This window comes from Thunnus albacares, chromosome 19 (genome assembly GCF_914725855.1).
Source record: "Thunnus albacares chromosome 19, fThuAlb1.1, whole genome shotgun sequence".
In the NCBI taxonomy this organism is placed as follows: domain Eukaryota; kingdom Metazoa; phylum Chordata; class Actinopteri; order Scombriformes; family Scombridae; genus Thunnus; species Thunnus albacares.
This window is the reverse complement of record NC_058124.1, coordinates 19,238,232-19,307,974: the sequence shown is the minus strand read 5'-3', so window position 1 is coordinate 19,307,974 and position 69,743 is coordinate 19,238,232. Positions and strand designations below refer to the sequence as shown.

Here is a 69,743-nt window from a genome sequence, read left to right as displayed (position 1 = left end):
TTAGCACATTGGCAACATTAAGAAATTAAGGTTTTGACATTCCACAGTTACTTTTCAGGCTCTCAGTTTATTTAAATTGGATTGCTTTTAGTTAAACAAATTTTTAAAAATAGTTTCAGCATCACCAGAGTTTTATTCTTGGTATCATGGAGGAGGCTTTGGAACAGTTTTTATATCTTCGTGTTAGCAAATAAAACATTTACAGGTCCCTAATGTCCTAATAATTCCCTATAGGACATTTTAAAGTAAGAACATTGTATTATGATAGAGTTTAGTTAATTGTTCAGGGTTTATAAGCACCTGTTGATATCCAGAGGAAACTTGCAAAAAAAGGTATAATGAATAGAGTTCACTGACTATGTGAAAAGACATTAAGTGTTATTTCTAAAAACTTCTTTAGCCTGAATCAGTAAAGGCAGTGTTTATGTTTAAGTGAAAGATCAGAGTACTTTTTCCACCACTGCACATGGGGCCACAGACAGACACAGACTGAAAAGTATAAGTAATTTTTAAATGTTCTATGTAAAAACATTTAACAAAAGACTGCTGATCTTCTTGCCCTCCTTCAGCCTTCAAGGTCAGCAGTTTGATGAGACTGGAGACTCGAGGCTGCATGGCCACGGCTCTCTGCAACCGAACAGAAACAGGAACCCTCCTGACTGCTGGATACACCATCACCAGTAAATGCTGCAGCACTGACCACTGCAAAGGCACCATACCTCTCCAACTCCCCGTAATTGGTGATCTGGGCATCACTTTAATGTCTGTTTGGAGGACCTGGGGCCATTAAAACAAACAAATAAAACAAACAAAGGATCCCATTCATCACTGGGTGTTGTCTTTGTCTGCAAGCACTAAATAATCACAAACAGGTTTTTTCGCTATAAATGCCAAACTTAAAGGATGGGTTCACCATTTTTCAAGTCTGTCTTAACACAACAGTCAGGTGCCCAGATGAACACTAAAATAGGTTTTTCTCGCCATAATTTTTGAGTTTTAAGTTTCAATACAGACTTGAAAAATTGTGAACCTATCCTTTAATGAAAATTATATACTCATCTATATACAGTACCATTCAAAAGTTTGGACACACATTCCCATTTCACTTAAAGGGGACTTATTATGCTCATTTCCAGCTCTATACTTTTATTCTGGGACTTCATTTGAGTAGCTTTGCATGATTCACAGTTCAAGAAACTCCTTATTTATCTTATGCTGGCCCTTTATGCAGCGCCTTAGTTAAGCCTCTGTCTCTTAACAGGCAGTCTTGGCCCCTGTCTCTTTAAGGACCTTCTCCCAGTGAGCCTGCTCTGCTATCTGGAAATCTGCAGAGGGAGAAAGGTCTATCTGCAGTCTTGCAGACCTACATGACACACCCACAATACTGCGTGACACATCCGCTTTACTACATGACCCCCCCCCCCCCCCGACACCTAACCCTGACCCTGACCCTAACCCTGACCCTAACCCCTAACACTAAACCTAACCATCTCACTGCTCATGCCTAAACCTAATCAAGTGGGTGTTTCATGTAGATACTGTGAGTCTGCAGATAGACCTACTTGTGCCGAGGGACAAAACTATCAGAATTGTGTTAAGTTACCACTGATGCAAACCCAACATTTCCTGCTTTACTGCTTCAAATCTAAATGGGAGACTTTTACTGTGAAGAATTTACAGGAAATGAAACGTATTCCTCACCAAATTAGCAGGGCTTGGTTATCAGTGCTAAAAAAAATGGGTGACACAACAACATATTGAAGTATTTGGAGCTATTTGTTCAATGGATCAGTTAGCAATACTGCAGGGAGGAATAGTACAAGCAGAAACAGCCACAGTGATGATGATGTTTGATGAAGAGCTGCAGATGACCAGCACACCTCCAACATGTAATCTACTTATTTTACTTTGCCGTGCTGTGTGTGGTTAGACTACCCCCAAAACAATGAAAAAATGCCATTATGTTAGCAGAGCGGAGCAGTGAACTTGCGCACTTGCGAAATCTGTCACAGGCCGACGTTAGCTTGGACTGAAAGTAGCAAAAACTGTTGGAAAGCGAGCGTTCAGAGCAGTCTGAAGCCGGTGATTTTGCTCACAGGGATTGCTTAGATTACTACATTATTTGACACTTTGACCATGTTTAACATGAACATCCGATATTGTAACATTATGACTGAAAATAAGGAAAAGCATAATTGGTCCCCTTTAAATGAGAAAGTATGTCCATACTTTTGACTGATATATACACTGTGATAGTCCTAATGTTATTGTCTGCTATATTTTGAAATTTGGGGTTTTAAGAGAATATAAACACTGCCTGAAAGCTTAACATAATAAAATATTTTGAAGTCTCATGAACTTTGAAAAACTATCTTTTGCCACCACAAAGGAAACTTTTTACTGCATGAAACCTTTGACTCTATATGTATATACAGTATAATCTCAGCCAATAAAAAAAAACTATTGAAAATGCTTAAACATAATTTGCGTTTTACTTTCCTGTAGGCTGTGAATGGTTGAATTGTTTAAAAATGTCTAAATTAATAATTGTCTAAAAATGCAAAACCTGATGAACGTCATCCTTGCACATCGCTTTATCCATTCAGTCCTACCAGACATCAAGTCATTGCTCTCTCAGAAGCTTGCTTGTCTGACACAGGTATTTAGACCTTTAAGTTCTTTTTTGAATAGAAAGGAATCCGTTGACCTTGTTACCCCGAGAAGGATGAATAACTTTTGGAAAGCAGCGATTCTCCTGGGTGCCTTCATCGCAGCAGGTAAGTTGAGCACAACTAGAATAAGTAGAGAAAACTGAACCTTTAAATATTATTGCACTTATTGTTGTGGAACAAAATGTCTTTAATTAAAAATCTTAAAGATTATGGTCTGTTAACCTTAGCTCAAAACCAATTAAGTACATGTGTGTTAAATACCAACACTATAATTGGTGGACAAATGTTAAATAAAATGGTACATACTTTGATTGCACTTAATAATAATAATAATAATAATAATAATCATCATCATCATCATCATTATCATAATAACAACAACAATGTAACCAAGAGTCCTGGGTTCAAATAATTGTGTAAACTTAATAAGACAACAATAAACAGGACGATAGATGTTATAGCAGGTCAAGCAGCAACCACTTCCTTTTTATTTGCATTCAACAACACATGTTCAAAAGCAGAAGTCTGCCAACCATTTCATGCTCTACAGCAACTCAGAATGACACATTACCATTATGGAAGCACATAGTAAAATATTAAACAGTCTGTTACAATATTATTAATAATAATAATAATAACAATTTGTATCGCACTTTTCTCACAAAGTGTTCCTAGCTTGAGTTTAAGGGTAAAGGGCTAATAATAAAAATGGGTAAAGGGTTAATAGTAAAAATGATCACAGGTTGAAGAAATATTTGTCATTGTAAGCATTATTATGATTATTATCAAACTAGTAAAACTATAATAAAAAAAAAACCTCACATCATTCAGTGGATGACACAGTAGCATGACAAGATATAAGCTTTGAACTTAATAACCTCACAAAGGACTTAATTGTCATCTATTAATATGCAAGATATTTTGGATGCCAGTGGCTTTACATAGCTTTACATAGATTTACATAGCTTTACATAGGAAACCTCAAAACAATTTTGTTACTGTAAACCTGAGTATCACATTTATCTTCCTTCTTTTTCAGCACAGTGCCTGACCTGTCGTCAGTGCCCAGTTGGCATACATGGGACGTGCCTGTTTGGATCAGATGTCACATGTAACAATGCAACTGAGAGGTGCTACACTGGAGAAGCACGTAAGGAAACCTCTACAACAGATTCATCGTAACTACGCTGGTTAGGTTGAAATGTACCTATATATAGAAAAATATAGTAAAACTAAACATCATGAAATTTAGTTTAGGGTATGATTTCTGCAAATGAAAACACGATAAAAAATCTAAATAAATCATCATCAAAATCATGTCTGGCACAACTACAACTTTACATCTTAATTAAAACCTACTAACAACAAGCATTACTTGAGATTTGGAGTTCACTCTTGACCTTGTAAACAACAGCTGACAAACAATTTCACCTCAAAGTCCACTTAATAGCTGTTCCGAAGCTTTCGACTCTATTGGAAAGTCCTCATTTGCCGAATCGTCATTGAATTATAGTGTAATGCTCAAACTATCCTTGAAGTTTTGATGAAAACAATATAAAGTTTGAACATCCACAGTCGAAAACTCGAGAACAGCTGCTAAATAGACTTTATGGTGAGACTGTAAAACTGACATATGACTTCATCAGAGAAAACCAGCAAACCTGAAATGTTTTTTTTAAAAGCTTGACATTAACGTGGACAGCAATATCTTCCACTGATATAGCTCTCATTGAGATTAAGATCTCTTTTTCAAGAGAGACCTGAAAACAAACATTCATAAGACAAGAACACAATCAGCAGACAGAGACAACATAACTACACAATAAACAAAGAATTAATAAAAACAGCTGCAAGAATCATAAAAACATCAGATAATAAAGCAACATGAGCACATGTAGAACTGTGGAAACAAGTTTTTCTTTTTATGACCAACTTTTTTTATTGCTTTTTCCCATATAATTTGCTAAGTGTACAGGGCACATAACACAAAAGGAATCAAAAACTCAGACAAGATGTGTCAACATCTCTGTCCAGGATTTTTACATTACCAAAATAACACAACAAACAAAAACAGCCTGTACCCACCTACCTGTTATACCCTATACCCCTTGGCTGATATCTCTCTTTTTCATGGTTTTATCTTTACTATTTTTATCTTTTATGTTTTATTCTTTAATCTTATCAGTTATAAGCTAACCAAGGAGGGCCTAGAGTGCATTTCACTGCACATTGTGTTGGATGCTTTGTGTACATGACCAATAAAGAACTTTGACTTGACATCGTCTCAATAATTAGGCTACTACAGCCGCTAAATGGCACCTGTCACTCGGATTTGTCATTCACTGACATCTTTTTCTGTTACCTGTTTTCCCAGAGTTCAATACTACAGAGAAGGTCTCCCTACATATCCGCGGCTGCCTGGACTCAGACCTGTGTGGTGTGACGCTAACTGGTACCCTCCTGAGCGTTGGTTGGACCAGCAGTTTCCAGTGTTGCAACACAACCCTGTGCAACGGAGCCACCTCTGTCCAGCTCTCCCTGACTGTGGCCGTCTGCGCTGCAGTACTGTCCTCTCTGTGGGGCCTGTAGGAGTAATTTTACATGATGTCTCTGTTTCCATAACTCCCCAAGTGGGTTTTTACTGTTTGCACTTATACTATCAATCAATGTACTCTTAACTCAGTGTGTCTTATTCACCTTGTAATAAAGAGATTCAATAAAATTCATGAGATAAAATAAAAGGCATCACAACAACCTATTGTTCACCTTGTGTCATCATCATAAATTTTAGCACATTGGCAACATTAAGAAATTAAGGTTTTGACATTCCACAGTTACTTTTCAGGCTCTCAGTTTATTTAAATCAGATTGCTTTTAGTTAAACAAATTTTTAAAAATAGTTTCAGCATCACCAGAGTTTTATTCTTGGTATCATGGAGGAGGCTTTGGAACAGTATTTATATCTTCGTGTTAGCAAATAAAACATTTACAGGTCCCTAATGTCCTAATAATTCCCTATAGGACATTTTACAGTAAGAACATTGTATTATGATAGAGTTTAGTTAATTGTTTAGGGTTTATAAGCACCTGTTGATATCCAGAGGAAACTTGCAAAAAAAAAGGTATAATGAATAGAGTTCACTGACTATGTGAAAAGACATTAAGTGTTATTTCTAAAAACTTCTTTAGCCTGACTCAGTAAAGGCAGTGTTTATGTTTAAGTGAAAGATCAGAGTACTTTTTCCACCACTGCACATGGGGCCACAGACAGACACAGACTGAAAAGTATAAGTAATTTTTTTTAGTTTTGTTTAGTTAGTTGTTCAGGGTTTATAAGCACCTGTTAATATCCAGAGGAAACTTGCAAAAAAAAGTATACTGGATAAATAAAATATGACAAAATTAAAATAATTAAAATATTTTAGAGAATTTCTCAGGGATGACATGAAGTCTTTTCTGTGCTTTTGGTAGCCTATTAAATGCTTTCATTCTTTTTTGGATAATAACACCTTATAGTGACGTTGCCATAAAGTGTAAACAAGTCATAAAATCTTCCACAAAACAAAAAATGCATGACGTCACTTGGTGGCAGACTGTCTGGTATTAAACTGAAAGCCTTTGTACGTCAACAAACATGCGCCCTGATGATGTGTGCTTGAGGAAAACACTGAATCACTGCATAAAATCAGCATCCTGACTAGTAAGAAACATATTTCTGAGTATATTAACTAAATTGTTGACTCCAATATCAAAAATGTAGCCCTTAAGAGTTACATTACAACTCAAGTTTCTCACAGATTGAGATTAATGGAGTATCCTTCTGCTCCAAAAAAGCATAAAATGTTCATGAAACGTCTCTATTATGGCAGATACAAAGTATAAAGGAGCTTTAGGATTCAATCATTTAACTATTATTTCATGTTTGGGTGAATTATTTCCTAGACTACAAACAAACAGTCAAAAAGAAAACAAGCTTGATCGCAGAGACACAAAACGGATTAGACAGACATCATGCAGAGGAAAAGAACACACAATCTAAAAGTTAGTAGTAAAATAAATACAGACTAAAGTAAAATAAGATAAAAGTTAAATAAGAATAGCATAAAAGCATCTCCTTAAGAACTGTCTAAATATGCATGACTTGTTCTGACACGAGGATCTGTTATGTGACATATTTTGTTGTCAACACTTGCCATTTACAGTCAACAATGCTGTATTGTTTGCTCCGCAGACAACCTGATGATCTCATTAACCCTGTTTCACCACCTTACCTGCCAAAAACCCGAAAACCAAAGATGCCCTCTGGTGCATCACATGACAGCCACAGGCTGAACATACCTCCCTACCACAACCTGACAGTATACGTCTGCTGCAAAGCGATAACTGTGGGATTGACCTCTGATTTATTAGCAGCTAGTAGGTGTTTTTAGAAGGAAAGAAAAGTCAAACCCTAACATATCTACATTATACAAATTAATATTTTTCCTGTATTTGACTGAGTGGTCAAACTCGCCTGTAACAGTTAACTACTCCCCAAAGGCTGTTCAATATTTATTTGTTTAAGTTTCCAAACTTCAATCTCAACGTCTTCAGTCAGCTTGAAAAAGAAGGCAAGATGCATTATTTAATTATTCTGAATCCTCCAGTATTATTAGCTACATGTTTTATTAGTGATTTATGAATTTGTAGACATGTGGGGCTGAAAATTTTACTGAGAACTTGACTTTTTCAAAATGTATACACATGCAGCATCAATTCATTCCCGGTATGAAACACAAACCCCTAAATGGGATGTTTTGTTATTTAGTTGTCTCTATTAAGTGATGGCAGGCGATGATAACAGTGGAAAATAAATCCTCCCATTAGAAAACGTAGTCTTACACTGTCTCTGAGTTAAATAGATTAAAACACCCTCAAACTGTCCCCTGGAAGGTGCTCAAGGACGCCCGGAGGTCCCTGGATCATAGTTTGGTGCTACATGACACAGCGTCTAAAAATAAAAACAGTGTTACGTGTTCACTGGACTGACGACTCAACGGGACTTTCTTCTTAACACTTAATTGATTTTCCAGACTTTTGGACAAGACTAAGTACAGATTTTCATGTCTTGAGAGCAACAAGCCAAGTAAAGCTCAACATCGCCCTCAGCTGGACTTTCAGTATACAACGAATACTGTGCAGAACTGCATTGAAATTTTACAAATCCTGCATAATGGTTGTTTTCTATTCCCAAGTGTATCCATGATGAATGCCTAAGAAAGAGTGAAGCACACATAAAGAAACTGTTAAGGCAGAAAGACCTAATACAGAGAGTTATCATTTTATGATAAAACCAGTGAGGTGTGAGTTTTATATCCAGTCATTTCCCCCTAAACGTGCATTTGTGACAATACCTCATTCTTTTTTTGAACAATTATATTGGATCGCTGCCACATACACACATATTCAACGCTAACAGGAAGCGTCCAGATATTAACTTCCAGCCATGTTTCCACTTTCAGTTGTTTCAATATTGTAAAATACCTCTGTGTAACTAGCCTGCTTTGTTACATTTTACATGAGGAAAATCAGTTATGTTCACTGTCAAAAATCAACATTCACTGCAGTGAAATACATATTTTGTAGCTTTATGTTCAACTACATGAACAATCCCACTGCTGACTGTTGGCATGAAGCACATTTTATACGTTATTGTTGAAGATATGGGAGCCATCTTAAGACATTTATGGTATCATTTTCTCACAAGGCACCCTATAAGCATTAATTAATGGCTCAATTAATTGTTAATAAATAATTTACTAATTCTTTATGAAGAATTTATAAGCCATTAATAAGCATATTTTTTGAAAGTGTGAAACATTTAACACCAGCTGTCTTCCTAAACAATTGGATAAAGCAAATGTTATGGTGGTATAGAAAGGAGGGATTTTTCACAACCTGGCAACTCAAAAATTATGCTTATTAATGGCTTATAATTGATTTATAAAGCATTAATTGAGCCATTAATTAACTATTATAAACTCTTTAAAGAAAGTTTTACCAAATTTCCTTATAAAATGATTTTTTCTGTCATTTAATTAACATTTTTATAACTTCAAGTTCCACATGTAGGTATGAAACATTTCAAATATCAACATTTAGGCTAATTTTCAAATCTCTAAACATATTCTGACATATATATTTAACATTGGAGACAGGCAGCACCTGAGGATGAGTCTTTGCACAAGGGGTGGACACAAAAACAAGAACACCTGTACAATATAATACAATGCAACAACAAGAGAGTAGCGCAGAACAATTGCAGAACAATCAAAATCGCAATATGTCCAATATCCAAATCGCAGGAGCTGCAATTTTTTGATAAAGGTAAAATCTATTGGTGACTATTGGTGCTTTCACAAAATATTTACACAATGAGATTTCTGATAAATAATCATCAGTAATATTGATATAATGACTAAGTGTGTAAAGGCAAATAAAAGAACAGCTATAACAGTCTGGTAAGTTCAGAAAATGACATCATTTTACAGCAATGCAGCCTTTAAAACCAGGAAAAGACAACACTTATGCCATATCACGATATTATGATATCTCATATCACGATATCAATATAATATCGATATATTGCCCAGCTCTAATTATAATGTTGTTACTACTATAGATGTTCCTTTAATTGTGTCCTTGTAGCTTACATATTACGCCTTTAATGCTTATGACAGTATCAGTAGTATAATAGTATTTCCTTAATAATATTCATTCCTTTCTATCCTGCAGATTTCTGGACCACATTCTCACATTACTCTTTTTTTTCTCTCTCTTTTTTTTTTTTTACTCCTGTCAGGACATTATATCAAGTGTCTCTTTTGAAAACGACTCTTTCAAACTGTCTCTAATCGGTGTCCCTCCTCACTCAACAAACAAGTTTTGCATCTTACTTATTTCTTCTTCCTCCTCTTTGATTTCAAAACCAGTCCGCGCTTTTTTTTTCTCTCCCCCCCTCTCACTGTATTTGCTGAGAGCTGAACCCGTCACGCACCTCCAGGAAATGGAGGAGCTGTGATGATGAGTGTGTCGCTGCAGACAGCAGCAGGACTGGGAGGGGTAACGAGTGGCGAGCAGCAGCAGCAGCAACAGCTACAGGCGTCAGCGGCAACTTTCAGCACTTGAAGGTAGCTCTGCAGTCTTTATATCAGCTACAATTTAACATTTGGAGCTTTTAGAAAGCCGAGGTGTTGCCTTATCTAGCGTTTGTGGCGCCTGTGTGGTTGTTACAATGTTTAATTTGTCACTTTTCTCCCCGGGGTTTGTAGCGGAAGATGGGCTTGGCTATCCCCGAGTTTCGAATTGGTTTCTCGCATAGAAAACTCAAAAACTTTCCGCTTTATTTTGAGCATTTTTTCCCACCATCCTTGTCTCCTCAGAAAAAGCTCTCGTGCATCAACAGGTGAAGATGAGCGACGGGTCTCAGCCCAGAGTTGAACTTTTTGTGAAGGTAAGCGATTGAATGATGACACGCGAAAAAGAAAAACCTCACACACACACACACACACACACATGCACACACACACACACACACACACACACACACACACACACACACACACACACACACGCATGCATACACACTCAGAGAGAGAGAGAGGCTGAGGCGTGGACGACGACATGATGTGACATTAATTTATTTAAAGGCTTGAAGCTGCACAGGCCTCGTGCTGTTTTGTTTGTTATCTTATCGTTTCATCAGTTTCCTGTGTGTATTTTGCTGCATGTTTACTTCTAGCTGATAACGTGTCATTATGGTGCCTTTTTTTAAGGGCCATAATGTCACCTTGACGACATTATACAGTCATTATGTGAGCTATAATATTCATGTTAGCCAGACCACCTCTGCTGAGTCACAGGGCTTATAAACGACAGCTAGTCTAATCTCATTAAATGCACATTAAGATAACGGGCAGGCGACTTTAATCTATATTTAGTATGTTGGCCAGACAGGGTAATCCCATTTTCTTTGAGCCAAAAAACATGCTCTACAATAACCAATATGGCTTTTTCCCCCCCTCATGCCTTCCCTTCATGCTCTTACACAAGTTTCCATAATGATTCCTCTGTATGAACATGTGAACATGTGCGCCACCCTCTACTTCTCTCTCTCTCTCTCTCTCTCTCTCTCTCTCTCTCTCTCTCTCTCTCTCTCTCTCTCTCTCTCTCTCTCTCTCTCTCTCTTCCCCCAAGCGTGAAAGATTCTGTTGTAACTTCTCTAAATCCTGGTTTACAGTCAAGCTCTTCAATGACACTTGACACCCTTAATTAACAGAATATCTGATTATAGCTTCACATGGGCCTCGGGGACAGTAAGCGGTTTCCTGATTTACCGGAGCTGCCTTTAACTTTATGTGCCATGCAGGCCACAGTGCAGATCCTGAAGGAGATGTAGTATGATTGAACATGAAAAATGGCCTTCTGCAGCCATGAATAGCACATTTTATGGCTGTATGGTCATTTCCTGAGTAGCCAACAAGCTATACTTGAATTTAAGAATGCTTTATTTTGCTCCAACTAAACATTATTTTCATTATGGATTAAATCTGCTGATTATTTTCTCAATTGGAAAATTGCCTGTCACCATTTCCCAACCTCAATTTGCTTGTTTTATCCAAACCAACAGTCCAAAACTTAGAGATATTTGATTTATAGCTGAAACGTTTAGTCAATTAATTGTTCAACAGAAATTAACCAGCTACTATTTTGATAATAAATTAGTCATATAAGTAATTTTTCAACCAAAAAATGCCAAACACTCCTTAGTACCAGCTGCTCAATTGTGCCAATTTGCTGCTTTTTTCTCTTATTTGTGATGGTAAACTGAATATTTTATATATAAAAAGACACATGAAGCTGTCCTTTAGGAAAATGTGATTAGTTTTTCTCTATTTTTGGACATTTTCTCGGCCAAATAATGAATCAATTAATAGGTAAAATATTTGGAAGATAAATCAATAATCAAAATAATTGTTAGTTGCAGCCATACTACCATAACAGACTAAGAAAACCTTCATATTTGAGAAGCTGGAACTGGTGAATTCTTGGCATATTTGCTTGAAAACTGTGGCATAAATTACACAAATACTGCAGAGACTTGCTGCTGACTTGAACAGGATCGAACCTTGTGTTCAAGTTTCTTTTCAAGCTTGAGGTTTATATATTTATGCAACAGGGCTGAGTGACCTGAGTTTACCCTCTTTTCTTTTCCTCCCTTCTGTTCTTGCCCGTAAAGAAGGTTACAGCTCTGCATGAGGTTTCCAAAGAGTTTAAGGTTGACGAGTGAGTGATAATCTTTCATTCAGTGTGCTGACCTTACAGCATGGACAGAGAATAAGGACTTCCAAAGCACAATTTCTGTCTTTTCATCTTTTTTTTTTATTTAGTTATCTTAAAGAAGGAGAGAAAAAAAAACACAAAACACTACATAAGATAAATATGTAAGCAAATGTATGATTAAAATGAGCTAATAATAAAAGTTCTGTTTCTTTATTTGCAGGCGGGGAGCGATGGTCAGAGCATCGGCAACTGTCCCTTCTCTCAGCGTCTCTTCATGGTGCTGTGGTTGAAAGGAGTCACCTTCGACGTTACCACAGTGGATATGAAGAGGTGAAAAACTAGTCTTTCATGAGTGTGCATGTTTTTTTTTCTCTCTCTCACAACCCTGCAGGTTTCTATTGGCACAACAGAGGAATGTCCGCCTACTGTTTTTTAATGCTCCCAAATGTAGCGTGCAGTAAGAGAACAGAGGGATTTTCATTTAGTTAACAGGTGTCAAAAGATATACAGCCACACTGGCATTGATGTAAGTGAAAGCGGGCACATCTCAGATGCAAAACATGAGTAATTTCCTGTGGGTTCATATGTTTTCTTCGCTTCATTCTCCTTGTCTGCTTCCCCTTTTTTTTATTCCACTCCTGTCCCTCTGTTTAACCCTTTATCTCTCTGACTCGCTCTTCCTCCTCCATATGTCTGACTTTTCCTTCTTTCCATATACCTACAGGAAGCCAGACATTTTGAAGGACCTCGCTCCCGGTGCCCAGCCTCCCTTCCTGTTGTACGGCAGCGAGGTGAAAACCGACACCAACAAGATTGAAGAGTTCCTGGAGGAAAATCTCTCCCCTCCAAAGTAATCACCCCATCCAGCTGTTTCCCAGCGACATTTTATTGTGTTGTTTTGCTTGCCTCCCCATTTTTTTTTCTTCTTATATTTATTTCTCTGTTCTTTAGGTATCCCCGTCTGGCTGCTCGTAACCCCGAGTCCAACACGGCTGGCATGGATGTCTTCTCCAAGTTCTCCGCTTACGTCAAGAACTCAAACCCTCAGACCAATGAAAGTGAGTGAAACATAATTTCTCCAAATCAGAAGTGTAATTTGGCTCTTTACAATAAAACAAAACTCTTCATCTTCATCTTTGATCTTTTGTAAATAGACCCTGTTTTATTTTTGGCGGTACTGCCTGTAACAAATGCTGCTGAGCTCTGACAGAAAACCAGCAGGGAGCGTCCGCGCTAATAACATTACGGTCTGAGCTCTTCTGCCTCGCTGCAAATAGGTCGCCTGCTGCTCTGTGTGTTTAGCTTCGGTGTGTTGGGTGATCTCATTGGAAATGTCACTTTTGTTGGTTGAAAATTGTGCGTTTATTAGGTTATTTTCTTTGAAACTAAATGCACTCATTCATTGCAGTGAAAAAACTATCCTTTTATCCTTTGATTACCTTCTGTGAATGAGTATTTTCTGTACATGCACGTGCTCAGATCTAGAGAAAGGCCTTCTGAAGGCTCTGAAGAAGCTTGATGACTACCTCGGCTCCCCACTTCCTGATGAGATCGACGAGAATAGCGCTGATGATGTCACTTCCTCGTCCCGCCCCTTCCTGGACGGCCAGGCTCTTACTCTGGCTGACTGCAACTTGCTGCCTAAGCTCCACATTGTGAAGGTAATCTTCAGTTTTAAGCAGTGCAGTATGCAGCCTAGTTTGAATAAATTATAAGGTTGGTTCTCCTTTTTTTTTTTTTTTTTTTTTTTTTTTTTGAAGGGTTTTGTTCATCAAGTCTTGCTCTTGCTCCTCCTGCAGGTTGTGTGTTTAAAATACCGAAACTTCAGCATCCCTCAGTCTCTGAGCAACCTCTGGAGGTATATGAACGCTGCGTACGCCCGGGAGGAGTTTGCCTCCACCTGCCCGGTCGACGAGGAGATCCACATCGCCTACTCCTCTGTAGCTAAAGCTCTCAAGTAGGAGAAGAATGGGGGTTGCAATTCATGAAAAAAAACACCGTTAGAACAACTTAAAAAAAAAAAAGCACACAAACAAACAAAAAAAAAACACATGTACTCACCTTCACACACTCAAGTTGATATCACCTTTCATAATGCGACTCAATACAGCTGGTTTACATCGCCAAACTATACTCCGAGGTTTGTTTTCTAGATGTTTATTCATGAACAGTGGTTTTTTTGCCAGGTAGATCAGTTCATGTCATTAGGAAAAAGAAGGACGAGGCAGATAAGCTGTAGGTAGTAACACATGCACAAAAAAATGTCAGCTGTGGCTAAATTTATTTCACTGACAAGTTTGTTGACTGCCCACATATCTTCTAGGTTTTCCTGGATTTACAGCTCTCGAGGAAATTAATGAACTTGTGGATGTTTTGTGCACACTCACACACTCCTAAAATTACAGCCTCGCTCGTGTACAGTTTCACCATCAGTAAACACGCACTGTAACGTTGGAAATGTTTCTTTAGCTTAGCTGAAGTTCCCTTCTTGATGACAGTCACTAAAGTGTGTCCTTAATTTTTTTTTTTGGAGATTCAACAGACACGAAGCTGCCTATCAGATCAAGCCTCACACAAGCTGATTCATCTCTTTATTTTCAGTCATGGTATTAAGGATTTTTTTTTTTTTTTTCGGTGACAAACATTCACACCAGCACCAGCTCACCTGCCAAAATATCTTCATATTGACTTTATTATTCTGCTACTGAGGGAACAAGGCCTTTTTACAGTTGCATTTTTATTAGAGTCAACTTGAATTTAAATGTTCTTCATAGTGCACCTCAGGGAGGAAAAAGGGGGTGCTTTTTGTCGGCCTGCAGACCAGTTCTCACTTTAAGGAGGCAGGGCTCAAAACAGTTACAGAGACAGGAAACTATTTCAATAGACTCGGGCTTCCCCTTTCTGTGCTCCCATAGCAGGCGTGAAGGATTATTCAAGATTACTGAGCTTGTTATGATCCGCTGTAAAGTCCTCTTGCCAACGGTTTATTTTGTTCTGCCTGTCATTTATGAAGGACCTTTTTTTTTGTGTGTGTCTTATAAAAGACGTGAGATTAGACTGAGTGTTATTGACGTTAGTGTGGATGAAGGAGTGAAGGCTACACTGAAAGGCCTGCTCCTCCAGCAGCCCCGGGGCACAAGGCCTGTTCTGTCATGTGTTTCTCTTCCTTTCTGAGAGGGGAAAAAAAAATAGCAGGAAGTTGAATATAAGCACACACACAATGTTAAAATTAAAGTATAGCAGTGGTAGCTTTAGCTTGTAGGATGTTATTAATTACAGGATAAGGCTGGTATTACTCTATATTTTTATATAGTGTCAACAAATCACATGAAAAGACCAAAACAATGTGTAAACAATGGGTTAAAAATATATAGTTTCATCTTTATAAAAAGCAAAGTACTTTCATAACACAGCTGGGCACTGTAGTTTTTAGCAAGAATCATTCAAACAGGAGAAAGTTATGGATCTGATGGGGACTATTTTCAGCTGCGGATGAACACACATTTGTTATACACATATTCATGTTCCCCCTCAGGATGAATTGCAATAACTTTGGTGATCCCTTAAAGCTACAATATGCAAGTTTTGGAAATCAAGTTATATTTCCGGGGGACTGGAAGTAATGGAGTTCTTAATTACAGTTACTGGGAGCTTACTAGCCTCTGAGTAAACCATGGCGAAGTCTTCCAGCAGCTAACGCTAGCTTGGCGCCTCAGTACAAGAGGACTAGTGGGCCAGAAGTGCGTTCACGTGTTGATTGACAGCTGTGAGCTCCCGTCCCTGACTTTGACCTCATCTGATTGGTTACTGGTTGTACTTTTAGACCGTATTTCAACCAAAAATATAAGAAAAAAACTTACATACTGTAGCTTTGAGTCTTCAAAAAGCGTCATTATTGGGTCAAAACTTGTCTTTTACTTATTTTTATGACCAAAATCTAAGGTCATTTCCGTTAGCCTCAACTGTACTTTGGTTTAGTGATAATTAGCAAATGTTAGCATGCTAAGATGTTACTGAACAACAATGTAATAAGCTATATGAGGCAGATAGACAACACTCATTGTCGGTTTTAGTCTTTTCATGGGATTTTTTGACAATAAGAAAAATATAGAATATCACTAGACTTTATCCTTCATGTAAAGCCTTGTATACTTGGTCATTGCAGGTTGATGATACATTGTCATGTGTTTCCAGCAGATCTAATCCACTGTGGGAGCTTTGCTAGACTTGAAATAGAAGCGCTGGAAAGAACTGGAACTAATAGCAATACGCCTTGTCCAACTGTAATAGCAGTTTGTGTGGAGGATTTTATAAACTGCAAGGCAATTAAGACTTAATTTAGAGGTAAACATCTTTGTTGGGAGCCCAAGATAACCTCATGTGTCATGTCTTTCATATCAATATGAAGCTCATAGAAAGAAAAAAAAAGAAAGAAACCTAAGTGCAATTTAATCGGATTGAAAAGACAATCTTGTTCACAGTGTTTAATTATGTTATATACGTCCAGTATGAGCACTGTTGGTTATTTTTCTACGGAAGTTTAATCACGCAAGTTAATCCCTCCTTTCTGAACTGCTAGCTGTAACACAAGTGTTGATCAAAGAGATGATATATTTTACTTGACTGAATTGTTGTGGATTTCATCTATTTTCTAAAATGGACCGATTGTTTTTTTTTTTTTTTTTTTTTTAAAGGGAGCGTGTCTAATTAATGTCAGTGCTGATATATTCGAGTGTTTTTCTTTTCTTACTGTAGGATTTGATACAATTTCAGGGACCATTTAACGTACTTGTTACATTCATTAAAATGTTAACTTTTATTTGAATAGTTTGTTTCTCACCTCACTGTTTTTAACTCTGTTTTATCTTCATGCAATGTGTTTTATTTGTTATGAGACCTATATTGTGCTTTTCACTTTGTTTCATACCCCTATGCATTTCCTTCCAAATATTTTAGCCTTTTTTTTTCTTTTTTTTTTTGTCTTTTTTTGTGCTGTCTGCCATGTAGTCACAAGCAGTTGCACTTAAAAGTCCACAGGATGAAAACCGTGGTGTGGACACTAAACCAGTAGATTAAATCAACAATGATGACAATCAAACTAACAGCACGGCCTGGAAATTTCCATTATGTATTTTGTACTATAAAAAAATCTTAAAAAGACACATTCATTTATTAATAACCCAATAAAACAATCTTAATAATAACTTGTGTTTTTATTTATTTGCTTTTTAACAACTTTTAAATGTAATAACATTGAGAAGGAAGCGTGCAAAAAGGTGTAAACAAACATTTCTACTGTATACAAGCAGTGACTATAAACATTCAAGTACAATCATGTTAAAAAAAAACATGTATATAGTAAATACACCTTAAATAGAGCACAAATTAGAGGCATAATACTGAGAAGAGCATCTCTTCAATATAGATTATTAAGGTTAAACTTAATTAGCATCACTATTATCATTAATGTTGTTTAGAGATGCACTGATATACTGTATAGTCTTATACTAAAGGTCTTATCCAAAACAAAGCAGTTTATATTTTGAGGTTCAAAACAGTTGACAAAATAATCTCACCTCAAGGTCCATTTAATAGCTCTTCTGCAGCTTTCACTCTACAAGGACTTCTTTTTTTCTTCCATGTTGGCTAAAAGTTAAGGTTTAAAGTTCATTCTTGACCTTGGAAACAGCAGTTGATAAAATCCAGAGCTACAACGACGAATCGATTAGTCGATGGACAGAAAATTATTATTATATGATAATATCATATAATAATAATAATAATAATGCTTTATTTATGTAGTACTTTTCTTAACAATGTTACAAAGTGCTTCATGGAAAAAGGAGGAGTAATGAAAATCATTAGTATCTCATTTATTTATGGTATACCAATTGTGTGGCTCTTCGGGGGCTTTCGGTCATATCACATGATCTTCATCAACGGATGATCAACTGTTTCCAAGATGAGGACTGAACTTCAATTTTTAAGCAAAACATATCCAATACTGACTCAAATAGCTGGATCAGGTATCAGTGAAAATGGGCTGATCTGGTATCGGATACCGTTATTTTAACAAATAAGAATTCAGTAAATTTATATTTCTGTATTTATTTGTTACATTTTGTTTTACAATGTTAGGAAAGCAATGTTTAAGTCGAGCCTGATGTTGCCCTCCACATGAAAGAACGATCCCAGTCTCTTCTACACACTGAGGCACACAGCTTCTTAATTAATCACTGGTATTGGTTCAATACTCAGTATTGACTGAAAAAGGTGCATCAGTGCAACCGTAATATGAATGGAAGCTCCAGAACAGCCACTAAATGGACCTCGAGGTGAGATTGGTTTTTCAACTTTCTTTTTCAAGGTCAAGAATGAACTTTGAAACTTTTCAGCCGACACGGGGGAAAAAAAGACGCCCCTAAAGTACTTGGAAATGGAAATTTGGACATCTACATTTCCATGATATGATTGAAAGCTCCAGAGCAGCTACTTGAGGTGAGATTGTTTTGTCAGCTGTATTTATTTGGTTTCAGTTTAGTATTTTTACTAACTATATTTGGACAATTTTGTCATCTTTTTGTATATCACTTCATACAACCATCAAATCATGTTCTAAAAAAAACGGAAAAACATGTGACTTAGACATGTAAGTTGATAGTAAGTGCATTTTTACCAAAACATTATGATTTTGACTACTTTGGGTAGGACAATATAAAAGATTTGTGTGGACTGTATCACTAAAATGTGTAATTCATTGGGTAACCATTGGACATGTTCATTGTTAATGCTCTCTTTGCTCTGGTCTGTCATTGTACATTTACATTTACACAATGTCTCCCAGGTCACTTACACAGCTGGTGTTGAGCGTGACCCAGTTTGACCTCCACCCCATCATCATCATCATCGTCATCTCTGCTGCTCAGGCCAGCAAGAGGCTGAGTGCAGGCAGCAGGCAGAGTGCCGCTCCTCCCCAGCTGAGGGCAGCAACGGACACGGCCCCGTTACACAGGTCTGTATCACAGCAGACATTGGTGTAGTTGAAGTACAGGCCTGTGGAGTATTTCTGCCCACTCACACCGCACTGGGCGGGAAGAGCGCAGCTTTTCTCGTACATTGTCACTTGTAGTGAGCCTACGAGAGCGGAGAAAGGAGAGGAATTTATTTTGGTCCATGCCGTGATGGCTGATGACGATCAAACAAAACTATGGAAGCAAAGAAAGGCCATAATTAGAATTTCAAGCTGCTGATAAACAACTAAAAGTAAATAGTTTAATTTATAGTACAGTAACATATAGTTTGTATTTTGAAGTCTCCAGTTTCAAAATTTCCAGAAGAACATTTCAAGTTAGAACTGGAATATATATTTTTTAATATAGGAAACTTCAATGAATATAAATATATATTGTGGAAATTGAAATTGCCAATTGGGAATTTCAAAGACAAACATTGATCAGATCATTTTTGCTGTATATTCTGTTTCAAGTTCAGCTGTGATTTAATTACACAATTAGGTATTGAGTATCTGCCTTTCGGTGCTTTCATACAAAACCCATTAATTTTGCTCCATTTGGTTAAGTTTAGTGTAGCATTAACAAGTGTTTCATAACAAGCAATATAACTGAAATGTAACATATCGTCTAGTATATCGATAAAAAAATATTCTTCCACTAAAATCCTTATCTCACTTTGTCAAAACATTGATGCTGATGAGAAATAAACGTGAAAAGGAAGTGAGGACATTTTGGCAGCCGTTTATCTTTAGTTATTTAACAAGATGAGGAAGCAAGAATTTGAATGTACGTGCTCTTAAAAGTGTAACGCCAAACCCACATGACGCTCACACGGAAAACCGCCTGAACATTTAAAGTTCAGTTAAGGTGCATGTGGGAAAGGGGCTTTTACAGCCTCTGATGAGACACAGTGAGCGTTTTGCCCCACCCGGGGCCGAAGCCCGGCGAGCTATTTTTAGAGATAATTTGATGGCATCACAGGCTTTAGTGAGCTGACAACTGGCCCGATGAGAAATGGTGCTAAAAGCTGATCTATTGAGTCATTCTTTTGTCTCCTTTTTTGTTTTTTGCACTCGGAAAGTCGAGAGAGGATCAGGCTCCAAAAACCGACCACATGTTTGAGTTTTTTAAAATTTTAGTATCCCTAACATCAATAAATAGAGACTGTGTAATGCGGACTGTAAATATTTGAACAGTGATATTGTTTTGGCTCTGTACTGCAGAGGAAAGTTCCAAAAGGTGGTTTATGGAGTTATCTGGAAAACTTTGCAGAGTAAAACCAGGTATTTTAACATCAGTCTGTATTCCACATTTAAGAGCTTTTTCTATGTTTGTCTTCAGCAAAGTTATCCCGATAACTCAATAAACTTTCTTTTTAGAACAAAGATTCCCACAACACTGGATTTCAAATAAAACCATGACTTTGAGGTTAAAGTGCTGACTCTCAGCTTTAAAAGCATTTGGCCTATATTGGGTGTAACAGTGTAGGACTTGTAACAACAAAAAGGACTTCAGTTGCTACGGAGTTCTTCATGATGTGGGTGTTGATGAAAGTCAGCACTTTCACTTTATATCCATGGTTTTCTCTTCAAATCTAGTGGGCTGGCAGCACAAAAAAAGCCAAAACAAAACTGTCCTTATACTTACAGAATGGACAGTACATTTCTCAAATCTGCTCCCAGACAATGCTTTGTACAATGAGGCTTTGTCTGCCAAATTTCTGACCATTGTGCCCTAGATTCTTCAAAAATAATCTAATCTGCAGACACAGATACAGTATAAATTCTCTGTCTTTCTCTCTTTCTCTCTTTCTCACACACACACACACACACTGATCTGGATCTCACCTCGTATTCCCATCGCAGTGCTGGACAGGCAGCGCTGCCCGGCCGGGCATTCCTGAGGAAACTTAAAGCAGTCCAGAGGAGAAAGGGCGGGGAACACACAGGTGAAACAGCGCAAACAGGCTGAGGGGAAAAAAGAAAGCAAATATCAAGAAAGTTATTGTGAACATAGCTCGACTGATTCAGGATTTTGGGGACAGATATATTGACATTTGGTGGTAAAAATCTGATACATGAATCAATATACATTTTTTCACATAAGTTTGGTTTTGGGGACAAACTGTTTATAAACTACCATAAACATAATTTTAGCATTTCTGCACCGCAATTTCTTGTATCTGATAACGATACTTATCAGCTGACATATACGCCGATGATGATTTATCTTTGAGTTAATATCAACCAATATATCAGTCATTGGATTTTTTGGTCAGCCGTTTGACGGCTACTTTATGACAGTTGTTTTTACTGGTTCCAGTGGGAATAAATCCGTATAAATCAAAAAAAAATAAAAAATAGAAGCCACAATTAGCCACAATTCTGCTAATGTTAGCACATGAACACAAAGCAAGCTTAAAATGCAGCAAAACTTTCCAAATTTAGGAAAAATTGTTTCAAAATCTTTTCATAGATGTTTGGATTTAATCAAATAACCATTTTACACAATTACTGTTACATAAAAGCAGTTTTTTTTTTGCCAAATTTCAACACTGAATGAGCTAAGAAAGACTGACTTGTTTGCATCTTTTTAAATTGTTATTTGATATATTTAATGAAACATAAAACTATGGCTGTGAAGTCCAAAACTTTTAACCCAGTGAATGAAGAAACACAAACTAAAACTGATAGTGAAGTTTGATAAAATGCAAATAAGGGAACAATTTGTCTTCTTCCAGTCCTTCAAATCATCAAATAACTTTTAAATAAGTTTTTTTCACAAGATTTGTTTCTTGCATGTCCTACATACTTGCCAGGGGAAGACAACACAGGAGCACAATCAGAAGTTGTGAACGAGGCATGATGCTTCCAGTGAGAAGTCCTAAATAACAATGTTTTCAGTTTACTCTTCAAGCGAATCCAAAAATCTTTGTCGTTGGAAGCCCACACCCTCAGCGGCAGCTCTTCTTCTGTTGTATTTTAGGTTTAGCTGATTAAGTAGTACCTCCTCAAAAATAATTAAATTTGTTCCCTGCGTTCACCTCCGAGTTTTTTTCCTTTATGTCACCCTCGTTCTTGACTTCTATGTTTTGTCGTAGGCTTGATTTTAAAAGACGTTACTCGTGCGGTCGGTGTCTCCTCCCTCCCTAAAACTTTTAATTTAATCTGGAGAGGTAATTATGATCAGCTGATGTGGTTACGGACAGCCTAAGACTGTAGGTTGGTCTTCATTTTCATATCACGGTGGGTGTCTCTTGATAAAAAACAGCGCCTTAGTCAAAGATGCTCTGTGTATTAAGTTGAAAAAAAAAGGAGGATACTGGTACGTTAGTATTCAGAGGAAGTGAGAAACATAGTAGATAGAAAAAGGAAGTGTTTGAGTCATTGAGCTAATTAAGTGGACTTATACTTCTCTGACAGTCAGCAGAGAGAGACTGGACTTTATGGTGAAGTGAATCGGATGGTGTTTAAGATCTGCTCCTCTGGAGATGACCTCTGACCTTAAAGGAGGACAAGCAAAAAGATTATTTATAATTCTCTGTGTTGTTGCATGTAAGAAATACTATCCTTTTAAAAAAAAAAAATAAAAAAAAAAGATTTTGATTGAGCAGTTTGGGTCGTATACAGGTGACAATGAGTCAGTTGTTTCTCAGTTTAACACTTATAGAGCCAAGCGATGTTTTATACAGGTAATAAAAAAGAACTAAATGAAACATTTTTTTAAAAAAGGAAAAATTTAATGTGATCTCTCTTTTTTTTTTGCTGTAAAGAGGGAAAAAGAAAGAAAAGGTTTCTGAGTCTTTGATTCAGGATGATAAGTAGGATGATAAGTACTGTAAGGGATCTGGTTCTTGATTAGAGGTGACGACTTTAGAGGTAATATAAAAAAATACCAGACCAAGAAGGTTCAATTTTAAAACATGTGAAAAAACAAACCAAACCAAACTATCATATATGGGAGAAACATCCGGGTAGATTTAGTGTAATTTTGCTCTAGAGAATAGTGGAGTCTGTGTATCTATCGATCTTAAATTGAATTAAACAAGTGCATTAAAGAATAAGTTCACAATTTTTCAAGTCTTTCTGAAAACACCAGTCAGGAGCCTAAATGAATATTAAAACAGGTTTTGCTTGTTGTCATTCCTCACCATCAGAAGGTCCCCTCAAAATGCCCTTACAATGTAGATGATGCTGGCCAAATCATACGAGGCTTCAGCAGACTGAGTCAGTCAAATAAAGTGGATATTTTCCACAGTTACAGACTTTTTAGCAAAAAAAAAATGTCCCTCTTTGTGTCTCAGCGGACAGTGTTTTCCTGTTTAGCTAAGGTGGAAGGATATTAACAGAAAGGGAATTTGGCACTAAAAAGACAGTAAGTTTGGAAGATATTGACCTGATTTGACTCATTTGGGTGGCTGAGGCTTCATATTAGCTTCAAATGAACTTTTAAATACATTTTCGCACGGAAGGAGGGCTTGTGGATTTTGTCCTCACATCACTTACATGAAAACTGCATTATGAAAGAATCTCTTAAAGGTCAGTATGAGCAAGAGGAATGATTACAGCAAAATCGTGTGTATGTATGAGAAATACGATCCTTTTTTAAAGTCAGAATGAGACATATTGTGTATGTGTTAATGTGTATATGTGTGAGACTGCAGCTTCTGTAATGAGTAAAGGTGTAAAGTAAAGTAAAGGCAGCACAGAGGAGAAAGAGTCAGCATCTTAGACAGAGAGAGACAGTCAGCATGTCAGAAAGACAGAATCAGTGAGTTGGAGAGCAAGTCAGTATAACTGAATTATCCTTTAGGGCGTAATAGAAGACGTGAGGGCAGCATGTAGAACGGTCTGCTGACAGCAGTCTTGTGATAGGGCGAGCCAAGCAGGCTCAGACTGAATAAGCTGTTTACCAGCTGATTAATTACACAGCAGCACACAACCAAAAGCCAAAAAACTCCACGGAGAAGTTATCAGACTCCTGCTACATCTCAAACTGTATTTACGATACGTTTTCTTTCATTTCTCCGATTTATGTGCAGTAATTAAGGTGATATGTTAGAAGGATAATCAGTCCGACAACTCTACTGTAAATCAGTTTACTTCTGTTAGATGAAAGCATGTTTTTGACAATTTTTTTGCCAGTTTTTTTTTACTTTTATAAAAAATAAGAATGGAGTTTGATCATTATTGACTAATCATGATCTCCGTTTCACAAAAGTGATTTGTGAGCCGGTTACACACGGATCGCAAATGGTTCCAGTGCCCGGTTTCACAAATGTTTGTCACGCCTGCAGTTCTCTCGCATGCTCATCTGTGAGTCGCGAGTACTGTGTTTAACGTGCCAAAATTAACACTAGAGGAAATGATGTCATGCTGTTAGTCGCAGCTTGCATGTTAATTGTGGAAACTGGCCCCTGACTAGTTTGACAGATGCTTTACAACAATTATTTCATGGCTCCAGTGAGAATTAATATATATAGATCACAATAAAGTAATTAAGAAAAATAACAAAAAACACTAAACAATTTAAAAGTGCACCAAATCTCCCAAATTCAGGTAAAATTTGATTCATGAGTAAAAGTTTGATTCATGAATTTGTCTCTTTTACACAATTACTGTTACATGAAAGCAGTTTTTTTGCCAAATTTTAGCACTCAATGAGCTAAGAAAACAGACTAGTTTGCATCTTTTTAAATTGGTATCAGATACATTTAATTAGAGCTGCAACGATTAGTCAATCCACAAAAAATCAATCTGCAACAATTTTTATCATCGTTAAATTTTTTTGAGTAAAAAATGCTCAAGTTCAAGCTTCTAAAATGTGAATATTTTCTGGTTTCTTTAGTCCTCTATGATAGTAAACAAGACATTTCAGGTTGCATCTTGGGTATCTTGGGAAACTGTGATTGATATTTTTCACCATTTTCTGACATTTTATAGACCAAACCACTGAAGAAAATAACCGACAGATTAATTGATAATGAAAATAAGTTAGTTGCAGCCTTATATTTGATAAAACATAAAACTATGGTTGTAAGGTCCTAGCTGAGTGAAGAAACAACAAACTAAAACCGATAGTGAAGTTTGATAAAATGCAAATTAGGGAACAATTTGCCTTCTTACAGTCCTTGATTACATCATTGATAAAAACTGCAAAATCTGTCCAAAACTGGGTCTGAATTGAGGTTTATAAGTGACTCCAAATTACTAAAACAAACTCCAGCATCACAGCATCCACACGATTGCTGTGGGTTTTGCCCCTGTGAAGTAATTCAAGGAAAATCAAGTCCATTTCTGCCAGCTGTGACAGGATGGGTAGTTGTTGAGGACAAAAGCATTGATGAATTGTAATTAGAGAGGAGTGGAGGAGACTTTTTTTTCCACAGAGGGTGCTCGTGTGGTGAACGTGCTGATGCTGTATTCGACGGGGATGTTTTGTGTGTTGGCTGAAGGATCTCAGTGGACAGATGGTGTTCTTTAATCCTGTCTGTGCCGGTCTGTGCTGTCTACTTCCCATCTTCCCTCCCCCCCTCCCTCCACACACACATCCCTCTACTATTACATCAACCTCACATTTTCTGACTTTATCTCTTCTTTTGTGTATAGGATATACATATTTATATTTCTTCTCCGTCACCGGGTTGCCTCTTCATCTCTGACTTTCTGTTAATGAACAATCGTGGCTGCAGTAACTCAATCTAGTCAGTAGAAGGAAATATTGTGCCGCCTTACGAGTCAAAAAGTAGTCCCACACGCCCACGTGCACGTACACATTTATAAACTCCAGCTCACAGCCATCTGTTACCTAAGATGTGTTTATGCATGTTTATGCCACTGCTGTCCAAACTTACAGATAGTGTTGTTGCCAAAGTTTAGGGGGAAAAAAAACCAAAATTGTAAACACAATTCACAAGACAGCTGTTTAAAAGGGATGCATACAAATAGCAGAGCTTTTTCTTTAGTGTCTGATGTGGTAACTTGTTTATCCAACAATCTCAACAGTGTCCAACATCATTTGACCCACATTTCAGGAAAAGCCAGATTATTTTTTTTGTCATGTCACACAGACAAACACAGCCACAGTGTGGCTCAGTAGTACTGCATGTACAGGCCTTAATCTGTGATGACTTTGAACAGAAAGAGAGGAGAAAGAGAGGACAAGGCAACTTGAGAATGTTTAGACAGCTTAGAGAGATAAATGAACTGTGAACCTGATGCAGCCAATTATTTGGTGCACTGTGGGAGAAGTGAGAAGAATATTGACTTATTTGATTCAATGCAGACAGTCCAAGTTTAGGTTACAGTATAATATTTAATGGGCAGATAAAAGCAGAGAGGAAAGGCCTTTTATAAACAATTCATCGGGATTACAGGGGGGGATATGAAGCCCTTAATCCCAGACAATCTAATAGAAAAACGGCAATCCGTCATTAATTCAATGTCCTAATACAAGGAAAGGGTGTCAGGGAAGGCTTATGCTATATGTGGCAAAAGTAGGGATTTCATCAGTGGGTTAATTTATGCTAAGATTGCTAAGAATTATGCTAAGAACAATGTTAAATGAAAATATGTTTGCCTACTCTGGGTGACCTCAAAATTTGACATTTCCTTAGCTGTAAATGATTATGAAGTAGCTAGTAACAGTTTGCAGTCACAAGCTCCAAACTGGCTGTTATAGTCACCAGCTAGTCACCTTAAAAAACTAGCATAAACAGTAGATAACGTTAGCTCAACTGTCAACAGTTAACGTTTAATTTTCAGGTACTACAGGTCCACTGTGACGTCGGCACTCGGATCGTTGATGAGGTGACAATAATGTGTTATGATACTAATATATTTTAATTTTTATGTCACTGTAAAATAGCTGTTTTGAGTTAACTCTAGTTCGTACTAGTTCTTATTCTGACTAACTAACTTAGTTTAAAGTGTATGATATGGCAACTAAATACCTATATTAAAGGGAAACTTTGGGTATTTTTCAAGCTGGACTCTATTTTCCCATCTTTTTGTGTCTAAGTGACTAATAGGGTCAACAATTTTTGAAATTGGTCCAGTATTGAGTGGGAGTGCTGCAACAGCTGTGAAATGGGCTGCAATGTAATCCTTTGGGGCAATTGCGCCCCATCAACGTACGTCCACTAAAAGTGCTTGTTTCTGCCACTGACGGGCTCAGATTGTTATTAAGTCTCTGACATTATTGAAAGGAGTTTACAGAGAAATAAAACATGTTTATTTTTCGCTTGATCCTGTCTGTTTGTTATTGTATCTAAGCAAGCCTCACCCAAGGAGAAGTCTCATGCTGGTATCTCATGGGAGTTGAGTTGTCGAAATCAGCTAAATATTCAGCCATGACCTTGCATATCTTTTCAATGACACTAAGCTACGCTTTCTGTCCTCCAATACAACAAACTCGTCCCGGCACTCCTCCAATCTGAGCCTGTCAGCGGCAAAAACAAGCACTTTTAGTGGACGTACATTGGCGGTGCACTATTGCCCTAAAGGATTACACTGCAGCCTGTTTCATGGCTGTTGCAGCACTCTCACTCAATACTGGACCAATTTAAAAAATTGTCCCCATCAGTCACTTAGACACAAAAAGATGGGAAAACAGGGTCCAGGTTGAAAAATAATGAAGTTTCCCTTTAAGTCATCCTTTTTTGGTGAATTTGGAGTTGACATTCTCAATTTCAACAAAATTCTTTTTTTTAAATCAGACTTTGTACTGCTGTGCCGTTATTAATGAGTGTAATCTGGTTACTGCGTCATGCAGCTTCAAGACTGGTTGTAATTTAACAGAAATCAATCTTGATTGACTCCGGACAGGACGTGTGGGGGATGGGGGGGCAGAGCTCGGGAGCTAAAGTCAAACTAGAGATACGTACGTAAGGCAAACCGGATGTTACGTCTTTTAGCTTGAAGAAATAAAAGCTCAACTGTTATGAAAATCTCTCACTTTTCAAAGACGACGTAAAACTGGTTCGTTTACTTTATGTGGTGACTTTTATAAAGCCATTTTCTACTAAATTTTCCCCATTATTTGCTAATTCAAAGTTGCTACATAAAAACGCGACTTACGTGTTCTTCCGAGGCGTTTTATTTTTAAATGTACCGCCGGAAGTGTACGTGTGCACGTTGTGTACGTTGACACGTAGCTCGTCAGTCAGAGGGAAAAAGGAGCGAGAGGATAACGGGAACGGGGCTCGTTTGGATATTAAAAACCAAGCGGAGGAAAACACTCCGGAGCGCGGGGCTCATACGCTTAAAAAAGAGGTGAGGAGATATGAATTTACATCTGTATTTTGTTATTTGTACAACTTCTTGGAGTGTTAGTGATAGTTTTCCCACCCAGCTGGAAAATGTGGAACATCATCACAAGTATTTAGGAAGGAGCATTGAACTGCGGGGCGGTGTGTTGCCAAACACTTGGAGATGTTTTCTTCTGCGTTTTGCTGATGGTCACATTGGTTGTTGCAGCTGGATAGCTCAAGATTGCTTAGCCAGAAAGAGCAACAGTGCACTAAAATCATACTAGGGAAAAAAAACTATTGTTCCACCACAGGTATCTGAGGACTAAAAATCCTCTCAGGAGTGGTCACTTGCAGGTAACTCTTAAAATGCTTTGTGTGCTGCCTTATAACAGAATGAAATGAATATCAAAGCCCGGCACTTGTTGCATAAGTTATGAAACAGATTTAGGGGACATCCTGTGTGGAAAGGAGCCAGGTCCCCTTTCTGCAGCCTCACAGTGGGCGACTGCTGTGAGTTACAGGGAAGATGATAAAAGGGCAATTGTCCCAAATCTAACCCACTGCCCAAATATGGAAAGGCTTTGCAGCATATTGCAAGGCTATTGAATAATGTTTCCTTATAATCTAACCTTGGACAATGCTCCTTTGTCTACTCTATACTGCGCTATCTCTGTATGTTATTTCAGCTGGCCTTGGATGTTTCACCTGGGATAAATTTTCTTTAATTGTTTCTCCTTACAAACTAACAATCAGCGAGTCACAAGAGTACAATTCTGTGGAGCCTTGCTATATTTTAATTGGAAGAATAATGAGGTAGACATTTACTTCTCATACTAGAATGAAATCTTTGTGTCCCACTGCAGCTTAAATAAACTGATCCATGTTGTTTAGTTCATTCCGTTGTGTCTGGTCTTGTTAATGTGTCCGTGTCCCTCTGTTTTAGGCCAGCTGGGATCATCTGCCTCCACTTCTTGGCATCTGTAAGAATGCAGATGGGGAAGTAGCCGGTGGAGAGCTGAAATGAAAGAAGAGAGACAGGGATGAAGATGCTCTCCTCTTCCCTCTCGGATCTCCTGATTCATCCCATTATTAGCTGCATTTAAAGTTCATCTGGTGCTTTTTTTTTTCCAAGACCAGACTGCTGTGAAGAAGTTGCATCTTTTTATTACCTCTTGCTTGTCTCTTGGCAGAACACCAGTACTCGGCTACCACTTTTTTTCACAGAGAAGAAGTAACACACACGCTAGTAAAATCATGGCAAACATGTGCCCATATGGCCGATTCACCCACGCTGTGGTGCGGGGCATCCCAGAGACCTTTGGGAAAGCAGTGGGAGACGGTGGTAAGAACGGGGACGTCTCAGTGGACCTGGCCAAGGCTCAGCGTCAGTTTGGTTGCCTGACAGGAGCCCTGAGGCAGAAGGTCGGCCTGCAGCTGATCGAGATCCCCCCTGACCCTGAGCTGCCAGAAAGCTGGAGGATAGACGATGTGGCAGTCATCCAGGGAGACACAGCACTCATCACCAGGCCTTTCAAGCAGCAGAGACGCAGTGAGGTAACACAATGGAGAAGAAAATGGCTTCAGTTCACCCATTTTGGCGCCATTAATCCTCTGATAATGCACTTAATCTTCCTTCATGAGATAAAGGGGGAGTATTTCTGCTGTTTCATGCTTAAAAAAAACAGCCAGGTATCTATTTATTTCATTTCATATAAGTATGGTATGAAAATAAAACTTTTTAGTTGCTTTAGAGTTAAAACAATACAGAAAATGAAGCAGCAACAGTTTTGATAAGCAATTAATCATTGCATTTTTAAAGGACAACTTCACTGGTTCCAGCTTCACAGATATGAACATTTTCTGCCTTTCTTTTGTCTTCTATGATAGTAAATTAAATATTATTGGGTTTTGGACTGTTTATCAACAAAAACAAGCTATTTACCGTAAGTCAACTTGGGTATTTTTCACTATTTTCTGTTGTTTAGTAGACCAAACAGTTATTAGAGAAAATAATCAGCAGAGTTATCGATAGTAGATGGGAGAGAATGCTGTAGAAAAGCAACTCAAAACATCTATTTCATGATGTCCATGTTTGCTCATATCATTTGTCCTCTAGGTTTGATTTTGTAAAGCAGTTAGAGGTTTTTTTTTTGGGGGGGGGAGGGGGGTTAGGCACTTGAGGTGACTTAAATCAAAGAACACTTAATTTTACAGGTTTCCTGGAAAATAATTAAGTTATTTGATACTAATTATAAGCAGAATAGAATTTCCTTGAAAAACATTTCTATTAAAACCCAACACAGTACGCATTCATTGATTATTGGCAACTTTATTCTTTATATATAAGTTGAATTGTTTGCTTGCCTGTAGACAAATTACACAGTTTTGAATGTTCAGCTCTGTCATCTTAATGTTTTAAATTACATTACATAACAGGTCTTTCCAGGAAAGTCGTTTGAAGTTATTATTAAATAATTCAGATAGAGCTGCAACGGTTAGTTGATTTTATAAAAGCAAAACTCCCAAAATATTCAGCCGTTGCAGCTTCTTAAGGCTTGAAGCTTTTTTGTGTCATTCATGATAGTAAGCTGAATATCTTTTGAATTTTGGACTGTTGATTCGACAAAACAAGACATTTGAAGACATCAGCTTAAGCTTTAGGAAATGATAATGAGCATCTTTGTCTGTTGTCTGACATTATGTAGACAAATCGATTAGTAGAAAAATAATGGGCAGATGAATATTTTATGAAAATAATCGTTATTTGCAGCCCTAAATTCAGAAATGACTGACCTGTTAAGTGTTACTGAGGTTCCTTGAGTTCACCAATGAGGAAAGTTTTCAAAACATAAAAACATGATCTTGGACCTTCACAAAACTCTCTAACAACTTAAATTTTAAAAAGAAATAAACCTAAAAATATTAACTTAAATCTAGAAACATAATTGTATGTTTTAGAACTCAGTAAATAGATAAAACAAACTGTGTTCATCCAGGAAAACATGCAAACATTAACCACCTTGTAAGATTGTTCACTTGCTCTGTTAGTCAAACTCTCAGTGTGAATTAAGTTGAACATGTCTGTTTCCTTCTCTGTCCATCTCTCTCTCTCTCCTCTCTCGCTCAGGCGGAGGCAGTGCGGAGGGTGATGTCAGAGCTAAACCTGACGGTGGTGGAGATGGGGGCTGAGGAAGGGGACTCTGGAGGGGCCACGCTGGAGGGCAGCGACGTCCTCTTCACGGGGAGAGAGTTCTTCGTCGGCATCTCCTCCCACACTAACCGCAGAGGAGCCGAGGTGCTGGCAGACACTTTCAGGGTGAGAGAGAGACAAATGCAAGAATAATTGAATTGTCTGTGTGAATCATTGACGTAGACGGTTTGTAATAGAAGGTGTTAAAGTGGGATGATGTACTTCAGAGGAACTTATCTTTTTAATATGTTAAATCTCCTGCTTACAATATGAATTTCTGGCTTTAGGCAAAATCCTACAAAAAAAAGCTTTCGACCACAAAATAATCAGTAGAGTTTCAATTTCCAGCTCATGCAACAAAGACGATCTTAGCGCCAAGGATCCTTGTCAGAAAACGACCCAGCTGCCAAAGTGAGCAGGTGGCCATTAACAGTATTGCATTTGTGGAATTACAGTCTGTAAACATTGATGAATGAGGTCGTTCCTTTAGCCAAATAATGGAGACCACACAATGTGGCCCCTTTAGGCTTTACATAACTCAGCCATTAATATTGATTCCTTCACTTCTCTTAAGTGCATTTTGCGCACTTCTGCCTTTCTAAACACACACTCACACACACACATATATACTCTGCACTCGTATTGAATGTGTGTGTGTGTGTGTGTGTTTTTGTGTGTGTTGTTGGCTTCGTGTCAGACGCTTTGGTGGAGGGAGACGTATTAGTGTGGGTGGGAGGGTTCATGCAGTCAGAACGGGGGATGAAAGAGAAAGACCAGCAGATCCTCAGTATCATGTTTCAGAATTGTTACATTAGTGTCTTGCATGCTTTTCAATTGTCATCTATAAAATTCCAGTGTACAATATTTTGCTTGTACTTTGGCTAGAAATATGTAAAATATGTCTATTTTGCAGCTTAGAGTGATGTAACCTCAGTTTGATTCAGATCTTTGCAGTTTTACTTTTGCAAGCTTAATTCATATTTGGGTTTTTTTTAAGCATAAAAAGGAAAAATGGCATCGAAGCATCTCAACCCAGGAAACATATCACACCGGGTATTTAAAAGAAAAAAAGAAAGAAAATTCACTAGAGCATGACTTCCAGTGAGATCATTAATGATTCCTGATAACAGTGAACATTTGTTAATGTCCTAATTAGGATTGTGCCAAATATGTCTTTGGAGGCTTGCCAGTAGTTTAGCTCCGCAGCTACTGGTTCCCATTTACACACCAAAAACATCCCCCACTAGTTACATGTGTTATTATTTTACTAAATATTATTCTTAACATGATGGAAAATCCTCAGCATAATTTTTTTTTTTAGACCATGAGACGTTAAAACTCTTAAAACCTTCTGTTGTTGTAGCCATTAATCTGTTGATTATTTTTTCAATTTATCAATTAGTTTCTTGGCATATAAAATGCCAGAAGCCCAAGATGCAACCTAAAATGTCTTGTTTTGTCCCGACCAAAAGTCCACAACCTCGTCATATTCATAGAGGACTAAAGAAACCAGAAGATATTCACATTTAAGAAGCTGGAATCAGAGAATTGATTTAAAAATAACTCAAAATTAATTATCAAAATAGTTAAATGTTGTTGTAATTGTTTCACTTCACTCACTTCACGTTTGTTGCAGCTTTAATACCAATTAATTTGTTTTATGTAGGTCTGGCAGGTTGTGTCATTACACTGAAAACAAAACCACCTCTGTCAAAACGCCTACAGCACGATATGTTTCTTGTCAAAACTACTGAGTAAATTGTAAGGAATGAATAACTGCATGTAGCCATAAGTAGGAACTATTCAAACCAAGAATCTGTAACTGGATGTCTGCCTCTGATCCTGCACAGAATCACACAGCAGGCTGCTTTGTGTCGAGCCGCTAGTGGTAAACGTTCGACATGGTCAGTGATAGAAAATCTGGAAGCTCGTTTACAAGGCCTGTTTTTTCCACAGAAGACATGTCATAGAAGGAAAAGCACGGGTGTAACTAATGAAATTAATGATGGCTGAATTCTGTTCAGCTGCAGGTCATGCTGACTCACAATGACTGAGCCTTCGTTAATGTGATTAGTAGCACCTGTGCTGTTTTGTCCCCCTACTATGACAAGTTAAAATGTCTGATGTGGAAAAAGACCTCTCCTCTGCTGCTGGGCTACCAAAGCAAGATGAGAAAACTTCTCTTGTGCTCAAAAAAAAAAAAAAAGGAAAAGAAAGGAACTGCAGGGACTGTGTGTAAATGAACCTTTTCAACCTCCATCTGTTCAGGACTTTGCTGTGTCCACTGTCCCGGTCTGCGGTGGAGCCCGGCTGAAAAACATCTGCTCCATGGGAGGTCCAGACACGATCATCATCGGCAACAGTGACGGGGCCAAGAAGACACTCCGGGTGAGTGAGTGTGTGCATTTCTCCCAGATTTTTTAAAATAAATATAAAATACTTAATATTTTCTTTGACCTCAGACTTAAGTGGTCAGTCTCTGTGGAGATGCAGCAATTCTTTTTTGCTTACTTCACCAAGCAGCAGCTAATACGTTGAAAAAAAAGCCACATTCAGAGTAGAAGACAATTCCAGCAGCAGTTAAATTAGATTTTGACTGGTTTTTTTTCTATGTACTATCAGAAAATCATGTTCTGGCCGGACACTAACATCTCTTACAAGTTTTATCTGTCATCATTTTTCTCTCTGTGTGTGCATGTGTTTGCCTCATCTTTGTCCTTACATGAACTGCACACATCATGTATCTTTGACTGCTGATGACATTAATAATGGGCCTGATGTTGCCTGGGAGTCTGTATGTAATGCTGGGATGATAGCTGTAATGTGTGTGTGTGTGGCTGTTGCACAGTAATATTAAAGTGTGTGTGTGTGTGTAATGTCTCCAGATGATGGAACAGCTGACTGATCACCACTATGAAGTGCTGACTGTCCCGGAAGACTCGGCGGCCAACTGCATCTACATAAAAGGCCCGTCCAAACGAGACTTCCTGCTCCACCGGCCTGCAGAGGAATGTCCTGACAGCGTCTCTGTGAGTACAGCTCTGTTGTTTTGTGCAAGCCTCAGATTTTTTTAAAAAAGACATTTTTTTGTCAAATTAAAGGATTATAGAAGCATAATTTAATTTTGTCTTATTGCAATGAATGTAAATAAAGGCTCTAAACCCACTGGTGTATCTACTGTAGTCAGAAGCTGCTACTACTGGAATTTATAGCCTGAAAGTGTGTAGATTAATATAGTGAAGGCCTTATTCTTTAAAACTGCATATTTCTGACCTTTTACTGGTCTTATCATTAATCAGCAGAAACGGAGAGACTTAGATAATCTTCTCCATTTTGTAGACTTTACTATTTTTAGACCTTGTTTCCTGTGATGCAGGTATCTGCTGTAACCCTGTAATATCCACAATGTCAAAATACTAAATATAACTACTGCAGTGATCAAGCTGAAATATCTTATTAGGCCAGTTTCTTGCTTAATAGCACTATCCTTCTCTTAAAATTGCAGGGAGTGAGGACAATATCATTTCTTGTTTCATGTTTTTTTTGTTCCAAAACAGTGAAGAAATAATCATTTAGTAGTTCTTGGTTATAAAAATAAAACTTGCTCCCCCCCTTTACTATATCAATCTTTAATGATTCCTGCTGGGAAATGCACTGTGGGCTATAATTTTACTTACCGGGCAAGATGTGCAGGTGTGAATCTGGTTCCTTTTCACATGATTGCAGTATATTTTTACCCTGGGAAAAGGTGTATGATCAGGATAGCAATAAAAAATAAATGATTTGTGAGAGCACAGGAATAATGTAGCTACATTAGAAATTCTTCTTTTCCCCAACTCTTATAGACAACCAGAACAGATGTATCTATTTAATTATATAGATCCAATTTAATTTTACTAGAAGCCGAATGTTATTTAAGGCGCTGTCAAGCTTCTTCTTCCTCTATTATTCTATAAACTTCTGTCTTATGTCCAATAGTCTGTTCCAGTGATCAGTGTGTGTATGACTTAGTTGTTTTCTCCCTTTTCTCTGCAGGCCTTCCAGAAGCTACAGGACTACACCCTTCTGCCTACAGCCAGCAGCGAGGCCTCCAAACTGGGAGCGTCTCTGTCCTCGCTCTGCCTCCTCATCAATAGAAAGCACACATATTTCTGAAAAAAAAAACACCCCTCAATGTTACACGGCATTAACCTACATATGATCACGGTTGGTTGGAGGGGTGTCCACGTCACTAAAACATTGTACAGATGGCTAAAATTCTTGTGTATTTATTGTAGGGGGGGGGGAAACACTGACACGCAGCATATGTGTGAGGATATGATCCAACGGTAACATCTGAAAACGAGCTGATTCTTGGCACAGCTGCCCCCCCTGCTGATGTTATAGTGCAGCATGCTGGTTTCCTCACAAAAGTCTAACAAAACTAGTTAAAGACACCACTGAATGCAGTCGTAGTTTTACACTGTTTTAACTCGAAAGTCATGACCACTTTCCCCCCCCAGTTGCTGCAGACTTTTTCAAGAAAAACAAATTTAAAGAAACTGTACAATTTCATGGCTGTAGATTCAAAGCAGTTCCATGAGGACAATGTGCAGCTCTGTAACAGATTCTCTGTATCCATAATTACTTGTACTTTCAGTCTCAATTACAGGACATGTAGCTGCTAAGTGTAGAATGCAGACTTTTTAAATGTTAACTTTCCTACCTATGAATTCATAGCAAATGTAGAGATACCAATAAACTTAAACTGGTAACAGTAGTTGTCTTTGTAGTTTGTTCCCATTTCAAGCCTTAAAATTTGTGTGTGTGTGTGGAAGTACATAAGAAAAAAAGACACTCATAAAACCATCAACATTAATGTCAAATTTATTTGTTTTGTTAGAAAGCAAACATGTTTAACGGTTGGACTTGGCGACTCTCTCCAACTCGTCTTTCTTCTTGATGGCATAAGAGTTAGATGAACCCTGAAAGAGGGAAAAAAAAATTGTTTAATACACAAATACTTTGGCATCAGTAGCAGCACACATTCTCAAGCTTCCTACACAAAAAGCACTGGGATGTGAAGTCATGGGAATTTGATGTTTGTTACTCAGCAGATATTGAACAGAACCAGTCATCCTATAAGTGAATAAAAGTTACTTTAGCTGCATTGATCAGCTCATCAGCCAGGCACTCGGCGATGGTCTTAATGTTCCTGAAAGCAGCTTCTCTTGCTCCTGTGCACAGCAGCCAGATGGCCTGAAAGACGAGACACGAGAGAGAGAGACATAAGTGAGCGAGATTGGCTGACAAATTAACTTAAATGGAAGAACAGAAGGCGGTACAGTAGTGTGATGTGTCTGAGTTGGTGATTGACTGGGCCACAACAGACTACAGCCAATGAATAAGCAAAGACATTTTCTCTACGAGCACTCTAGCACACCAGGACAACGGGTGATACCCAGGCGTGACTCTAGCCTCGCTTAATGCATCAAACAGTCACTTCAGCTTGAAGTTAAAGATACAGAAACATTTAATAAAAACAATTTCAGAGTATAAAAAGGTGTAGGGTCAAGCATTTATGCAAGTTGTACAATTGATTAAATGCATAAGTGGAGCCTTTATGACTTTTTTTTACATGACAAAGTTGTGTAATTATATGTTGACTATTATCAATTCTGAATTTGTGAAAGCATCTACTCTCCACAGCAAGGTAACTTTGATTTCATGCAACACATTTAAGAAAAGATGCAAAACATCTATACGTCTTTACTGTAAATGGAAAGTGACGTCATGTTACCTGGTTGACTCTGCGGAGGGGGGACACGTCCACAGCCTGCCTCCTGACGGTACCGGCACGACCGATACGGGTGGAGTCCTCACGGGGTCCACTGTTGATGATGGCGTTCACCAAGACCTGGAGGGGATTCTGTGGACAAAATTGGGAACAACATTAAAACCCCTGAAAACTTTATTTCTCTAAACATTAAATATTTCTGACCAAGTAAACAACAATTACAGCTAGTTTGGAAAAAGCATCCTACTTTAGTTATTAGTGTTCAACTTATAAAAAATACTCAACGCTCTGCTTGTGCCCCCTGGCAACATCATTAATCCCATAACAGTCATTACACGTTTTGAGTTAAATGTTGCTAAAACTTGATTGGTGTACAGAAATATGACATCACATTTCTCCAACTGGGTCCAGCTCAACTCTAATCAGTGAGAAGAGCACAGACAAAAACAACTATTATAGAGAGAAAACAGGCTTCCAGGGACTTTAATAATTTCAATCATTACCAAACATGGTAACATAATGTCAAGATCGATATCAATTGAACTGTGCATCTACTGAGACCTGTTATTCACTGTTAATACTACTGTGCTCTGCTTTATTTTGGGTCCCAAACAGGAGCCCGTGGTTTGGCTAGTTAGAAGTTTAAGATTGATCTACAAAAATCTAATAAAACTGAGTATTAGTGTCATTCACAGCAAAATGACTGCAGTTTGTGTTTGATTTTTTTTTTGTGTGCGCAACATATTAAAGCAGCTTATTTGTATTTTTCTATTTAAGTTGTTTTAATGGAAGCAAATTTTTAGTTGTCTGCACCACAAGTACACCCTGTTTACTGTGCAAAAAAGTTTTTTTAGAGCAGGAACAACAAGTTTTGTACAGCTGCAACAGTTGATGAAGTTGATTATACAGTTCAGTCATTCTCTCAGCAGAAATGCCAAACATCTGCTGGTTCGAGCTCCTCAAACAAAGATTTCCCACTTTTGTGTGTTTTTATATAATTGTAAATCGAATATTTTAGGGGTTTTGGACTTTTGGTCAGAAAAAAAGACATCTGAAGATGTCAACTTGAGCTGCAGAAAATTACAAAAGACAATTTTCACTATTATCCGTCATTGAGACAATCAGCAGATTAATTGATAAAATAATTGTTAGTTGCAGCCCTAAGATTTTGTATCTGTGGCACAGGTTCTTTTTTTTTTAGTATAACTAGTTCTTGTGTATAATAAAACTAAAACCTGTTCCATAGAAACCCTTTGCTGTAGTTTATGGTGGATTGCTGCCCTCTGAGTGTCAGTCTTGGTTGGATGCTGTTGTCTAAATCACGCTACACATACTGTAAACGTGGTACGTACCTCTCCGGTCAGCAGGTGGATGATCTCGAAAGCATGCTTGACAATGCGCACGGTCATCAGCTTCTTGCCGTTGTTGCGGCCGTGCATCATCATGGAGTTGGTCAGACGCTCCACGATGGGGCACTGGGCCTTACGGAAACGCTTGGCGGCATAACGTCCTCCAGAGTGTGGCAGGTACTTGGCGTACTTCTCTTTCACAGCAATGTAATCCTGTGGTGAAAAGGGGTCGTTTAAGCATCACGGACTACAGAGTTGAGCGCAGCATTGCAGAGTTATCTACAAGGAGGTAGTGTGTCTGAGTTGGTGATTGACTGGGTCACGACAAGACTGCAGCCAATGAATAAGCAAAGACGTTTTTCATCTGCGAGCACTCTAGCACACCAGGACAACAGGTCAGTGTCGAGGCGTGACTCTAGCCTCGCTTTATTACAAGTTCAACAGCAGCTCTGTAATACAGCTTACCTGCAGAGAGATGTCATTGATCTGAACATCGTCGGTGCTCCACTTGCCAAAGAGCTTGATCTCTGGGGTCTCGGCCACGGCTGGGGCAGTCTCCCACTCAGTCACTAAAAAAAAATAATTAAAGGATTATACTCAAGATAAGGAAATAATGTTTTAATTACAACATGTAGGCGCCTCACTTATATTCTGCACATCTGTTTCATTTACACAGAACTTTGATTTTCTGATGATGAAAGTGAGATAAGATTCCTGATGTTCTATAACATCTAACAATTTTCTGAAGTCTGGATGGTTCAAGAAAATTACTATCACAGTATATAAGTCGATCTTCCAATGTTGATGATTAGGCTGCATAGTGATGTTAGGTCCAAGAGAAACTGTCAGCTGGTATTCCCGCTTATTTCTAAATTTTATTTACACTAATTAAACGTTCAGCGGATCATTTATATAACAAAACCGTGTGTTCTGATCAACTACTTAAACCCAAACGTGGGCATTGCAGCAGCACTACCTAACGTCAGCTATGCCATTTACACGTATCACAAGACGATGTTGGCAGCAAGTTATTGAGACAAATCTGACATCGCGTTAAAAACGCCGTCATGCGGTAAATTGTTTCCACATAACGTATCAGCAGACATGACTAAATGCCAAGTGAAAACTTAGTAAATTAAAGATAAGCGCCAAACTTTCGAGGCAGGGCCCGAGACGAAGCCTGCTTCACTCAAGTTGACGTTAGCTAACTTCAGCCATGTCCGCTAACAAACGCTCAAATACAAGCGACTTTCTCAATTATTTATCACTGACTGGTTACTTTACCATAAAGCATATGGTAATAATAATTAAACGATGGCGGCAATGTGTCTATTAAGCTACTAAGTGTGAAATCTAACGAGGTGTCTCATCAACGTGCCGCATCCACATGTGCTAACAAAGTAGCCACATGCTAGCGCTCAACGCTGCTGTCCTGGTTCGTCACATTTAGGGGAAATAAAACCACATTTTGGCAAAACTTAGATGTTTTGCTCGTATTTCTCGGGCACCTGGATCGGTACCGCTTCTAAATTTTCCACAATAATCTTTTTTGGTGATATATGAAGCAAGCAAAATGTGATTTTTTCACTCACTTGTGTCTGCCGTTCTGCTCCACACTTCTCAGAGACGGAAAAGGGCCTTCTTGGGGTGCCGCGCTCTCATATCCGGTGGACCTGTCGGATTCTTCCGGTGCGCAATGCATGTATGGAATTGTAGTTTTTTTTTTTAACTAAACGGGTCAGACCCACTTGTTTTGGCCACAATTAATTTTACAATAGTGTCAAAGTGAAACTAGGGTGAACATGTGGAGGAGAAGGTTTAAAAAATGTCATCAATTATATACTAATGGACGAAAAACAATTTTAATTATTAACTATTAGCGCAACAATTAGTCAATTAATCAATTTGTTGTCAACTATGAAATTAATCAGCAACTATTTGATAATTGATTCATTGCTTGGAGTCCATTTTTTAAGAAAAATGTGTCCTGTTGATCGGGACAAAACTTTTGAAGACATCATCATGGGCTTTATGTTTCACCATTTTCTGACATTTTTTTTAGACCAAACAACTAATCGATTAATCAAGAATATAATCAACAGATTAATCTACAATGAAAATAATTGTTAGCTGCAGTTCTACATCCTATAATATATTCATGACACACATCAGTAGAACTCGACTGATACTGGATCTTTGAGGTCGATACCAAAGAAATATCAGATAACGATATACTGTCAAATAGTAATTTGTAACATTTTTATCTCTTAATTTTATGCACTAAGACTGAGTGGGACGTTTTAATGCTGGAAATTAAACTTTACAAAAACACTCCAATTAAATAAGTATCAATAATAACATATACAACAACACAAATTTACAACAAAAATATACTGTACATATTTGTGCAAATAAGATAAATAATACTCGTATTACTCAAAAAAGATGTTCAAAACTGTCATTTATTGAGGAATTGACATTTGACACCTTTTTTATTGGCGGATCACATACTATACAAATTGTGGGACACTGTCAAAATAGTTCAGTTTCTGTACGAGTTTTTAAAAAAGTGTCCATATCCACATTTACTGTTTGTAAAGCAAACAAACAAACAAAACAAAACAAAAAAGAACAGAGGAGGACATCCCTTAAATCCACAATTTGGGCAGTTAGGTCAATTAATTTGTACTAGCATACATGATACAAGGACCGTAACAATATTAAAATAATACTGAATATTTAACAGCTTTAAAACTGTTGAATAATATCATTCCATCTTTATCATTTTCGTCTTTTCCCTCATCAGGCAAAAATATTGTGCAACGCATACTTTGCCGATTCAAATAGTTACATATTCACTTCTTGTTTCATCACACAATAGATATTTCATTTCTTCTTCTTTTCTGAAACAGGCATCCATTAACATCCAACAAAATGCAAACAGTTACTTTAAAGAGAAAACCGATCCCTTTTTTACAACAGAGACACACGAACATAAATGTTGCTAAAACGCCTGAGATATCTAAATGCGATGGGAGGTAAAGAGTGCCACGTACGATAGTTTGGTGGACAAGTAAACACTAATATAGCGCTGCCACTCTCCGGCCATTCTTCACCACCCCTCCATCTTCATTTTTAGCACCGTCACTAAAGGCAGCGTGTCATAGCACTTCGGTATGGGACATGAAACACTGAGGCTTATAGGGAAAGTTTAAGGCTTAATCTACTAAAGCGACTATGGCTCCAAAGCACTGCATGATAATGACAATAAACATGATATTCATGATCACATGTACACACTAAAAACAAAATAGAAACACAGGAAAATATGATTCCTAGGATTTAAAAAAGGGAAGGATAAAAAGATATAAATTACTGCATCAAAAGATGAGCAGGGCAGTGAGTCTGTACATGTAGACTAGATGACAGAACGTCGCTCAGGCACTGTCGTGTTGTGTGGTGTTTTGAGGTATGTGTGACCGAAACGCACACAGACACACACATGGATATACTGTATGTAAATGGGCTTAACTCTTTCAAGGTAATAAACTAAGATGTTTTGTGTAAATGAAAGGGGCATTACACTGAGTTTTCACAGGTAACGGATCTCTTCATGTGCTCTGGAAAGCTCTGAAGGAGAGGTCTGAGAAAATAACCCTGGTGATGTCATCAGGGGGTAACCACAGCTTGAGGTTGAGGCTTCAAATTTTAAACAAAAATCTGGAGGCGAGGACTCTGAGAGAGGCGTGTGTTTACCAAGCAGGATAAGAAGGATAATAAAAGGTGCTACTGAGTTGCATTATGGAAACTGCAACCAAACTTGGCAACAAAAGTCAGGATATCTCGACCTCTCACCCTTTGCAGCATCGATTTTTAACTGTTCTGTTTTTAATATGTCCCCAGCAAGTCAAGAAAGATGGATAATGTGCATATCCGACCCCAGAGGGGTACAAGTGCAGGACAAAAAGCAGCAACAACTTGCAGGTCGAACCGGGAGCTTGTAAATTTCAGTGGACGGACAGCCTCTAACTTAATTTTGTCTCTAGCAAGTCCCCAAACGTCATTGAATTGCATTACTAAATTTCTGGAATGCTCCTTTAAAGGGGACATATTATCCTTTTTCTGATTTTCTGTTATTTATGTACTGCTATGATGTCGGATATCTATGTAAAAAATGGTCAAAGTTTCAAAACTTGAGGTTAACATATGTAGAAACGCTCCTTGCAAGTCAAAAGCCAGGGCTTCAATCTGCTCTGAAAGCTTCATTTGGGACATTTTTTCTACCTTGCTGATGAGCTGATGTCACACATGCCCACTGAGAGGCTGTATAAAGGGACGGTATGAGTTAAATAAGGGTTTTTTTTTAAATGTAAATGCAAAGATATTCCAGTAGAGCCCCAGAATATAAATATAAACCTGGGAATTTGCATAATATGTCCCCTTTAATGTCTGATTTACTTTTCTGTTCCCTCTCTGTTTTCTGTAATTACATAACAGTGGTTAAACTTATACCAAGTCTCTTAAAGTGTTAAAATTTGATGCTTTTGACGGTTTGTGCCTCGTACTGTATGTCGTTTCTGAGGAAAAAAATCCTTCAGCTCACACAGTTATGGGTTGGATTTTTCCAGCAGCAGCTACAGTGGTTTGAAATACATATTGACAAGTAACCCAGTAATTAACATGCGCGCATAACACAGAAAAGATACTTACAGAAACAAACCCAGTCAACAGACAGTACAAGGAAAACTTGCCTCAAAATACTGGCAATACTGTTTGATTGCCGTTTGATTTCTAGGAGTCGTAATCCAAAAAATGAGATTACCCTCTCAAGAGTAGATCCAGAAATGTTTGTGAGTAAACGTTACAGTGGTTGTAGAGGCAGAGTTTCATATGTTATGAGGAGCTTATCTGACTGCTGATCTGATGCTGTGTGTGTGTGTGTGTGTGTGTGTGTGTGTGTGTGTGTGTGTGTGTGTGTGTGTGCTGTATAAGAGTTGTGTTCTACACCAGCCACTTTTCCATGCACAAGTGGAACACAGTCTCATTCGAGTGCCAAAGGACGTGTACAACGCCGGGAACAGAACACAAGATCAGATCCCCCCGAGCCGCCAGTGTCTTCAGGCCAAAAACATCCCTTAAGTAGAGCTGCATTAAGGAGAAAAGAATTTAGAGTCAGTGCAAAGTTCATCTACAACGATTAGTTGATTGACAGAAAATTAATCTCCAACTATTTTGATGATCGATTAATTGTTTTACTCACTTTTTAAGAAAAAAATGCAGAAACTTTTCTGTTTTCAACTTCTCGAATGTGAGGATTTAATGCTTTTCTTTATCATACAAGATCATAAACTGAGTATTTTTGGGTTTTGGACTGTTGGTCAGATGCAAAAACACATCTGAGGACTCCTTTTCACTCTTTTCTGACATTTTATACATTAATCGAAAAAATCATTGGCAGATTAAATCAAAAAGTGAAAATAATCTTTAGTTCCAGCCCTACTTTATTATCATTTTCACATTTTCCAACTGAATGTATTTTACTGTATGTATTTATAAGTTAAGATTTATATATCCCATTTACACTCAGCTACTTCATGTGTCTTGAACGGATTCTCAAACAAGCTGAGAATAATCCAAGCATTACAGACTGCTTAAAACCACATTTTTGCCAAGTTTGTTAAAAAAAAACAAACAAATGTTTTCTATCCCCAACTGTAACGTGGAAGTAGCTGCTACCTACAACCTACACCTACAGCAGCTGAAATCTGACGTCTTTCTGTCTGTCTCATTCAATAAGATCCCAGATCAGAGCAACCGTTGATCTGTGTGGGTGAGGTAGTGGCATGAGTGAGAACCATGAAGACCAATTTTTTATCTCACCAGTAGTCCATCATGTGTTTGTGTTGTTTTTACACAATTGTTGGTTACCTGCTAAACTGTTATTGTTGTAACGTAACTGCTAAAGTGCCCAAATTCTTCTTCTTCTGGTGATTTTTAGCTGTTACCAATTGCAGTCAGATTTGTGATCTGACTAATGGAGAAGCATATATGTGTAAACAAAAGTATATTGAATCAAATTAGGGTTTTATCTGTATATGAGACACTTTAAGTGACAAGAAAATGGGGCCATAAATCAGAATAATGATGAATAATGAATGAATATATGTGTCTGTAATGTGATTTGCACTCACATCTTGGTTCTGCATCTCAACGACGGTCTCGTTGTTGTCATAAAATCCAAACTGACTAAACAGCACAAGACAGACAGAAAGAGAACGTGTGAGAGCGTCACATGAGAGTCATCTGATCATCAACAGGCAAAAGAGGCAAATGTAGAAAAGCAGAGTAAACAGAGCGTGAACGGAGAACAGAGAGTTCTCTGTGACATCTGAGACTTTGTAGAAACCAGATTAAAGTAGTATAAAGTATAACAAGAAAAAACTGTTGCTGCCTTGTAGTTCAATCAACATGTATGAATCAAAGCGATGCAGATGATCTTCCAGCAGAGAAAAGACTGTAATGTAAACAATCAAGGTGTTTCAAAAGGCTTTCATAGGTGCTAGGAGTAATATTCAACTGTATTAATTGACCCTGGTTGTTCATTTTGGAGCTGGGATCAGTTTCATGCTGTGCCTCATAAAGCAGCTGTGTATTAATGGAGGTTAACACATATATGGTAGAAACATTTTAATACATTTTAAAGCACAACACTCTCACTTTCTTGTGCTGATTGCTTTTTTTCCCCCAAACAATGTGTCAGAGATTACAGTAAAAATGATTCATCTATGAGAAAGATTATTTATAAAATCATTACTGTAGATGAGGTTAAAAGACCATAAGCACAAACATATTTATGAGAAGAGGAACTCGACAGACAATGAACTCACCTCGACTGCCAGGGAGTGATGACTCCGTCGTCTGGGCCTCCGATCAACACCAGCTTTTGGATTTTGAGGAAGTTTTTCTTCCACTCTGGAATTTAGAGGTAAAACACACTGAATATATACTCCATATGAACATGAAATATCCACCAATTTAAATGAAAAAATGAAGTTTGTAGCAATCATCTTTCTACAACTGCTAGTTTAATAGTTAAACTATTTCGTTTTTCAAATAACGTCTGATGAATTGCAGGTAGCGTCATTCTTCCAAAATCAATTTAAAGCCTTTTATGGAATGAAATACTTAATGTAGTGTTAACAGCTGCATGAGGTGAAAATGTATTGTGTAAATATGCACTAATTGATATAAAAATCTGTTATAAACAAATTTAAATAAAGGAGGTTAATAAAGCATTTCTTATACAATTATGAAATGACATTAAATAATTTGTGTCATCTTTTGTTATACTGTGATTGGCGCAATATGCACAACAGCACTCTGTGACCTTTTCAGGACAAAATCCCTACACAATTTACTTGAAGCACCTGCAGGTTGTTGTTATTTATGGATTATTCTTATGCAAAACAATATTTTCCTACTTACTGGTAATTCTCTTTAGGAGTCATGAGGTCAAACTCAGTAGCTGTTGCATTATAAAGATAAATGTGCACCCACTGATATTTACACGAGTTTAACTTGTGGATGAGTTTTACCCACAAGGAATTTGCTGACCTGTTGAATTTGGATTTGGTCTCTCACTGTTGAGCAGAGCCAAATAATCACTGCTGTTCACGTACAGGTCCCTGTGGTGTGGGTCTGGAGGAGGAAGAGGGGGAGGAGGAGGAGAGAGTACACACAACCAGTTTGTCAAAATGCTTATTTATGAAGTTTCTTAGTAGTTAAGCAATCTGAGACACACACCCTTTCTTATAAAAATTGTCACAAGCAAGGGAATATAACTGAATTTTATGACTTAACACTTCACGCCTTTTGTGTGCCACATGCATGAGAAAGTTATTCTTGGAGTCTCACCGTTCCAGTAGTTGCAGATAGATATCCTCTGTCCTATTCCAGTGTAGCAGAGGTGGTAGAGGTTGGACTTCATAAACTGAGGAAAAAGGTACTTCAAGTAATCTGTGTCTGAAAGGAAACAAGAGGCCAAGAGCAGCATGAAGAACAAGCTCAAGGGAAACCGGTCCTTAATATGTGTTAATATGCTTTTGAAGATGAACCCACCTCCGTATTGCCCGGCCTGAGGCGAGGACAGAGAGATGAAGGAGTGGACGTTGTGGTCAGACAGAGTGGAGAGGATCCCCCTGCAAATCAGCCCACCTGTAATAATAACATAAACAAACAATATTTTCCTACAGTCTTTTTACATACTGGCTACATCATGGATTTTTTGGGGAACTGGGAGTTTTTCCTTGTTGTTTTTGCAGGAAAAATATGTCTTAATGATGCTTCAAGTAGAAAATTTGAGGAGAAATTTTCAACCCTATAGGTGACCCACACAAACACATGCAGTTCATTATGCAATGTGAAGGCTAAAGGCCTCAAAATACACTTACATTTTATTTTCAGTATTGCATAACCATCTAAAATTAGTTTAAAATGATACTAAATAAATCTGAAGTGTGAAGTTATTCACAGAGTAACTAATGACTTGCCAAAATTGCTTATACATGTGTATCGGGAAGGAAAAATCTCATCTGCTGACACAGTTTTTATCACTGTATTTTACAAAGTGAAGCAATAGATATTTTTGGGTTTGAATTACAAAATGCTGGCTGGGAATTTACAAATGAGCAAATAAAACAACAATCACTCCCTTTTTTGTCCCAGCTTTTAAATATAAGAGTGAAACATTTACAGTTTTTTTTGCAAGAATGACACTGCAACTACAGGACATACCGAAACTGTTTTATAATCTTGAGTAAACACCACATTTATGTCTCTATTTCACTCGCACACACCTTGAGAGTAGCAGATGAAGTGGACTCCGTCTGCTGCGTTTTGCATTATTGGGTAAATAGCTGCTTTGAATCCCTCCACCTGTTTCCACATGGGCTCCAGGCTGGCACTTCTGTCAAACAAGTCGAGGACCGTCACGTTTGTTCCAGGATGAGACTGCAGGAGAGAGGAGGAGATTGTTTCACTTCAGTATCAGAGTGCGTGAAAGGTTGTTTAACGCTTACATGAAGCGTAAAAACAGCAACATGCAGAGTTAAACGACAAGGCTGATCCAAACATCAACTCAGATGCCTATGTTATCAAATATCAGTGGGAATGTTTAGCTATTTATTGATCAGGGTGTGTTTTAAATATTTATGATTCATTAAGCTGTTTGCCGAGCAGACAGGACCACAGACTAACTGAAGCGGAGAGAGCGAGGATTTCCGCTTTTGATTTTTTTTTCTTTCTCTCTCCAAAAATTTCAATTTTCTGGTTTCATTGTGCAGCTTTCTAAAACAAGAGAGGCACAAAAAGAGGAACCTAATCTTGGTTTAACCTCATCAACCTTGCCAGTCACCACAAAAAACACTTTCGTAACATCACCACATCTACCACGTTACTCCCAATGGAGTCTGAAGCTGTGTGTTTGTGTGTGTTGTAATGGGCATGAGGGGTTTGGAGAATTGAAGAAGAAAAGCAGGAAAGGGTGCATTTCTTTGTCCCTAACATATGCGATGTGAACTCTTCTTTATCACTGCCAGTATTTAGGGCTGCAACAAACAATTATTTGCATTATCAATTAGTCATTTGGACTATAAAATGTCAGAAAATGGTGAAAAATGTTCATCATTGTTTCCTGAAGCCCAAGATGCAACCTAAAATATCTTGTTTTGTCCCGACCAAAAGTCCAAAACCCAAAGATATTCAGTTTACTATCACAGAGGACTAAAGAAAATTGAAAAATCTACTAATCATTGCAGGCTCTACAAGGATTGACAATTTCATTGAATAAAACTTCCTGCCCACAACCAAATACTTTCAATTTTAATGTACCAAAAAAAAATTCAGTTTGGATTAAGACAGTTAAAGAGAGCATTCAAACAATTTTACACTGAAAATTACTCGTTATATTAAACCAACATAAAAATAACTACACCTTTACAACTCTATAATGACTTATTATAGTACATTAACTCATATTGTGCTTAATGTTACTTATAGATTAAGGTAATGTTGTCAGGATGATGCACAAAACTAGTACATCGTGTACTTCAACCTCCTGATTTTCCTATTATACTTACTGCCGAATAATATGGCATACATACACACTGTATATTGCATGTTTCGATATGTCAGACCACGTTTGCTGATAACATGGTGATATAAGCTTTAAGGCCCGCAGTAACTGTTTAATACTGTCATATCAACCCCCGGAAAACATCATTTACATTGTTGTTCTAAAAATATCCCATCAAAACAACCACAATGAACCAGGTTCTCTTCAGTCCGACTACTCACCTCGTTAATAAAGCGTAGTAAGTTTTTAAAATCCCCTGAGCTGTCGAAGAGACCGTGCACAATGATCACCGGCTTGTATCCGACCACCGCAGCCCAGAGACACGCACCGAGCAGCGGGTAGAGCAGCCTGACTGCCCCGCTGCTGCTCCCCCTCCTCCGGCTTGTGGTGGAAGAATGGGTGCCCTTCATGATAACTCAAAGCGACAAAAAAATAAAATAAAAATAAAATAAACACTCTTTCTCTAAATCTTTCCGGAATAAAAAAGGACACCTGTTAAAATAAAATACAAACATAAAAATCCTGATGTCTGGCTAATGTTTTGCTATCATTTTTATCTCCATTTTTTTTTCTTTCCAAGCTTCGTTACAGACGACCTTATGTCCAGTGTCCCTTGAATAATCCTGTTTTAAACAAGCTGCGCTCCCTTTTATGTTTATTGCGTAAATAATACTTGGAAGAAAAACACTGTGCAGCTGCTGAGCGTCCCTTTGCTTTTGGTCGCTTTTGTTTGTTCCGGCTTTAAAGCAAACGTCATACGGCGGTTTGTGACGTAATATCCGGTTCCAGCTCGTCAAATCAGTAGCTCGGACACTTCATAACAGTCCCTCGTGGTTATAATACTTACACAAAGCAGTTGTTCGCCAACTTTTTCACATGAAGGAGCCTTAAACTGACACAAATTAGACCACCGACCCCCATCTGATAAGATTTTTTTATGTGTACTAAAGACCAATCAGCTGTGTGACATTATTTCAAAATGACATTGTGGGTGTATGTTATGTGCTGTGTGTGGTTTTGTATTTTGTATTTTGTATGGTGTGTTCTGTGTGTGTATGCGTGTGTTTTGTTTGTTTGTTTGTTTGCTTTGCACTGTTTGTTGTTGTGCTGTTGTATGTTTTTTTTGTTGGGGACTACAGATGCAAACTAGCTTCAAGCTAACTTTGGTGCAGTGCGTCTTCAGTGTTTCAAACTGCACACTGTCCCAGTCAATAAATCAATCAACTCAATCAATCATTGTGTTACTCATGAATGTAATTATGGTGAAAATAAATTATTCCCCTGGAACTCCCTCAAGGACCCCAGGGGGTCCCCGGACCCCACTTTGAAAACCACTAATATAAAGTATTAATAAAAGGAGTAATAACATAGTAGAGTTATGTTTAATAATCTTATTATTGAGATGCTTCTTTTTCTAATCAACAACATCAATTAACATCTTGATCTATCAAAGGTATATTCTGTCAAAAGGCACTTGTGTTCATTAACTAACTTTATCCAATACATACCAGAGATAAGACCAGAGTCTGATTTTTTACCACATGAAAATGATTATATCATAGAAATATGTAATAAAAAAACATGTAAAATTACAACAAAACATGTAAAAACCAAAGATAAAAAAATGTGCTGACTTTTACTGAACTGTTGTACCACATAAATAAGACAGTAGCTAAATTGAATCATAATGAAAACAAAGAGCAATATTAGCTAACTCATAGCTTAGCCTGTCTATGGGATAAACTAGTTCTGCTAAGACCAAGAAAGTGAATCACATCACTCCAGTTCCCAGATCTTTACACTGGCTTCCTGTCTGTCAACAAATTGATTTTAAAATACTGCTGTTGGTTTATAAAGCACTGACTGGTTTTCAAAATACATTCCTGATCTTCTGCTATGTCATTAACTATCCAGACCTCTACGGTCGTCTGGGACACGTCTGCTTTCTTTCCCCAGAGTCAAAACTAAACATGAGGAGGCAGCATTTAATTTTTATTCTTCACATATCTGGAACAAACTCCCAGAAAACTTCAGGTCTGCTGCAACTCTCAGTTCTTTTAAATCACAGCTGAAGACTTTTCTGTTTGCCGCTGCCTATTATTATATCAAATATGAGGCTTTTTATTAATATCTTACACTGCACTGTAACTTTTACTCTAATGTTTTATCTGTCTTATTCTATTTCAGCTTATTTAATCACTTTTAAATTGTATTTAAATGTCTTTTTATATGACCTTGTGTAGCTTTTACATTCTGTCTTGATGCCTTTTATGTTTTATGTAAAGCACTTTGAACTGGCTTGTTGTTGAAATGTGCTATACAAATAAACCTGCCCAGCTAAAATCTAACCTGCCTAACTTGATTGTCCAAACACACTGTAGTGTCTCATTTTATGACTTTTCTTCTGTTTTATTGACAGAGTTTAAGGTTTTAACTTATGTTACACCTTGAAACTTCAAAATCCTTTTTTTCTCAACTTCACTGTTTTTGTAGTTACTGTTGTCTGCTGTCAGATACCTGAATATCCAACAGGTGAGGAAAATGCAACTTGAAAACTTATTAACTTATGTTTCGGTGTGTCTCAACTTCATCAGGTATATGGGCAGTTTGCAGGTGTTTTTCTCATTGTTTTCAAGTATAAATATCTATAAAATCTGTAAAAAACTATTGTATCTGCTAATATTATTTACATGTGGGCAAGTTTTTTAATGAACTACTATGATAAACTATATGAAATTATCTAATAAACATACACGAATAATAAAGCAGTTCTCAGTAAGTCATAAAAAAGTAGTTGACAAAACAATCTCTACTCAAAAGCAACTTACTTGCTTGTTCCTGAGCTTTTCGACCACATCATTTATTTTTCATCAGTAGATTAAGCTGTCATGTTCAATTAATCAGAGCACTTTTAACTTCAACTTCAAACTTGCTCAACTCTTAAGCAAGGGCAAAAATTTCAAGAGGTGCTCAGAATAACCGGAAGTTTGAACAATACGGTTCTAACAACTTGACGGTCAGAAGCTCTTGAGCTCGAGTGGAATCTGTGGAATCAGGAAACGTTGGTGCTTCTGCAGAATATCACTGTATTGCATTATTACATTTCCGAATCAAAGAGTTGTTTAGCTGCAGTATTTTTTTAAACATCCGTCTTGAAGTATAAAACATTTCTATAACAAGTAGAAGAAAAACTTGTCTGCAGCCCTTATTGAACATCTGTCTGTGCTAATTTGAATAAACACAAATTTATTTAGGAATATACACCATATACATTTGACACAGGGTCCTCTATAATACAGTAAACTATTGCATCTAATTGGTGCATATTCCTTAACATATTTGCAATTAATCAAACTGACACACAATGAATATGTGGCCTTTGGGGCTGTTGCTCAGTTTGCCCTGTTGGTCGTCGTGTCCTGACCCTCGTAGCTGCTGCAGAAATCACTGTGAGCATGACGTCTTGTGTTTTGCTGCAGAGCTTAAATAGCTCACTGATTGTTGTAGGGATGCCATAACGTCTGCGCACCAGTTAATACAAAACAAACATAACTCTGAGGAATTTGTCCTCCCCCTCAATCACTGTCAGGCACTCATAGTTATTACACACACACACACACACACACACACACACAGAAAGCATTTAAACAAGTAAATCATGTGATGACAGGCTTTATTAACCAGCCCTGCAAGTTGATAGCGAACACGCCCCACCGAGGGGGCCAAAGCCAAACATCACATTCATCTCAACAACAAAAGCACCTGTCACATCTTCGCACAATCACCAATGACAACCAGCTTCTTGGCTTTTGGTCCTTTTCAAACTCAAACTTGTTAAACCTGCAAAAATCAAATGTTTCCATAAACATTTTGTCAATTAACTCTGGTGGCAGTGCAACATATAAATCAAATATTCTCTCTGTAGATGACACTGGAAGGCTATTCGTCATCTCATGCCTGGTAAAAGAAGTGCAGTCAGTTTAAACACATATGCTCTGGCTTGTTCTGATTAATGCTGGAGTGTCAGATAGGCTTCGACTTTGTTTTGTTTTCATCCAAAAGACAGTGTTAGACGCTTCCACTGTGGCAACTACATGCAACTTGCTTGCTCAGCTTTTGCAATAAAAAGGTAGGAGATGAAGTGCTTCATCCAAAGCATAAAAAAAGCACCATAAGCACCTCAGAGCAACCAAGTTCAGTCATTAATGCTCTTTCAGAATCAACTGCTGTAGTGAAGCGTTACAAGTGGCATACTTGGGAACATATCCATGTCAAAAACAAGCCTCATCAAGACAAAATATTTTTCTCATCGGACAAACTGCAGGAGCAGCGCTACACGGTAGGCTGCAGTAGTTCCTGTAGCTGACACAGGGTGTCCTTCAGGGTGAGGGCTAATGTTTCTGCATGTGTCTCCTCGCAGCAGTTGAAGGCAGTTATGGAAAAGTGGACGTGGTCTGCCTGAGGGTTGTAACATATGGCATAACCGTCAGGAACGAGGGGCCCGAAACACATCACACTGTCTGTGTTTGCAGGCACCTAAAGGGGGGCGAGAGAGAGGAAAACATGAATGAAGTATTTTCATAATCAATTAATCGTTTTGGTCATTTCTCATCATTTGTCATACATGATATTAAACTGATCTGGTCAAAGAAAACACAACATTTGAAGACAATACCTATGTGCTCTAAATTATAGAGAATGTGCTCTAATTATGAGAAAATGTTAATGATTAAAATGTCTGTTTTTGGCTAATCCAGCAATAAATATGTGACATATCAAAATATTTCACCAAATTCATTTAAAAAAAATGTATATATTGAATATTAAAAATCCAATCGAGATTAAAGGGATAGGTATCATGGTATAAATCTTTATAGTCTGATGGTACATATTTTTATCCAAAAATTAAAAAAGCTTTGGCACTCTGAAAGATGTCTCAGAAATCTTTTCATTAAATTACATGGCTGAACACAAAGACAGACATTTCGGCGCAGACGCCTTCGTGGACACCTAACAAGTACCAGTTGCTTTGAAAATTTAATCTCCGACCCCAAAATTGGGTGAAACAATGTAGTAACTTCCAGGGAATCTCCAGAAAATGATTAATGACTTTCAGTACTGCAATTTGTCTGCCCAATAAAAAAAAAACAAATGAGGATGACTCCTTTGCAAAATGATTTTGCTCTTCACGCTGTTCGTATCACCTCACCTTAACTATAAACAGCTGCTGTCATTACAAAACAATTCAAATCTATTAACAAAAGCATGTTGAATTGAGTTTAATGGGGCAAAACCTTTTAAATTAGACTACACTGTATTGCAAGCAAAATCTATTTGGGTGTTCTTGATATTAAAAGACCCTTTGGTAACTCCTCTTCTAATTAATCTACAACACAAGATTAATACCATGTTAATGTTGACTTGTAGTGTGTTTATTCATGTAAATTATATGTTGAACAGTTTAGACTGAATAAAGTGTGAAAAGGTGAAGTAAAGGAAAAGTGTTTTGATCAGCAGCATGATGTTGGAATCAAGAGGTCACAGTATATTCAGCAAGTAGCTACGCTGTAAAAGGCCGATAACACAAAATGTGACTGATAAAACCGGGGAAATTACAACAGGCCATAAAAACCACATGAGCTCCGGTAATCGAGAACAAAACTAAAGCCAAATCAGCTGGTAGGTTTACAGCTGAACTTGGGGAAGCAAATTAAACTCCAGATCTACGTGTCCTTCTTTGGAAATTCCCAAAATGCATAATGATGGCAGTAAATGTGCGATCTTAAGAGACCATCACATGCTCCAGAACAACCTGAAAACTGCTGATAGAGAACTCTCTCTCAATTATTCACAGTATCATCTAAAATAACAAAAACAACAAAATTCCAACTTCCTGATGGGTTACATGACTTTAAATACTTCCTGTCAAAGAAATCTCTCAACACACAAACACACCTGCCCAGTTCGTAGTTTCCAGTGTGTCGCCAGCCCGTAAGCTGTATCCATGAAGACTTTGGGAATGCTCAGTCCCTCCTCAATGGCTTGCAGCTTCAGCCCCAGCAGGTGGCAGTCAATGCCGTGTCCTTTGAGCGCCTGAACGGATCAGAGGACGGGCGACAGCGGACATGAAATAATAAAAGATAAGAGTTTATCTGTTAATAACAGATAAATGACAAATACTGTTGAAGGTTTAGTTTTCTTGGTATTTACCTGATTAGTCAGAGCTGTGTAGGCGTCAACAGCTTCTCTTAACAGTTGCAGCTTTGCTTCACGCTGCAACACATTAATAATACGCACGATTATTACAAGACATACCAAATTTCCTCCCTATTGAAGCACCTGAAACCGAACGAGCTCTCACCGAAACAGTTGGATCATCAAAGGCACGTATGAAGTTGAGCGTTTGATTTGTGGGCGAGCGGATGTACTCTGTTCTTCCTCCTCGAAACATCCTCAGAGTGGCGATGTCACAGGAGGGACAGACCTCATTGTGAACTCTACAAACAAAAATTAAATTTAAAAAAAAAAAAAACATTGTGTGAAATCTTAAAGCTCAAAACTGCAGATTTCAATTTTCAATCACAATCACAAATCAGTCCTCTGCTTTTAAGACAAACAACAAGGAAACAAATGATCCAAATACAGAATATTTTTTTTGCTGCAGGGTAGCAGACTCACCCCAGTGTTCAAAAACTTTCTGTCCAGCTGTGACAGGAAACTACATGATCATCCTCTTTCTCTGCTATTTGTTGAAAGTCATTCTTGGAATCGTAGGAAATCACTAACTTATGTGGAACTGGGCAAATTACAGGAGACATAACTCCCTGGAATGCTCCGAACAGCAAAACATTGTACATGAAATACAACGTTTTTTGGTTTATTTTGTCATTTCAGACATTTAGTGACTTTTAAATCACATCTAACAGCTTCGTTCAAACATGACACAAGATTTTCAGGAGAGAGAAAATGCTTGTGTAATATTTGGCAGCTGAGTAGAGAGAGTGAGTGTGTTGAAATGTTATGATAGCCAGGAATGAGACTTTTTTTTTGTCCTTTCATAATCTGCATCAGTGATGGATTGTAAACTTACGTAACTACATATGTAACTTGCACAATCATTGAATGACAGGAAGTTAAGTTGCCAATCTCCTACTGATCTGATATGAGAAAATTGATTTCCTAAACACCTTAAAATTGACTCATTCACAGTGTTTCCTTTGGTTTTGTGCATAAAAAGATGAAGACTGAGATATTAAATTTAAAACGGACGTGTTAGAAGGTGAAACAAGACGCACATTTCTCTCTCTCCATGTTTTACCTCGTAAAAAGACTTGTGTTGTGTTCATAGTGATACGGAAACGTGACTGGGTCCAACCCAGTAAGACTGCTGTTGAGACTTTTATGTAGAAGTGACCAGGGGTGTTTGAGACCGACATGTTATATTGCCATCAGTTTAACAGAAAGGGGAGCATATCTGAGAGGAGCTTTACTGGAACATGAGCAGAGAAGGATCAGTGCTGTCACTTGTTTTTATTATTAGCTAACGTTAGCCACCATAAGCTGCTGGTCATAGTAAGGTGAGGTCGAATTAAGGCTGTAGCAGTAAAACCCCCCCCGAGTGTGCTGAATAGAGCAAGAGTATCTTTAATTGCTGATAAATTCAAGAGTATGTTATGTCTTCTTTGAATAGTTACATTATTGCGTCAATGCAAATACTAAACAGCAGGATTTTGTCACTTGAATCTGCCGAAACCAGTGACAACATCGCTTTTCTTACCTGTAGTAGGCCAGCTGCAGGGCGACTTGGATGAAGGAGTTTGGACTCAGCTTGTGCTGCTTGGGAAGCTCTTTGCCAAACCTCTTGAAGTTGAACACATTCACATCGAGGTCGTTGATCAGTCTGCAGAAAAACAAAAAAAAAAAACATTTTTCTGATAAATTATTCTAATCTCAAGATTCACTCGCTAGCTTTTTGGGAGCTTTTAGTCAAATCTTATATTCTTCTTCAGCGAATAAACAATCAAGGTTTAAAGTTAAAGTAGCCAAAGTTCGGCCTCAGCAGCTACATATGTAAAGCTAAAAGGCAATTAAACTGGAGACACAATTTACAATACTTTACGATAAATTTCAGTTAATCTGTTGATTATTTTTCTCAATTAGTTGTTTAATTATTTAGTCTGTAAAATGTCAGATAATAGAAAAAAATCCCTATTTTTTCGCTGCACTGGGTGACATGTTCCTTCATCATGAAGAGTTTTCGGCACAGTTGTTTAGAAATGGCTCCGAAATCTAATAACAACGATCACGTTTTCAGTCTCTGGAGAGTATTTCTGTGTAAAGCAGACGCCACTGCGCATGTGCAGAGCTTTTCTAACTAGTTGTGCTACATATCACAACCTCTTTGTATTGAAGTCCTTTGACAAATTAACAATGCAGTACAAAGTCAAGAGCTGGCGAACAACGGAGGTGAACAGCACAGAGGAATACAAAATATCAGGTTTTGGATACACACACAATAAACTTCCTCAGGTGTCATCAAGTATAAAACTTCAGTCACATGATTAGAGGTGGTCATATATGGGAGATCGTAACCTCTGCCTCAGAGGGATGGTCTTTGGCGTCGGGGGAAACCTAAGTTACAGGCAAAAGCTCCAGAAAAAGCTGATAAATGCAGCTTCAGTTTATAATCATTTCTAACAGGTGTGTTCCTGAGGTCGAGAACGAACCTTCATGCTCATAATTTGTATTATCTATACTGTTACATGGTAATTATGGCAATGTGAAAAATACTTTTCATACTGCAATATAGAGATTTTCCAATTACACTGCAGGTAATTATGTAAGTGGGTTTTGTGAGGCCATTGTTTACATATCTCCTCTTCAAATTTAACAGTTAGTAAAAGCTTTATTCCCCATTTAGATCTTGGCAGCTGAATTTTGGAGCGCTCTAAAATTATACCACAGTGTATGAGGTCTTGTGGTCGGGAAGGCACTGGACTGAAAGGTCTAGATCACAATAATGACCTCTGAGGGATTCGAAAAGGCAGCTAAGCCAATGAGAGCTTTCCGTTTGGCCAAGGTTACATTAACACAGAGAGGAAGATAAATTTGTTTACACTCCTGCGTTTCATTTCAGCTTTGTTGAAATTTGAATCAAAAGCAAACATCTGGCTTACACTGCAGAGCGAGTACATTATTCTCTTATCATGACATGAGTATTCTGCAGAGACTTTCACACTTAAAAACACTCCACCCTGTTTGTGAGAACATGTGAGGAAACTGATACTTACATATCGAGGTTCTGCTTGGCGTGTTCTATGTCTCTCTTGATTTCTCGGTCGATGTGAAAGTAAAGCTTCTTGGGCATCGGCAGAGGGACCAGCGGCGCTCTCTTTGGGTCTGGATTGTTACTGCAGTGAAGAAAACACAAATTAATGTCATTGTTTCATAATGTGTGTGTGTGTGTGTGTGTGTGAGTGTTGGACACTCATGAAATCCACAAAAAATCTACGCATGGCAAGTTATTTTTCTGTCTCAAAATAATGATCAACCGTTTGTGATGAGATATTTTGGTAACAAGAATGAATGAAAATTATGTGAGAACATCTTTTTTTTTGTTTTTGTGCTAATTTTAGCATCTTCTTGGCTACTTTTTGCTGCCATCCTCACACTGAAAGTAGTGTTGACATTTGTCCTGGACAGATTGGAATGGAAAATAAATCTGCATCTCATTGACCACAGAGCATAATGCTAAAAAAAAAAAGTTTACATTGTCTAGTGGATTTTGGGAGTATCGACTGGACCTATAGGGTACAATACTTCACACCCAGGCAAACAAGATTTATATGCACGTCTATAAATAATGATGTTCTGGTAACAATCAAGGCTTAAAGTTTAAGTAGCCAAAGTTCGGCCTCAGCAGCTACATATGTAAAGCTAAAAGACAATTAAACTGGAGACACAATTTATGATACTTTAGAGATAAATTTCATTATCAATTAATCTGCTGATTATTTTAGAAAAAAATCCCTAATTTTTCTTATGTTGTTAAATGAACAACATGGGTTGAAAGTTCACAAAGGAGTGTGTTTTGAGTTAGACTGTACGGCAGCCAACAAGGAAAAAATGATCTGCCAGACAAAATTCTACTGACATTTGGTGTTTGGTGGGCGGTAAATTCAGAGCCAATACAGAAAACGTCTTAAACACAAAAATATTAAAAGATGAGGCTGCTGATTTCTGCTGAGAGCCACACCAACAATGAACTCATCCTACTTACAAGTATTGTGTGGGTGTGAATGAGAGGCCAAAATGTAGAGGAAAATATCCGTATTAACGTGGACAAGGCCTGTCAAATTTGCAGAAGGCAAGAACTGGCGGAGCACTGTAAACAAATTTTTTTGGACATAAACAGACGTCTACAGAATACGATATATCAGGCTTTGGATACATAATACTTGTAAGTAGATGAATTAATTGTTGGTTTGGTTTGCTGGTTATCCTTAAAAAACCTCAATACATCAGGATATGACTGGTATTAACACTTTATCTCACCAGTACTCCAGGATATGATCCAGCAGTGTTGCTATGGGTGGACCCTCAGCTGTTGCCGGTTCATACAGAAGACCCCATGAGCCGTCCTCACCCACCACAAACTGTTCAAACAAACACAGTCAGGAGGAGTTAATCTAATCTGTATCAGTGATTGTTAGGTAAACTATTTTTTTCTTTCTTGTCATACATGAATCATCCTGCAGCTCACCTGCAGTGTTTTATCAAACCAGCGGTTGCCGCTGTTGGAAAACGTCCCGCCTCCATGCAGAATCTGGGCTGCCTTACGGCTGGCATACCTGTCAATCAAAGACGGAACAAACATATTAACATTAAACATATATAAAGTTCTGATGAAACGGCATTTTGAAAGTATCTAACTTATTAGATTATGACATAACGTTGGGAGGAAAGTGGGCGTGTCATAATGAAGCTTAGCTCTGATTGATTGATAGGTGTGTGTCATGATATTATTGGTTGAAATTGGTTGGTTCAAGCCTATGAAAGCACACGTCATATTTTGTTTTACAGGAAGAAAACATGATTGGATTTTGATATAAGAATACAAAGGAATTGATTTGTTTTTGTATTTTTTTTGGCACATATTGTTAAATAAGGCAGTTTTCATTTCATCTCAACTTTAAGAAGAAAATTAAGGGATTTGAAAAGTGATATTTAACATCTCAGACATACAGATTTAATACGAGTGTCACATTTTTTTAGACACAAAGCTGCAAACAAAGTATTGTCACTACAGGAAGTGACACTTATTGCTTAAGACTAAATGTCAACAGACAGGACAATGATATCTGAGCACACACAGAGGATTACACAACATACAGCGCAAACACAGAAATACCTGAGTGTGGATTATGTGTGTGTGTGCTTACTTCTCATCTGATATCCTCATGACTGGAGAATCCAGACACAAGGAGAAAAGTCCCTTCTCTATCACCCGCACTGATTCCCTGTTTAGTTTATCTGAGTCACACAGAGAGCGAGGAAGGAGACACAGACAAAAAAAAAAGAAAAAGAGAAACAAACACTCAGCAAAAAAGGTTTGTTTAAAATAAACCTTACATTTTTCAATATGAAACTGCAAGTCTGATATCAAATTATTATTGTGATGCCACACAAACACAAATTTATCAAAACATATTATGGACATTTGTTGTGGTTTGGTCAAATGAAACATGTCTATTATTATAGTTATCTACATATTTTTCCTTGCTGATTTTGCACATTTCAGCTCATTAACTACAAGTCAAACACACTTTGCATCATTGATTTCCTCGCTTCTGTACTAGCCAGCGAACCAATGTGCAGGCACTTGATTGGGATAAGTAATCAGTCCATTACAGTGATCAATTAGTCAGCTTTATTTATGTTTTTTTTAAAGTCTGTGCAGGGTAATGGAGAGAAGAGCTGGGATGAGAAACACAGCTCCTTTGTGGTGTGTTCAAGGAAGCTCTGACATCTGAGTTTCAGGAGTCAGCTTCATTCACAAGCTGCATTGTCGAACCCCGAGATGAACAGTGACCTAACTCTAACAGGGTGAAATTTATATAATGTGTAAAGAATTTGAAGCTCCTACAGGTTTATCACAAAAAATCTGATGAAGCTGCTTTCTGTTTTTATTAAATAAAATGTTTTTAATTTGGGGTAATTCAACCTTGTTAAATTTTAATCTTTTTTGTTTTTGTTTTTGACTTTGTTGGTTATCAAACTTTTTACTCATTATTATTTAATTTCATTTTAGTTTTTGCTTTTTTTTGTTTAGTCTTGGATGACTTTTCCCAAAGCAGGTTCCTCTACAAGTTGATTTTGATAACGTAGTGAGATGAAAATGAAAAATGGAATATTAAAAAAAACTTGTGGTATGCTTTAGAAAATGATTATTAGCACTTTTGGGTGTACAGAAATTGCAATTAATGGGTTAAAACACATAATTCCACCAGTATAACCTTAAGAATGAACACAAATCAGACATATTTTTACATCTACAAAAAGTTTCCTTATCCTGATTTATTTTCTTTCCCGCCTTATTTCTTATTATATCCTTTATTCCTCTAATTTTCACTCTTCCTTCAACAGGTTTGTATGTGTAGTCCTATGATCTACCTTTCAGCAGGCGGTTATAAGCTTGTCCCCAGGTGTGGCGGTGCTCGCTGGTGAGGATGCCCATGGGCTCTTTGTCGGTCTTCCAGGACTGAGACCTGATCCTCAGCAGCTGCGAGTGGATCTGACTCTCGGTCATTCGAGAGCCGTCGCTGTTGTAAACCTCCAGCTGGAAGAACTGTGAGCAAGAGACAAGACAGTGTGAGGAGAAAGATCTGTCCTTTATCAGCAGATGATTTGCTAAAGTGTAAAAAGTGTTAAGACATATGAAGCTTTTTATGTCGGCTGAGCAACAACAGGTGTCAACACTTTCATCCTGACCTCAACAGAACTCTACACAACCTTGCATTTTGTGCTTATGTAATTTAAAATGTAATAAAAGATGCAGAGGGTGTGTTGTGTTAGTTGTGAGCATATTTGCGGTGATTTATTTGGCCTCTGGAGTATTTCTCTTTCACAATCACCACCATGCATGCCAACATGTGCAGCACTGCTGCTGTTAACACAAACAAAACAAATTTGATCTCATGAGACGTCACACTTGATATTTTCATAACAAATGAATCGTTTCAGTCTGTCTTTAAGCAAAAGTGCCAAAAGTTCACAGGTTCTGACTTTTAAAATGTGAATATTTGCTGGTTTTCTTAGGGTCACTAATATTAAAGTGAATATATTTGGATTTAAGGCTCTTTGCTGGACAAAAAAAGCAATATGAAGGTAGGAGAATGAGCTTTGAGAAACTGTGATTGTGGCATTTTTCACCATTTTCTGATATTTTTTAGGCCAAAAGATAAATCGATTATTTCAGGAAATAGCTGAGTTAAGCCTTTATTTTTCAATTGCCAAAGAACAATAGATGGGCCTATAATATAACCCATTTGTAGACCATCATGTTTGCAAAAAGAGCAAAAACCAGTATCATTAAAACCCCATGTAGTTTGAAATGTCCAGTTTAACCCTGTGATTCATTCATAACTACTGCACGCTGCATGACATTTATGTTAAAGTTGCTTTATGTTCAATCAGATCAGGAGATGTGATATCATTTAAATGCGGGGATAACGTTGCATATTTTTCTTTTTGTCTCTCCTGGAAGACATTCATAGTGTTGCACTCAGTTGTTCATGTCAAAAGTGAAATAAATAGCTGTGTCATGACTGAGACCTCCACACAGCTGACCTTTCACTGCGTGAAGTGGGTGGAGAGGTTTTTTTGAAACTATTGGACCATCTGACAGGCACGTCTGATGGAGTATACCTGCCCCTTTAGTTTGATTTATATTGACTCATGAGATCAGTGCAAACATGTACCAAATAGAAACACCAAATAATTTCCTGGCATTTTTCAAGTGAAACAAACTGAAAATTCAAAGTTCAAAGTAAGAACCTCAACTGAAATGACTCCTGGCTCACATTCAGCCATTTCTCATGTTTTGATCCGATATGAAGACGCCAGCTTTAGGCTTATCTGAAATTAAAAGCACTGAGATTAAATTTATTTTGATTATTTTGATTCCTTTGTCTGCCAAAATCTTTAAATAAGCTTCTTGTACGTCCACGTAACTCCTGCTTACAAGACTTGGTGCGCTTGTAATTGGTTTAGATCTTAATAAAGCTAACAAAAACAAAACTGTAGTTGTGACTGCACAAGATTCCTATCATTACAATGAGGTTATTTTATGCCATCTGACATGCCTGCCATGTCGTATAACTTGTAATCCCAAAAAATAACAATGACAGAGGTAAACAAGAGAGAAAAATAGATTATTATAGTATCATCTGATCACATCCCACCTGGTAGTTCCTGACAACTGTGATGTGTGTTGGCGAATGCCGGGAGCTGCCGTGGTGAGCGATGTAGTCGTGTTTGGGACCCGGGATCCTGCAGGAGGAGAAGAGGAGCGGGTAGAGCTCCATGCACAGAGGCTTCCCTCGCATGTACTCCACTGGCAGCTTGCCACTAACAGAGACAAGAGAGAGATGGAGATTTTTTTCATTTGAATCAAAGGAAGCACCTGGTAGGAGAGGAAGGCAGTGGTGGAAGAAGTATTCAGATCCTTTACTTCAGTAAAAGTGTCTATACAGCAACGTAAAAAAAACTCCATTATAAGTACAAGTCCTGCATGAAAAATCCTACATAAGTAAAAGTACATAAGTTTTGGCAGCAAAATGTACTTTAAAGTATTGCAGTAAAAGTAGTGGTTTGGTCCCTCTGACTGATATATTATTATATATGACATCATTAGATTATTAATACTGACGCATCAGTGTGTGAGCAGCATGTTACTGTTGTAGCTGCTGGAGGTGGAGCTAGTTTCTACTTTATATACAGTTAGGTAGTTTAGTCCAGTGGTTCCCAACCTAAGGGTCGGGCCCCTTCAAAAATCTGAGGGGTCATGAGATGATTAATGGGAGAGGAAAGAAGAAAAAACAAAGTTCTGATACACAAATCTGTTTTCAGTTTTTGGACTTTTTCTCTAATCTTTGTTTTTTGGTGAAATATTGGATCATTTGAACATTTATTCAATTGAAACCATGTGAGAAGTTTAGAGGGAAAAATCACTATTTGGTGGAGTTGTTAACAACAAATGTGACCCCGACTACACACTGCTTTTCGTAAGGCGTCGAAAAATGTTGTAAACCACTGGTTTCATCTTTAACAATGTGTTTTATTTTAAAAGCTTGATTTATTATCCATTGTGTCAAATCTTCATCTGAAAAGTAACTAAAGCTGTCAAATAAATGTAGTGGAGAAGAAAGTACAATATTACCATCTGAAAAGTAGTGGAGTGGAAGTATAAAGTAGCATCAAATCGAAATACTCAAGTAAAGTACAAGTACCTCAAGATTGTACTTAAGTATAGTACTTGAGTAAATGTACTTAGTTACTTTCCACCACTGGAGGAGATATTTCTCCTTTATGCTCATTTTGTTAATCTGAAATAAAGTAAAGATTACAATGTTTTTTGGAATACAGGCTTTGGCCTTAAAAAGTGGAGAAATGGACAAAAAAGAACTGCAGAAAGAGGCCAAAACACTTTAGTTTTGGCTTTATAACACATTATTAGATAATATTTCCATTATAAATGTGGTAAACTGCATCAAACTGCTGCTCTGAACAGACTGAAACAAAGACTGAGGATCTGTTTACAACTAGTATTTCAGCTGCGTTTAGGGTGAAGAGTGTTCAGGATGGAAACGGCAGCAGAGACGTTTAAGTAATGTTGTTATTGGTGTTGAACAGATACTGTTACAGGCAGAGCGGGTAAGTAAATTTAGACACAAATAAATTTCATACAGTAAAGAAATACGGGGCGATGCCAGCCGGGCGAAAGGTTGCAGCACAAAAATAGCCGCCAGTGAAAGAGACTGTAATGCAGCAGATTAAAGAGTCGTCAGGGGATTACTGCAGATTGACTACAGAGCTTGTACGATCAGTATAAAGCTAATAACTGACTTTATTGATTGTGGCGAATAACTCTCTGTAGTATGAAATATTAAAACTTCTCATCACATTTAACCTTTAAGACATGAAAAGGATTTACTGCTAATTTCATGTCTGTTGTCATTTTTTATTTGGCTCCAGTTCAGTCACACATGGAAGACTTACGTGTTGATTTTGGCCTTGAAATCGAGCACCGCTGCTATCAGTCTGGATGCAAACCTGGAGGGAAACAAACATGTTTTGGTTAAGTTTTTTTTTTTTTATTATGTAACACAGTCAGTCTGTTAGAAACACGCACAGTGAAAAATTCATCTGTAGAACAGACACAATTCATATTGAGTCAAATCTGATGGAGGTATCAAATAAATTCAAATTCAAAGTATGCTTTAAAGATTACTAATGCACAACAGAACATGTATAAACAGCATTTTTCATGGTTGTTAACTTCTCAATAAATGGAGCGTGGTTTTACAGCACTCTGAAAATATTACTTCATCCTTTAAGTAAGCACATTGAAATAGATTTTTCTAAAGTTGGGTTTGCAATAGAGTTGCAACGATTAGTCAGTTGATCGATTAGTCTATCAACAAAAAACTTTTGATAATCGAATTATCTTTTTAGTTATTTTGTAAGCAAAAATGCCAAATATTCAGTGGATGCAGCTTCTTTCTTTGGATTATGGACTTTTGATCAGACTAAACAAGACATTTGAAGACGTCAACATGGTCTCTGAGACATTTAAACAGGCATTTTTCACTATTTTCTAACATTTTATAGACAAAACAATTAATCAAGAAAATAATCAGCAGATTGATCAATAATGAAAATGATCGTTAGTTGCAGCCCATGTTAACAATGTACTGTGTGAGGGGATAGTGTTTGCTCTGCTGTGTCAGTGTTTGTGTGTATTAGTCTATATTAGTACAGTATGTGTTCACTCACACTAACTGGCTCCTCCAGTCATTATAATCTCTCCTGGGAAGAGAGATGGCCGGGTTCGAGTGCACGGGCAGCGGCTGTCTGCTCTCCAGGTACGCCAACTGCACCCACCAGTCTGAGATCTACAGGGGAGACACCACAGACACACACACACACACACACACATGCAAAGGACATATAATTACTTGAGCAGCAGAAAATAAATGTTCAGGCAAAAGGTTGTAAACTTCGTGGTTGGGACGTAACTACAGTGATGATGTAAAGAGCTCAGAAAGATGATGGTGGATTCATGAAAATTTACACATTTATTTTCTCACCAAGGAGGTTATGTCTATGGTCCTGTTCAAAATTCAAATACTAGTTAACAGATTTTAATTAAATTTGATGGAATATTCAGCCATGAGACAAGCAACAAGTTGTGTTCTGTTGCACGTCAACATCGGGCTTCTTAAAAAAAAAAAAATCACTAGTTTTTCATAGACTTACCTGAATTATAAAATGTGACACATATCCCACAGTTACAGTGGTGTGACCTTATTAAAATAATACACTATTTTAAAATAATAAATTATTTTAATAAGGTGTTGTGGAAAAATATGTCTGCAACTAAAGATAACTTTCATTATTTGTCAGTCCAAACCCCTAAAATATTCAATTTCCTGTCATAGAAGACAAAGACAACCAGGAAATTCATTGCATTTTTACTAAAAAAAAGAAATCTATGAATACTGATATACTAATCAATTAACTGACTAACCTTTTCAGCTCTAAACTGAAGAGATTGTCCAGCCTTGGCTGCGTTTTCTGAATGTTTTCAAGTTAACATGTAGAGGTGCAACAATTAGTCGATTGACAGAAGATAAATCGGCAACTATTTGATAATCAAATAAGTGTTTTAGTCACTTTTTAAGCAGAAATGACAAACATTTGCTTGTTCTAGATTCTAAATTGGGAGGATTTTATGTCTGTCTTTGTCATATATGCAATACAATACAATAAACTAATATCTTTGGGTTTTGGACTGTTGGTCGGGCAAACATTTGAGGACGTCACCTTGGGTGGTTGGGAATTATAATGAAAATTCTACACTGTTTTCTGATATTTTATAGACAAAATCAAGAAAATAATCAGCACATTAATTGATGATAAAAATAATAATTTATGGCAGCCCTATTGACGTGTTTTTTGTTGGGATAAACTTTTGAAGGCTTGATGCTTTTCAATACTTAATCACTAAAATAACCCGAAAAACACATTTAAAAACTCAAATATTTAGTGTCAGAGTTCACTTTTCTACAAGAGGTCAAGTGCAGGTGGTGTTTTACCACCCATGAATGCTCCAAACACATTCCAGCATCTCTCTCCACGCTTTAAAAAACACACCCACATCCATCTGTCACATTTCCCACAAATGACACAACAGATACAGACCCAGTTCTTGGTGTGTCTCGCTCTCTTCTCCAGCCCCTCCTGCAGATGCGTGCCGAGACCGCCCGGCCTGCCGAAATCCTGCACCATCCTGCGGGTGTGCCTGAGCTCCTCGGGGGGCAGCAGGGGCTCCAGGGCCCTCAGGTAGCCCTGCAGGGTCTCAGCCAGAGGGGGCACCGGCTGGAAGGGCACAGAGGAGAAGAAACACAGCTCCTGCCTCAACGACACCTAGAAGGAGAGAGATTTAAGTGAAATCTATTTGTTTATCGCACTATTTATTGGTAAAATTCAACTTTTTAAAGTGTAATCATAGTGTTGGTACAGTAGAGCAGCGGTTGTCAAACTTTTTCACACCAAGGACCCCTAAACTAACACAAATTAGATCACGGATCCCCATTTGATAAGATTTTGTCCCAGGATCCCCAAAAATAGTCATATTTTCTGTCATTGTGTTACTAAAATAAATGATTCCTCTTTTTGCTGAGGACTCCCTGGAGCCCCCTTAAAGACCCCTGGGGGCCCTCAGACCCGACTTTGAGAACCACTGCAATAGAGTAAACTGTTTGTCAGCACCATGCAGTGACTTCCAGGAGAGTTTGATTAAATGCCAATAAAAAAAGGAGGGCAGGACTAGGGCGTATCAGGAATAGGAAGTGTGAAAGATATGATTGTGGAAACACGATCAGCTGCTTCTTCCTCGTTTGTTATAATAACTACACTCTATGTGAGGATCCGGGCCAATATGTCAGCAGCAGTGTTGCTCCTCCAGTAAAAACACAAACACAAAACAAGACTCACCCGAGACAGCCAAGCTCTGTAGGCCCGTGGTTGAATTTTCCTCAAAATCATATTTCCTCAAATCAGAAATCCACCCTCTGTTGCATCTGAGTCAGTTCAGTTTTTTTTTTTTTAAAGCAACTTTGCTTTTGTACTCTGACAACTTCTGCACAGGCTCCACAGGGTCAGATCGTCAGACTGAAGTCCAGCCCTGCTTCTTCTGCACGGTGGATGTAGGTCCGAGTTTGAAAACATCCGCGCAAAAAAAGACTCCCTCTCGGTGTTTTTAATCCTTCACACTGCGATCATGCAAAGATTCACGTACAGAGCTGGACTGAAGCTACAAGCCTGCACACGTGTTGACGTAAACGTGTTTCCGTAAACAGCTGCGTGACCTGCGTGCAACACCGCATCTGACCACAGAGTAGCGCTGTTACACTTCCTTCTTCTTCTTCTTCTTCTTCTTCTTCTTCTTCTTCTTCTTCTTCTTCTTCTTCTTCTTCTTCTTCCTGGTATGGCTTCAAATCTCTCGTACTGTATATTTGTATTCTATTACATATATTATTTATTATAAATTTATAAAGTTGTATAAATGATTTTTTTTCCAAGTTTCAAATTTTAAAAACACAATAAAAACAGTGATTAAAAAACTACAAACACTACTTTATTTGTTTTACCTCATGGAAACTGATATCAGCAAATTTTAGTTACCTAATGAAACTGTACTCAGTAAAAATGATTTTAAAAAAATAATTAAAAGAATATTTATTTTTGTTGAATGTTTATTTCCGGTTTCAACACAAATATTTTGTCCAGTGTTATTTTACATAATTATATATTATATATTATAAATTATATAGATATTGAACAATGGCCATTTCATCGTCCTCCTAGTTTCTTCTTTTCTTCTTATAATTTCTTTGTTTTCTCCTAAATGTTTCTCTTTATTTGACTTTGCATATTGAGAAAGCACACAAAATATAAATACCTTTAAAGTTTGTGTTTATTTCATCATGGTTTTCTTAAAAAGTATTTTCTCGTGCGCTGTATTCATGTATTTACAACATTCTTACAATGTTGTAGGTATTATTTATAATGTATTATAAAATTCTATTGTTCTATTTAAATCTTGGTATAACATGCTGCTACAGTGTGGTGCAATATCCACTATATATACATATAAAGTGTCTTAAAGTGTCTTAGTACGGTGTTGGGCCACCATGTGCTGCCAGAACAGCTTCAAAGCACCTTGGCATTGATTCTACAAATCTCTACCAGGAGGGATGAACACCATTCTTCCAAAAGATATTCCCTCATTTGGTGTTTTGATGATGGTGGTGGAGCGCGCTGTCTAACACATTGGTGAAGGCCATAGAATATGATTCACACCATTTCATACTCATCAAACCATTCAGTGACCCCTCGTGGTTTTTGGATGGGGCCATTGTCATCCTGGAAGAGACCACTCCCATCAGGATAGAAATGTTTCATCATAGGATAAAGGTGATCACTCAACAACTTTGTATTGATTTGCAGTGACTCTTCCTTCTAAGGGGACAACTGGACCCAAACCATGTCAGCACAATGCCTCCCACAGCATAAAAGAGCCACTGGGTCCCCTCACTGTAAGGGTAAAGCATTCAGACCTGTACCAGTTTTTTCCTTTAATCTATCATTCATCTGTGTATATATATATATGTATTGGTCTTATGGTTCCAACCAACATTTCAAAAGAGAGTATCCCTGAGACAAAACCTCTTGATTTTGGCTGTTTCAACATCTC

General features: G+C 37.7%; 6 protein-coding genes, 1 long non-coding RNA gene and 2 other non-coding genes across 9 annotated transcripts; 3 read left to right on the top strand and 6 right to left on the bottom strand.

Annotated features, from left to right (window-relative positions):
• The first annotated feature begins 9,707 nt into the window (after positions 1-9,707).
• clic1 (chloride intracellular channel 1) lies at positions 9,708-17,197 on the top strand. The gene is made up of 7 exons (XM_044334929.1): positions 9,708-9,841; positions 10,094-10,164; positions 12,214-12,323; positions 12,718-12,843; positions 12,945-13,051; positions 13,473-13,654; positions 13,793-17,197. The coding sequence occupies exons 2-7, from the start codon at positions 10,123-10,125 to the stop codon at positions 13,952-13,954; spliced, it is 729 nt and encodes a 242-aa protein (XP_044190864.1). The 5' UTR covers positions 9,708-9,841; positions 10,094-10,122; the 3' UTR covers positions 13,955-17,197.
• A 607-nt stretch (positions 17,198-17,804) lies between these two features.
• LOC122969335 (prostate stem cell antigen-like) lies at positions 17,805-22,204 on the bottom strand. Its single transcript, XM_044334931.1, has 3 exons — positions 21,818-22,204; positions 20,854-20,973; positions 17,805-19,127 (listed from the first exon to the last, which is right to left on the bottom strand). Exons 1-3 carry the CDS (start codon positions 21,867-21,869, stop codon positions 18,916-18,918), a joined length of 384 nt encoding a protein of 127 aa, XP_044190866.1. The 5' UTR covers positions 21,870-22,204; the 3' UTR covers positions 17,805-18,915.
• A 5,952-nt stretch (positions 22,205-28,156) lies between these two features.
• Positions 28,157-36,205, top strand: ddah2 (dimethylarginine dimethylaminohydrolase 2). The gene is made up of 6 exons (XM_044334928.1): positions 28,157-28,278; positions 29,200-29,810; positions 31,384-31,572; positions 33,715-33,834; positions 34,332-34,475; positions 35,482-36,205. The coding sequence occupies exons 2-6, from the start codon at positions 29,511-29,513 to the stop codon at positions 35,599-35,601; spliced, it is 873 nt and encodes a 290-aa protein (XP_044190863.1). The 5' UTR covers positions 28,157-28,278; positions 29,200-29,510; the 3' UTR covers positions 35,602-36,205.
• An 89-nt stretch (positions 36,206-36,294) lies between these two features.
• rps5 (ribosomal protein S5) lies at positions 36,295-40,275 on the bottom strand. Its single transcript, XM_044334930.1, has 6 exons — positions 40,164-40,275; positions 39,037-39,140; positions 38,575-38,784; positions 37,226-37,354; positions 36,586-36,684; positions 36,295-36,410 (listed from the first exon to the last, which is right to left on the bottom strand). Coding segments are annotated over exons 1-6 (612 nt in total). The 5' UTR covers positions 40,165-40,275; the 3' UTR covers positions 36,295-36,341.
• LOC122970575 lies at positions 36,778-36,909 on the bottom strand. The gene has a single exon (XR_006399255.1). It is a non-coding gene; the product is annotated as a small nucleolar RNA SNORA3/SNORA45 family (small nucleolar RNA).
• LOC122970576 lies at positions 38,862-38,997 on the bottom strand. Its single transcript, XR_006399256.1, has one exon. It is a non-coding gene; the product is annotated as a small nucleolar RNA SNORA3/SNORA45 family (small nucleolar RNA).
• Positions 40,276-41,015: 740 nt separating the features above from the next.
• On the bottom strand, positions 41,016-49,500 carry ppt2b (palmitoyl-protein thioesterase 2b). Its single transcript, XM_044336337.1, has 8 exons — positions 48,925-49,500; positions 47,427-47,580; positions 46,690-46,785; positions 46,486-46,593; positions 46,186-46,269; positions 45,459-45,543; positions 44,763-44,817; positions 41,016-43,716 (listed from the first exon to the last, which is right to left on the bottom strand). Exons 1-8 carry the CDS (start codon positions 49,111-49,113, stop codon positions 43,573-43,575), a joined length of 915 nt encoding a protein of 304 aa, XP_044192272.1. The 5' UTR covers positions 49,114-49,500; the 3' UTR covers positions 41,016-43,572.
• A 1,458-nt stretch (positions 49,501-50,958) lies between these two features.
• LOC122969617 lies at positions 50,959-52,968 on the top strand. Its single transcript, XR_006399063.1, has 2 exons — positions 50,959-51,482; positions 51,581-52,968. It is a non-coding gene; the product is annotated as an uncharacterized LOC122969617 (long non-coding RNA).
• On the bottom strand, positions 52,360-68,373 carry cratb (carnitine O-acetyltransferase b). Its single transcript, XM_044335468.1, has 15 exons — positions 67,982-68,373; positions 67,187-67,411; positions 65,759-65,877; positions 64,982-65,035; positions 63,166-63,331; positions 61,376-61,550; positions 60,145-60,235; positions 59,466-59,553; positions 59,258-59,358; positions 57,994-58,113; positions 56,481-56,603; positions 55,065-55,200; positions 54,914-54,976; positions 54,659-54,796; positions 52,360-53,239 (listed from the first exon to the last, which is right to left on the bottom strand). The coding sequence occupies exons 1-15, from the start codon at positions 68,030-68,032 to the stop codon at positions 53,036-53,038; spliced, it is 1,854 nt and encodes a 617-aa protein (XP_044191403.1). The 5' UTR covers positions 68,033-68,373; the 3' UTR covers positions 52,360-53,035.
• Between the last annotated feature and the right edge of the window lie 1,370 nt (positions 68,374-69,743).

What these genes read in the sequence shown, in the direction of transcription:
- LOC122969335 (XM_044334931.1), bottom strand. Translation starts at nt 21,869, where the DNA reads ATGCCTCGTTCACAACTTCTGATTGTGCTCCTGTGTTGTCTTCCCCTG. An exon ending in GTGTTGTCTTCCCCTGGCAA is followed by an intron (nt 20,974 to 21,817) that starts GTATGTAGGACA and finishes TTTTCCCCTCAG; the next exon opens with CCTGTTTGCGCTGTTTCACC. An exon ending in CACTGCGATGGGAATACGAG is followed by an intron (nt 19,128 to 20,853) that starts GTGAGATCCAGA and finishes CCGCTCTCGTAG; the next exon opens with GCTCACTACAAGTGACAATG.
- clic1 (XM_044334929.1), top strand. Translation starts at nt 10,123, where the DNA reads ATGAGCGACGGGTCTCAGCCCAGAGTTGAACTTTTTGTGAAG. An exon ending in GAAAATCTCTCCCCTCCAAA is followed by an intron (nt 12,844 to 12,944) that starts GTAATCACCCCA and finishes TCTGTTCTTTAG; the next exon opens with GTATCCCCGTCTGGCTGCTC. An exon ending in CTAAGCTCCACATTGTGAAG is followed by an intron (nt 13,655 to 13,792) that starts GTAATCTTCAGT and finishes CTCCTCCTGCAG; the next exon opens with GTTGTGTGTTTAAAATACCG.
- ddah2 (XM_044334928.1), top strand. Translation starts at nt 29,511, where the DNA reads ATGGCAAACATGTGCCCATATGGCCGATTCACCCACGCTGTGGTGCGG. An exon ending in GGGCCAAGAAGACACTCCGG is followed by an intron (nt 33,835 to 34,331) that starts GTGAGTGAGTGT and finishes TAATGTCTCCAG; the next exon opens with ATGATGGAACAGCTGACTGA. An exon ending in AATGTCCTGACAGCGTCTCT is followed by an intron (nt 34,476 to 35,481) that starts GTGAGTACAGCT and finishes TTTTCTCTGCAG; the next exon opens with GCCTTCCAGAAGCTACAGGA.
- ppt2b (XM_044336337.1), bottom strand. Translation starts at nt 49,113, where the DNA reads ATGAAGGGCACCCATTCTTCCACCACAAGCCGGAGGAGGGGGAGCAGC. An exon ending in TACTACGCTTTATTAACGAG is followed by an intron (nt 47,581 to 48,924) that starts GTGAGTAGTCGG and finishes TCTCTCCTGCAG; the next exon opens with TCTCATCCTGGAACAAACGT. An exon ending in TTGAGATGCAGAACCAAGAT is followed by an intron (nt 43,717 to 44,762) that starts GTGAGTGCAAAT and finishes TCCTTAATGCAG; the next exon opens with CTCTACTTAAGGGATGTTTT.
- cratb (XM_044335468.1), bottom strand. Translation starts at nt 68,032, where the DNA reads ATGATTTTGAGGAAAATTCAACCACGGGCCTACAGAGCTTGGCTGTCT. An exon ending in ACAGAGCTTGGCTGTCTCGG is followed by an intron (nt 67,412 to 67,981) that starts GTGAGTCTTGTT and finishes CTCTCCTTCTAG; the next exon opens with GTGTCGTTGAGGCAGGAGCT. An exon ending in GATCATATCCTGGAGTACTG is followed by an intron (nt 58,114 to 59,257) that starts GTGAGATAAAGT and finishes TCTTCACTGCAG; the next exon opens with TAACAATCCAGACCCAAAGA.
- rps5 (XM_044334930.1), bottom strand. An exon ending in TCAATGACATCTCTCTGCAG is followed by an intron (nt 38,785 to 39,036) that starts GTAAGCTGTATT and finishes TTTTCACCACAG; the next exon opens with GATTACATTGCTGTGAAAGA. An exon ending in AGCTGATCAATGCAGCTAAA is followed by an intron (nt 36,411 to 36,585) that starts GTAACTTTTATT and finishes TCCCTCTTTCAG; the next exon opens with GGTTCATCTAACTCTTATGC.